General features: G+C 45.0%; 1 protein-coding gene across 1 annotated transcript; it reads right to left on the bottom strand.

The window, feature by feature from the left end:
• Positions 1 to 21308: 21308 nt before the first annotated feature.
• NCLN (nicalin) lies at positions 21309 to 67010 on the bottom strand. Its single transcript, XM_068271259.1, has 15 exons — positions 66716 to 67010; positions 59959 to 60149; positions 56582 to 56726; positions 56398 to 56492; positions 54955 to 55035; positions 53552 to 53655; positions 46498 to 46586; positions 43466 to 43605; positions 40469 to 40647; positions 40012 to 40099; positions 39888 to 39926; positions 34793 to 34956; positions 29555 to 29608; positions 29039 to 29117; positions 21309 to 21809 (listed from the first exon to the last, which is right to left on the bottom strand). The coding sequence occupies exons 1-15, from the start codon at positions 66888 to 66890 to the stop codon at positions 21750 to 21752; spliced, it is 1683 nt and encodes a 560-aa protein (XP_068127360.1). The 5' UTR covers positions 66891 to 67010; the 3' UTR covers positions 21309 to 21749.
• Positions 67011 to 72089: the final 5079 nt, after the last annotated feature.

Below are 72089 nucleotides of genomic sequence, written 5' to 3'. Positions count from 1 at the left end.
GTGGCGGAGATGTTTCCAAATCACCAGAAGGCAGAAAGGATGCAGCACTTCCAGAACAAGCTGGCAACTATGCTTTACAGTGCATTTAAGGGTGATGTCACAGCACAATGGAATAAAGGTGCCACTGCCAGTAATCCTCCTCCTCCCATGTCCACGCAGGCAAGGGACAGGACGCTCTAGTGATCTCATGGTGATGTCGGACATGCGGACATTCTTTAGTCCAACGTCTCGCCTTAGCCCTTCTAGATTCACCCTCCACCAAAGCCTGGACCGGCAGGTAGCAGACTGCCTGGCCTTAAGAGTGGATGTAGACACTGTGAGCAGCGATGAACCCTTGGACTACTGGGTGCACAGGCTTGACCTGTGGCCAGATCTGTCACAATTTGCCATCCAACTTCTGTCTTGTCCTGCCTCAAGCGTCCTGTCAGAAAGGACCTTCAGCGCAGCTGAAAGCATTGCCACTGAGAAGAGAAGTCGCCTAGGTCACAAAAGTGTTCAGTACCTCACCTTTATCAAAATGAATGAGGCATGGATCCCGGAGGGCTACTGCCCGCCCAAAGACTAAGGCAGTCCCTGCACACAGCATCTCTGCCTGCACGCCGTGTGACTGCCTGCCCCATGACTAAGTCGGTCCCCACTAGGGATGCTCATTCAGATTCCGCGGAATTGAGATTTCCGCAATTTCCGATAGGAAATTGTAATTCTGTACCGTTAACCCGGAACCGGAAAAATGTATAACGGTAATATCAGTAATCGGTAATAGCCGAATTTCCAGTCGGAATTTTTTGACCTATCAGAAGGATCGGAAGGGATAGACCCATTACAGAAGCTTAAAACACGCTGTTTTCTGCATTAAAATCAGAATTTCAGCCCCAATTAGAGTCTTAACAAAAACCAACCAATCCTACGTTAGCAACCAGCTCCTAGCTACCTATCGTCAACTATCCCACCCATTTTGTATATAAGAGAGGTGTGACAGTCACAAAGCTTGTGGGTTTCAGTCTGGTGTTTTGGAGAGAGGAGAGACAGACCCATATTAGTTGTTTCAACATAAAACAATAATCTTTTTAAAGACTGTACTGTATATAAAACAGAAGGTTTTTTAACCTTCCTGGCGGTAAGCCCGAGCTGAGCTCGGGCTATGCAGCGCAGGAAGATATCTCAGCCCCTGGTGGAGTGATTTGCTCCATTTAAAATGCTGTACGCGCAGCTAGCACTTTGCTAGCCGCGCGTACAGCTTGATCGCCGCCGCTCTGCGGCGATCGCCCGTACGCAGCGGCGCAAGAGGGCCCCCCCCCCGCCAGAGCCCTGCGCTGCCCGGACCAATGAGTTCCGGGCAGCGCTATGGGCTGGATCGGAGGTGTCTGACGTCAGGACGTCGGCTGACGTCCATGACGTCATTCCGATCGTCGCCATGGCGACAGGAGAAGCCAAACAGGGGAGCGCGTTATATACGCGTTCCCCTGTTTGCTATTGATGCCGGCGACGATCGCACTAGAGGGACACATGCGCCCTCTAGTGGTGTTTCATGTAGCTACCACTCTGGTAGCTTTACATGAAACACAAAAAAAAAAAGAAAAAAAAAAAGGATTTTTGCCATTTTGGCAAAAAAAATTAACCGCCAGGAGGGTTAAAGACTGTGAGAGAGAATTAGACTGAGTGTGAGCTATTAGCAGTAGTAGGTGTATTTGTGAGAGAGTGACAGTAGATTGTTAGTTTGAGTGATAGATTATAGTATAGTGTACTAGTAGTTGCTGAGTGGAAAGGGTTAGATCAGGCATGGGCAAACTCGGCCCTCCAGCTGTTACGGAACTACAAGTCCCACAATGCATTTGCCTTTATGAGTCATGACTGTGGCTGTCAGACTCCTGCAATGCATTGTGGGACTTGTAGTTCCGTAACAGCTGGAGGGCCAAGTTTGCCCATGCCTGGGTTAGATAGAGCCAGCCAGGCCGCAGGCTTAGTGTTTGACAAAGTGAGAGAGTTAGGTGATTGATTAGCTGAGTGTAGTGCAAGTTTTTTTTTCTCTAAGTTAATTTTTTTTTTTGTTTTCTTTATTTTGTTTTTGATTTATTTTCTTTATTTCACCCCCTTATTTTCTTAAAAAATTCTTCCTCTGTACCACGATGGTCTGAGCCATGCTTATGCGCTTTGAGTTCTACGGGAGAAAAGCGCTTTACAAATGTTATTTGTTGTTATCTGTTTTTTAGTTCAAGTTAGGTGGATTTATTTCACTTTGGTTCTGTAGCTCATACCCCTTCCCCAATAAACATTTTTTGCCCCAAAACAATGGAGCGAGAGCAGCAGCAATTTCCTGCCACTCCTAAAAGAAAATGGAGTGATGGTGGTGTTGGTGGATCACGTCAAGTACGTGATCAGGTTGAGGGTGGCAGCAGCAGCAGGAAGCATTCCACCCTGATCAGAGATGTATTCCCTGTGTTCTCACGCAGGAAAATTTTGACAGAGCAGCAGGCGAACAGAGTTGTTGATTATTACGATCAGGAACCCTCTACCCAGTCTGAGGAACTTGAAGCTAGTGGCAGCAGCACCAGTAGTGGCCAGGTTCCTCATGACCAGAACCCGACCGCAGCTGTTTCTCTTGATGAGGTTGCTTCCTCCCAGTACTCTCCTCCAGAATTAAAGCACACCTTTGTCAATTAGAGAGATGTGCAGAAGGGTTGGGAATGAGGCATTGGAGGAGACCATGGGACCAAGCTCCCAAGAAGTGGTGGGTTCTGTGGTGACAGAAATGGCCCCTGTGTTTTATTCATCCAGTAATTAATCGCAACTGGGAGCTTGTGTCACCACCACCAATCAACATCACCAGTCAACTACAGAGGTGTTTTGTGGGCAGGTGTAGGGTCCAGAAGAGTCACTTATGGTTAATAGAGATTTGGTTGAACTGCATGATGTTTTGGATGATGAGGTGGCTGATCCAACGTGGTCGCCATTTGGTGGGTTAAGCACTAGCAGGCGTGAGCAGCATGGAGAAACAGAGCAGACGGTTGGCCAGCAGCCTGCAAGTGCTATCCCGTCTGTCAGTACCCACCAGTCCAATGCTGGGCATCAATGTGCTAGAGCAGGTTGCAGCACTGCTCCACGTGCACGCACGTCCCCATCATGGAATTATTTTACTGTTCCAGAAGAGGATGAATCCAGGGCAGCGGGTTCGGCACTTCAGGGCTGATAAGCCATCTGCGCATCCACCACAGACGAGAGTTCGAGTATGTAAAGAATTACAATAAGGTGGGTGGAAGAAAAGCAGCAGCAACAGGCCCCTCCTCTTCTTTTTCTAGTTGTCCTGTCCCTATCCAACCTGCTCAGTCCCATTCTACGTCAAATTCCTCTGCATGCCAGGCTGGAAGAGGGCTCCAGACCTTGGCAAGCACCTCATCATCACCCTTGTTGGTTTCCTCTGAATCACCACTGTTCCAGCGTCAGGCCTCTGTGCCAGAAATGTTGCAGAGAAAGCAGATGCTACCTGCAACTGATCCGTTTGTTGTCAAAAATAATGCGCTCCTGGCAAGGCTGTTGGGCCAACAGCTGCTGTCCTACCAGTTTGTGGACTTTGCTCCCTTCCGCAGACTGATGAACAGTTTTGCTCCACAATGGCGTATCCCCGGATACCATTATTTTGCCAGGAATGCTATCCCTGCCCTTCACCAGTACATTGTGGAGTGTGTCAGCCGGTCTATGGATCACGCTGTCGGTTGCAAGGTGCACTTCACTATGGCTGGAGCAGCAGGCATGGGCAGGGAAAGTACCTAACTTTTACCGCCCATTGGGTCACCCTCCATGGTGCTGAGGAGGGTGCAAGATCTGGGGCATCTCAGCTGGTGGTGCCGCCACGTTGGTTGAAGGGGAGGCCTGTTCTACTTCCCTCTGCTACCTGTCCAAGGCCAGTCCGCCGTTGCTGAGCCTCCCAGCAAGTGGTCCCGCTCCTACACTGGTCTGCAGCACCATCGATGCCAAGCAGTGCTGAAACTTGAATCCATGGACGAGAACAGGCAAACCAGATATGTAATCCTTGCAGCCTTGCAGGATCAGATTCGGCAGTGGTTGTCCCCCCCAAAACTGGAGACAGGTGTAGTGGTGTCTGATAATGGTGCCAACATGCTGGCCACCATTTCTATAGGTGGCTACACTCACTTACCTTGCTTGGCACACGTCTTCAACCTTGCAGTCCAGAAATGTATGGACTTTTGATGAGTTGAAGGACGCTGTGGCCTCAGCACAAAAGGTGTCAGCCCACATCCGTCACTCTGCAACCGCCACAGTGTCCTTGAAACTGCTGCAGCGCCGCCATAGCCTGCCGCAGCACAGGCTTATTTCTGATTGTGTGACGCGGTGGAACTCCACCCTCCACATGCTGGAGAGGTTGTGGGAGCAGCAAATGGGGGTCAGGCTATACCTGTCTCAGACATCTCCCTCTAGAACAGGGCCACTGGACTACATTACTGGGGACCAGTGGCAGCTGATTGGACAGGTGTGTAAAGTCTTGGAGCCGTTTGAGCAGGCAACAAAATTGGTCAGTGAGGAGCACTGCAGCATATCTGAAGTGCTCCCTATTGTCTTCTTGCTGGACAAGGCTCTTGACAAAGTGCTCGGACAGGGGGAGGAAGCCCTACTGAACAGTGGTCAGTCAAGTGGGGGAGTGAGTGAGCATGCTCAAGTCCTGAATGAGGTGGAAAAAGAGGCAGAGCTTGTGGAAGCGGAAGAGCCCATTGTCCAGGGGTGGGAAGAAGATTTTGATGTGGACAGCCAGGAAGAGGTGATTAATGGCAGACATCTCTTCCCTATGGCTGCGCATATGCTCCAGTGCCTCCATAAGGACCCCCGGACTAAAACTTTAAAATCAAGGCTCGACATGTGGGTGGCCACCATCTTAGATCCCCGATGCAAGGGTAAATTGCGGCAGTTCATACCCCCTTCACAAGCAGATGCCAGGATAAGCCACATCCGGAATGCCCTTCTTCGTTGGGTAGAAGATGCGTTTCCTGCACCTGTATCCCGGGCCCAAGCTACCAAGCCTCATCATACTCAGCAAAGGTCTGGTGGTCCCACTCCCAGCAGCAGCACCATTAGCCAATCTGTGAACCTGCTGAGTATGTTGAAGGAATTTTATCAGCCAATGCCAGATTCTTCCAATACTCCTTGTGGCAGCAGCACCACCAGCGGGCAAAGTAGTCACCGCCAACGGCTGGCCCGTATTGTGAAAGATTACTTGGGGTCGGCCAGTGCTCCAGACAATATGGAGAGTAATGATGACACCACGGAGTATTGGACAAGACAACTGGATACCTGGCCTGAACTCGCTCAGTATGCACTGGAGGTTCTTGCAGGCCCCGCCTCCAGTGTTCTTTCTGAACGAGTATTTAGTGCTGCAGGTGGGGTGGTCACCAACCACCGGACCCGTCTGTCCACAGACAATGTGGACATACGAACGTTCATAAAAATGAATGAGTCATGGATCAGTGATAATTACAAGGCCCCTCTCACTGATTCATGATGAAGATTAGACAGACTAAATTTAAATTTTGCTGTTTTTAATGACACAATCGGTCTCCCTCTCAAACTCTGCTGCCTATTACTATCATCGCATATTTTTGCATTTTAAGATCATAAAAATGCAGCTTTTGCAGCTGTCCAACATTATATTCCTAACTCTATGCTTTTGGCCAACGACGGCTCCTGCTGCTCTAAAAAAATTATAATGACTGCTGTGAAACCACCTCTAGGTCCCATGGCCTACAACTTCTCCTGCTACTCCTCAAAAAATTGTAATGACTGCCGTGGAACCACCTCTAGGTCCCATGGCCTACGACAACTCCTGCTGCTCCCAAAAAAATTGTAATGACTGCCGTGGAACCACCTCTAGGTCCCATGGCCTACAACAACTACTGCTGCTCCAAAAAAAGTGTAATGACTGCTGTGAAACCACCTCTAGGTCCCATGGCCTACAACTTCTCCTGCTGCTCCAAATAAAATTGTAATGACTGCCATGGAACCACCTCTAGGTCCCATGGCCTACGCCAACTCCTGCTGCTCCAAAAAAAATGTAATGACTGCTGTGAAACCACCTCTAGGTCCCATGGCCTACAACTCCTGCTGCTCCCAAAAAAATTGTAATCACTGCCGTGAACCACCTCTAGGTCCCATGGCTTACGACAACTCCTGCTGCTCCAAGAAAAAATTGTAATGACTGCCGTGAAACCACCTCATGCTGCGACCCCTCCAGCCCCCCAAAACGGCCCTGAGCGAGCCCCAAGGAGGGGCCTAGGCCCCCCTGCGAGAGCAAGGGCTGCATACCCTATTGTTACGCCCATGATTCCTAGGAGGAAACTAAGCAGAAAAATGTAATTGTATATGGGCCAGAGATCATCCACTTGCTCCAGGTCCTGTCCTTGACTACAGAGAAAAATCTGCTGGCATTGGCAGGAGAGGCAAATAAATCCATCATTGCATGATGCGGAATTAAAAAGGCAAGTTTAAAGTGTACCTGAGACGAGAAGAGTCTCAGGTTCCATACTTCCCTGGGGCTTCCCCTCACCGTCTCCCCAGGTGGCTCTGGTCACTTGCAATTCAGCCCACAAGCCTGGCCGAGTCGGGCATGCACGGCCAGGTGCTCTCCCCTGTCTCGATCCTGTGGCTGGGAGCATTCTGTGCTTGCTCAGAACGCTCCCGGGGCGGGAGAGCAGGCTGGGCCATGCATCCGCAATGAAGCGCTACTCAAGCTTTCAGGCTGAATTGCAAGTGACAGGAGCCACCTGGGGAGATGGTGAGGGACGAGCGGCAGAGGTGCAGCTATGGGTGGGCAAGGAGGGACACAGGCCCCCAGGCACAGCACTGTAAGGGGGCGCAGAGCATGGCCATCGCACCTTCAAGTGAGTGAGAGGCAGCTTGCTGGCTGCCCAAAGTGCCCCTGTTTCTCTCCTCTTTGCAGAGGAGTGCAGGAGTGGTTGCAGCAGAAAAAGGGGGGCACATCTGGCTAACTATAGGGGGTACATCTGGCTATCTAAACGAGAGGTAGGGAGGCACATTTGGCTATCAAAATGGGGGGGGGGGGCACATCTGGCTATCTAAATAGCATTTGTACATTTGGCTCCACCCATGACCACACTCACATTCTGATGCATGACCATGCCCACAGGGGGGGGGGGGGGTTTCAAAAACTGTTTTTGTCCCTGGGTGACGAAAAGCCTAGCTACACCTCTGACGAGCCGCCCTAAAGAGGCTTAAGGAAGCTCCAGGTAAGTATGGAACCTGACACAGGCCCAGTGCACACCAAAACTTCTAGCAGATCCACAAAACGCTAGCGGTTTTGGGTGCGGATGACAAAGATTTAGGCCAGTGCACACCGAGCGGATTTGGATGCGATCCGCCGGCCGCATCCGCCTGAGCATCCGCTTGGCTAATGTAATTGAATGGGCTGGTGCACACCGGCGATTTCAGTTTTTTTAGCAAACCGCAAACGTGCAGCAAGAGGCACGTTTGCGGTTTGCTAAAAACCTCAAATCGCCGGTGTGCTGCAGCTCATTCAATTACATTAGCCAAGCGGATTTTCAGGCGAATGCGGCCGGCGGATCCGCTCGGTGTGCACTGGGCCACACTCCTCGTCTCAGGTTCCTTTTAAGATAACCTGAAGTGAGGGGAACACGGAAGCTGCCATCTTTATTCCCTTATAAATAATGCCAGTTGCTTGATGGTCATGCTGAGCTTTTGGCTTCTGCAACAAGCGTGCAGCCAGCAGAGTCAGACAAGAGTCAAAGGATCTGATCTGCATGCTCATTCTGGGCCATTGAATTCAAATTATTAGACGAAAAGCGTCAGCATAGAGGTCAGGCAGCTGGCATGGTGTATAAGCAAAAGAAAATGGAAGCCTCTGCACTCTACTCACTTCAGGTTTTCTTCCCAGCGACCATTGTAGTGAGATTTATATAGAAGCTGCCATCTTTTATTTCTTTTCAAAAAATTCCAATTGCCTGGGTGACCTGCTGATCTTTTTGACAGTATCTGAATCAAGCATGCAGTGTAGTCAAACCTTAGAGCATGTGATCTGCATACTCATTCTTGGTTAGTGGCTTTAGGCTGCTTACACACCAAGACGTTACAGGCGCACGTTAGTGCGCCTGTAACGCTCCCCCAACGCACAGCAATGTAACACAAGTGGGCTGTTCACACAGCCCACGTTGCGTTACATGTAATGCTGCACGTTCGGTGCAAAGTGCAGCATGCTACGGCGTTGGAGCGGCTATAGCCGCGTTAGACTGTTTGCACATGCGCAGTGAGGGGCGGAGAGGATGCGGGGAGAGCCAGCTACAGTAGCCGCGCACATGGCTACTTAATATTCACTGCACTGGCGGCAGCTGATTGGCCGGCGGGACCACGTGATGCGGAATGTCTCGCTCCGCATCACGTGGTCCCGCTGGCCAATCAGCGCCACTCTGGGAGACATTATAGGAATCGAGCCGCCGAACGCGGCTCACTCTACCGTCGGCTTTTGCAGCACCATACGTTGTGTTAGGTGCACGTTATGCGACCTTAACGTGGCACCTAACACAACGTCTTGGTGTGCAAGAAGCCTTAAACATTAAATGCAGAGTTTCAACAGGGCAGCCAGGCAATCAGGATTGTTTCAAAGGAAGTAAATATGGCACACCTCTCTCATTATATGTTATGTCACTGCAGCGTGTTTTCCTGTGGGCACTTTATTCATCAGGTCAACATATTTTAGTTAACAAGAACAGATTTTTTTAAAGGACCCCTGAAGTGAGAAGGATCTGGAGGCTCCCATAATTTTTTCCTTTAACCACTTCGCATCCAGACCTTGTTTTCCCCTTATTGACCAGAGCAGTTTTACGTTTTAGCTATGTCCCTATTCAATCAGCAATAACTTTATCCCTACTCACGACACCTAAATGATCTACATATCGTTTTTTTCAGGATAAACTAGACTTTCATTGGGGGATATTTTGTCCCGAGAATTTTTTTTTTCTGCGCATTTTAGCGGGAAAAAAGAGGGAAAACCGTTCAAATTGCATTATTTCTCAGGTTTTCTTCAATTCTAGTAAAAAAATAAAAAGTGCTACAGTAGGTAAAAGACATGTCATCAGTATTAGGTCCCCCAAGGATAGATAGCCAGATGTGTGCCCAGTATCAGACCCCCCCCCAGTATAGCCAGATGTGCCCCCCAATATCAGCCTCCATTATAGCCAGATATGTCCCCGCATTTGCTACTATATATATATATATATATATATATATATATATATATATATATATATACACAAAAGATCAGTATCTGCAAAAGATCTGTTACTGCCAAAGATCCATTCCTGCAAATTGCATTCATAGTCTATGAGATCTGCAGATCATCATACACACCTTGTTTAACTGACATTCATCTGCAGATCAGACAATCATCTGCAGTCTTAAGGCTCATACACACATCAGACTATAGTCTTTGGAAAATGAAGGATCGCAGACCAATTTTACCCCCTTCCATGTAGTATGAGAGCCATACCTACACAGTCTATTCTATGGAGCTGAACTCCCCATCAGATAAAAATCTTTGCAAGATGCTGCACACAAAGATGCTGTAGACATTCAAAAGATCAGTATCTGCAAAAGATCTGTTCCTGCAAAAGATCCGTTCCTGCAAAATGCATTCATAGCCTATAATATCTGCAGATCCTCATACACACCTTATTTAACAGACATTCATCTGCAGATCAGATCCACCAGGATGGATTTTAAGGCCACATACACACATCAGACCATAGTCTTTGGAAAATGAAAGACCACAGACCAATTTTACCCCGCTCGCGTGAGCGGCCGTTTCCTGTCAGATCACAGAGCGGGTCTCCGTGGATAGCCTGCGAGCCGCTGATTGCGGCTCGCAGACTACCGTAAATGTAAACGTAGGAGACGTATGTCTCCTTTGTTTACATTGTACGGCGCTGCTGCGCAGCAGCGCCGTAAGGCAGATCGGCGCTCCCCGCCCAATCAGCGGCCGGGGATCGCCGCCATGTGACGTCCTGTCACAGGCTGCACAGGACGGATAGCGTCCTGTGCAGCCCCGATCACCAGGGGGCAAGGTAGGAGAGGGAGAAGCGAAATTCCGCCGCGGAGGGGGGCTTTGAGGTACCCCCCCCCGCAACAATACAGCCAGCAGGAGCGATCAGACCCCCCCTGCACATCATCCCCATAGGGGAGAGAAAAGGGGGGCGATCTGATCGCTCAGCATACACCCTGATCTGTGCTGGGGGCTGCAGAGCCCACCCAGCACAGATCACAAAAAAAGCGCTGGTTTTCAAAAGACTATGGTCTGATGTGTGTATGAGCCTTAAGACTGCAGATGATTGTCTGATCTGCAGATGAATGTCAGTTAAACAAGGTGTGTATGATGATCTGCAGATCTCATAGACTATGAATGCAATTTGCAGGAACGGATCTTTTGCAGATACTGATCTTTTGAATGTGTACAGCATCTTTGTGTGCAGCATCTTGCAAAGATTTCTATCTGATGGGGAGTTCAGCTCAATAATAGACTATGTAGGTATGGCTCTCACACTACATGGAAGGGGGTAAAATTGGTCTGTGATCTTTCATTTTCCAAAGACTTTTATGACGTGTGTACGCACCTTTAGGCTTGCGCGCTGCAACTGCTTTAAGTCCCACCAGAGCTTCTCAATCGGATTTATTTCTAGTGACTGCGATGGCCACTTGAAAATGTCCCAGCCTTTAATCTGCAACCATGCTCTAGTGCAGTGTTCTCCAACCCTGTCCTCAAGGCCCACCAACAGTGCATGTTTTGTGGAAGTCCACACAGGTAGTTAATCAGCTCTACTGAGGCACTAATTACCTGTGCATGTTGGTGGTTTTCTGCAAAACATGCACTGTTGGTGGCCCTTGAGGACAGGGTTGGGGAACTCTGCTCTAGTAGACTTGGAGGTATGCTTGGGATCATTGTCTGTTGAAAGGTCCAATGTCTCCCAAGCCTCAGGTTTGTGATGGACTGCATCACATTTTCATCCAATATCTCTTGGTACTGAAGAGAATTCATGGTACCTTAGGCATAGCCCCCAACCGTCCCGGATTGGTCGGGATTCTCCCGATTTGGGGGGGCCCTCCCGCTGTCCCGGGCCCCCCCTCTTGAATCCCGGCCGGCTGGGCAGATAATGGACGCGGAAAAACTGATCGAGGCTCCAGCCGCGGTAATGAGGCATACGGGAGCTTCACTGCTTCCTCCCTCTGAATACCCCCCTATGTATGTCTGTGTGCCCCCCTCCCCTTCCTGTAGGCAGAGTGAGCGCAGCGGAGCGGGCAGTCGGGTCCTCTTACCGCTGATCCACGCCGCGCGTACACTGTCTCTGGCATCCGACCTCCATGTGCTTCCTGTTTACTATGACGTCACAGGAAGCACATGGAGGTCGGATGCCAGAGAGACAGTACGCGCGGCGTGGATCAGCGGTAAGAGGACCCGACTGCCCGCTCCGCTGCGCTCACTCTGCCTACAGGAAGGGGAGGGGGGCACACAGACATACATAGGGGGTATTCAGAGGGAGGAAGCAGTGAAGCTCCTGCATGCCTCATTACCGCGGCTGGAGCCTCGATCAGTTTTTCCGCGTCCATTATCTGATAAGGGAACCCCCCAAACCTAACAGTGGTACCCTCCTCCCCACCCACAGGCACCCTTACCCTCCTCCCCACCCACGGGCAGGGTGTATGAGGGTATACATATAAAAAAAAAAATATAAGGGTATAAATATTTAATTAAAAAAAATCTTCAAAAAAACGATGGTAGGCGTGTTGGGGGTGTGGTTAGGGGTGTGGCCAGTGTCCCGGTTTCTTATTTTAAAATGTTGGGAGGTATGCCTTAGGCCACATACACACATCAGACCATAGTCTTTTGAAAATGAAAGTTCACAGACCAATCTTACCACCCTTCATGTAGTATGAGAGACATACTCTACACAGTCTATTCTATGGAGCTGAACTCCCCATCAGATAGAAATCTTTGCAGGATGCTGCACACACAGATGCTGTACAGACACAAAAGATCAGTATCTGCAAAAGATCTGTTCCTGCCAAAAATCCATTCCTGCAAATTGCAATGATAGTCTATGAGATCTGCAGATCATCATACACACATGATTTAACAGACATTCATCTGCAGATCAGATCCACCAGGATGGATTTTCAGATCTGCAGATGATTGTCTGATCTGCAGATGAATGTCTGTTAAACAAGGTGTGTATGATGATCTGCAGATCTCATAGACTATCATTGCAATTTGCAGGAACGGATCTTTGGCAGGAACAGATCTTTTGCAGATATTGATCTTTTGTGTCTGTACAGCATCTGTGTGTGCAGCATCTTGCAAAGATTTTTTTTCTGATGGAGAGTTCAGCTCCATAGAAAATACTGAGAAGGTATGGCTCTCATACTACATGGAAGGGGGTAAAATTGGTCTGTGATCTTTCATTTTCATCTGATGTGTGTATGAGCCTTTAGTCAGGATGTTGGACAGAATGATATTGAGTGAAGGTGCATACACACATCAGACCATAGTCTTTGAAAAATGAAAGATCACAGACCAATTTTACCCCCCTTCCATGTAGTATGAGAGCTATACCTACACAGTCTATTCTATTGAGCTGATTTCCCCATCAGATAGAAATCTTTGCAAGATGCTGAACACAAAGATGCTGTACACATTCAAAAGATCAATATGTGCAAAAGATCTGTTCCTGCAAAAGATCCGTTCCTGCAAAATGCATTCATAGTCTATGAGATCTGCAGATCCTCATACACACCTTGTTTAACAGACATTCATCTGCAGATCAGACAATCATCTGCAGATGTGAAGATCCATCCTGGTGGATCTGATCTGCAGATGAATGTTTGTTAAACAAGGTGTGTATGATGATCTGCAGATCTCATAGACTATGAATGCATTTTGCAGGAACGGATCTTTTGCAGATACTGATCTTTTGAATGTGTACAGCATCTTTGTGTGCAGCATCTTGCAAAGATTTTTATCTGATGGGGAGTTCAGCTCAATAATAGACTGTGTAGGTATGGCTCTCACACTACATGGAAGGGGGTAAAATTGGTCTGTGATCTTTCATTTTCCAAAGTGTGTGTGTGCGTGCGTGTGTGTCCCCAGGATTAGCGCCCCCGCGCCATTATTGCCATATGTGCCCCCAGCATTCAGTTATGTCCCTCAGGACCATCAAATATGCCCACCATTATGAAATCCCCCACCCCGTTACCCTGATGGGCCCCAATAATAATGTCAACCCCCCTTCAGATTTTGAACCCACACCCTCTGTTATGGGCAGCCTGATGCCGCCCCCCCCCCCCCACCTGGTTCCTGCGATCATCCTGCAGCTCCAGCCTCCATTCTCCGCGGTGCACTTAGCCCTCTGATGCCAAACATCCGGGTCCCGGCTTGATGACGTCATCAAGCCGGGACCCGGATATTCAGCGTCACAGGGCTGAGTGAAGAGCGGTGAATGGAGGCTGGAGCTGCAGGATGATCGCAGAAACCAGGTAAGGTGAGATATTCATCTTGCAGGGGCATATTTTTTACGATCCGACCACGGAGGGGGAAAGATGAATGATCACGCTGTTTGCTACAGCGATGATCGTTCATCTGCGGGTGGGGGGTCACTAATTGGCTACAAGGGAACATGTTCCCTTTTGCCAATTAGTAAGGCAGCTGACAGTGCCGGGGGGTGCGCTCTAAAGCGCACCTGTTCCTGCACAGCAGGGCTGCAAGCAGGTCAGTATATCTACGTGACTGTGGCTTGGAGGGTGCCACAGCTGACGTAGATATACTGTAGTGGTGGGGAAAGTGGTTAAAACAATGCCAGTTGCCAGTTAAAACAATGCCAGTTGGCTGTGAAAGCTTCAGCCTATCACAGCGGATCGCTCCTGTGTCACACGGCTGTCCCCAGTACAGCACTGCTGTAGATCGCAGCTCTGGCGGTTTCGCCATCTAACAGTCTCCCGAGCGGCGATCGCCGCCTGGAGACTGCAGGCAGAGCTCTGCTCCGCCCACCAAGCAGGAGAGGTGTTAGGCGGTCCTGGAGCTGCCGCCAAGGCCACGTCCATCGGCGTGACACGGCCAGCTAGTAGTTAAAGATGCCTAAAACAAGCAGGTCAAAAGTTCAAGTATACCAGCACTCATACAACACATTTTTCTCAAAGAATCACGCTCTTTTATTGAGCTTTCATATCCACAGAAATAACCGACAATTGTTTCGGGGCCTCGCAGGGTCCCCCTTTCTCAAGGCGTGTGTGGAGAAAAATTGGAGTGCTGGTATACTTGAACTTTTGACTTATGTTTTGGTGGTTTGCCTATACCACAATACCAAGCACCCTGCCATTGATGGTGTGCCCAGTCACAACTTTTCTTGTCTCCGTAAAACAAGCAGGTGGCTAATCCAGTCAGACTTCAGTCAGAGCATTTAATCTGCATGCTTGTTCAGGGTCTATGGCTAAACGTATTAGAGGATCAGCAGGACAGCCAGGCAATTTGTAAAAGGAAATAAACATGGCAGCCTCAATATCCCTCTCATTTCAGGTGTCCTTTAATGTAATTACCGTAGCTACATAAATGTCTAATTATTTTTTTAAAAATTAGAAGCTGAATTTAACACAAGAGTAATGCTTTGCTACTCTACTTGGTTGATGCATTTAGAATATTGTCTGGAGTTGGGTTATAACGGTTGTCATAAAAAAAAAACACTTTTCTTTGAAATTTTTTTTTTGTTACGAAACTATGGTAGGTGAAAAACATACTGCAGTAGTCAGAAAAATGTATTCAGTTAAAAACCAAACCGATAAATGTAAAGTAAGTATTTGGGTGTGACCTGCAGGAAGAAGGATGTAGGGCGTTGGTTTGAAATGTCTGTGGGTGACACTGATTAGAAAGTAAAAAAAAAAAAAAAAAAGACAAGTTCTAAAAACTTGAGCACTATTAGCATCTAGTAAAGCATTAGTGTGGTCACTGCATATCCCAACTAAAAACAAATATTGTTTAAAGGGTCCCAAGTGCTGGAATGGTAAAGTCAAGGAGGACGGGGAAACCTCTGGACTATCCAGAGGCTTCCCTCCACTGAAATAAGTATCTACTTCATCTTTGTTTTGGTCACAGGTACACTTAATGAAATACGCTCTATAATTTGAAAAGACAAAGGCAACAGTTGCAAATTGTCACCAAATAGCAAGCAAGTTTCAAAATTGCTCCTGGCCAGGTTTTCTGGGTCAGCAGAGTTCTTCAGTCTTGTCCAGAATGAATGGCAAATGGAATGCAGGTAGTGCCAAGCTTTCTTAGTGGAAGGGACATCTTTTCAATGACCATTTTTAAACTTAAAAACCCATTTTCAGGTATTTTTAAATATAGTATCTGCTAACTTTGTAATTACTGTCCAGTGGTTACAGGAATTGCTCAGCTAAAATTCTCATTCTAAAAATGTGGTTTTGTGATTTAATACACACTAATAGGAGCAGTGTCGGACTGGGAGGTGGAAAAACTGAGGAAATCCACCTGCTGGCAAAGCAGCAGAAACCCTGTGTTATCACTCCCAATAGAAATCTGCAGCAAGTATTCACTGCAAGCACCTGGCCAGCAAGTGGATTTCTGGGCTCTTTCCGGTCTTCCGCTGGCGGCTCAATTAGCCCGACGACTTTGTGAGGAAGTGACCCCTACGCTTGCTCGGCCCCCTCTACACGCCCTTTGCCGTAACAGTTCTGCGCACACACGGTTCATTTCGCGAAACAAAAGCATACGCAGAACACTTACAGGGAGGGCTGTGTGGAGGGGCTGAGCAGGCGCAGTTAAGCACAAAGTTGCGGGGCTAACAGAATCGCCAGCAGAAAAACAGAGGGAGCCCACAGGATGCTCAGGGACCTCAGGGACTATGAGGGTCTGGTAGAAGCCCCAGGTAAGTTCATATTGGCAATTTTGAGTCCTGCTCAGGGTCCCTTTAACATTGCTTAGAGCAGACTGTTAGAATGTAAGTATTATATGAATTCATAGGCCTCAGTGACTTTAACTGAGTTAGTTAAAAGACTTGATTTGCAGAGCATTTCTAGAAGCACTGAAGAACGGAGTGATTCAGACTGCACAAGGCTACGATGTACAGACAGAGATGCAGTCTTGTTCTGTAAATAGAGTATTTTCATATTTCCTAAAGGTAAACAATGTTCTTTTTAGATGAAGAGTCAGGTCCCTGGACTATGGAATTTTCCAGGCCATGCGCAGTAAAGACTGTGCTTGTCATATCACGGGGTCTTATCAGCCAATAGCAGGCGATGAGGTAGTGATCCATCCCTGCTCAGATGATGTCACATTTAACTCTTTAGAGTTAGAGGGGGGCTGCTTCTGACTTCTGGCTGATGACTTCCACTTTCTACTCTTTTTGTAATGTCTTGTCATCTTATCTAACTGTATGCTGTATAAAGGCCTAAGTGCAACGTAGTATAGATGTAACATAAGAGAAAGCCTGGTTGCCATTCAAAAGGAATGGACCTAGAGCCTGTAACGCAGGGGTCTCAAACTCGCGGCCCTCGATACAATATTTTGTGGCCTTCGCCGGCAAAAGCTTCCTTATAGTTCGCTTCAGTGCTCCCAAGTAATCCACCGCATCCCCGACGCTAAACGAGGGCTGCATAGCCCCCAAATCGCCCAGGGGCAATCCGCCGGCATTTCCTGGAAGGGGCAGAGCTTTCAGCTTCAGCTCTGCCCCTCCTGACGTCAATCGCCGCACGGATTGCCACCTCTCCACGCCCCTCTCTGTGAAGGAAGAGTGAGAGGGGCGGGCAGAGGCGGCGATGCATCGCGATTGTGAAATTCCTTATGCGGCCCAGCCTCATCCTGGCTTTGCCTCCTGCGGCCCCCAGGTAAATTGAGTTTGAGACCCCTGCTGTAACGCAGAGGACCTACTACAGACCAATTGCTTTGCGAAGGTGTAACAAACATGTAGAGATAAGCATCTGTATATCTGTTTAAATAAACTCCTGAAACTTTGACGATATCTAAGAAGTTCTATCTCCTATGCTGTTGCTGTGATGAGAGTAGAGTTATCACACTTCCTGTGATATGGTGCTGAACTTGCAGTTATCTTTACAGGATGGCCACTCCAAGGGAAAGTAGCAGCAGTGTTGAACTTTTTCCATTTATTGACAATTTGTTTTATTGTGGACTGATGAACTGCAAGGCTTTTGGAGATACTTTTATAACCCTTTCCAGCATTAGGCCCGGTTCACATTAGCGTTCCAGGTCCGGCTTCCCCGGACCCGGAACGCTCCGTACACAGAGGATGGTGAATGGATACATTGTTAATCAATGTATCCATTCACACTCGTGCGACCGTCCGGATCCGGGGACGCAGCTCCGGGACGATCCGGCTTTTTTCCAACATGCTCCATTTTTGCCGTCCGTCCCGGTGCGGCTGCGGACCCGGGCCGGATCCTGACCCAAACATGCGGCCATGCTGTGAAATGAGAAACGGATGTTTCTCATCACACTGGCAATAGGACCGGATGCTTCCAGCACCGGTCCTATGCCACTTGGGGGGCCCGGACTACACGCCAGTATCCCCCATGCTTGCGGTGCCTATCTAGCACTGCAATGTATCTAGTTCCGGTTACTTTATTGTAGCCGGAACTGATACATTCCGGATCCGCAACTTGTGGCCACCGCAGAGACCCGTACGGTCTTCTTTGCAGCCCCCGGACACTTGCGGACTCGAACCGCAAGTGTAAACGGGGCCTTATGCAAGTCAACAATTCTTAATCGTAGGTCTTCCGAGAGCTCTTTTGTGCAAGGCATCATTCACATTAGGCAATGCTTCTTGGGAAAGAGTAAACCCAAAACTTTTAAAGATGCCTGAAAAAAATCTTTTTTTTTTGTTTTTTTACAGGGCAGGGCAGCTGTAACCAACACCTTCAATGTCATCTCATTGATTAGACTCCAGCTGGCTAACACTTCAATCCAATTAGCTCTTGAAGATGTCAGTCTAGGGGTTCACATACTTTTTCCACCTGTACTGTGAAGGTTTACATGGTGTGTACAATAAAAACATGGAAACATTTAATTATTTGTGTGGTATTAGTTTAAGCAGACTGTAATTGTCCATTGTTCTGACTTAGATGAAGATCAGATCACATTTTATGGCAAATATGTGCAGAAATCACTTTTTTTGCTACTGTATGTACCTATGTTTATCTCATGTAACATGTTTATCTCATGTCACATAAGGACTGCTTTAACAAAATAGTGTTGGAATATTAGGACTCTCAGCTGTGCAACATAAAACTTCTTGAATGCACTTTTGTCCTTTCTTTTCACTTGATCACATGAATGGATTTGGATGTAGGAAGGTATTTAACAAATTACGGCAGGTGAGCATTACACATCTCCTGCTTTACCTAGGTGATATTTGAGAATGGTGTGTTATTAAAAAAAAAAAAAAAAAAAACTTTATGATTTTAAATAAATCATTAAATCAGCTCTTTGTTAACTCCATTGTCCCTGATGTAGGCTATTATCGCTAGAACAGCAGAGCCGGCCAGCGTAGAAGTCCATCGCCTGAACAATACCATCTCACATGGGCAGGACTCTGAGGGAGCAGAAATCTGTCCCCACTCTTGCAAGGCACCCTTATCCTTTGTCAAGGTGGTATCCAGATGTGTACCTCTCACTCTAGAAGGGATCAGTGATCGGACCTTTCACTCTCAGTCTAACCATGGATACCCTGTATAATAGTTGTGCCCACTTCCTATAGCTATTGCCAAACCCAATTTGAATAAAGTACTATAGAGAATGGGCCATTTAAAGGGAACCTGAAGCAAAAAGTATATGGAGGCTGCCATATTTATTTTCTTTTTAACAATACCAGTTGCCTGGCAGCCCTGCTGGTCTATTTGGCTGCAGTAGTGTCTGAATCTCCCCTGAAACAAGCATGCAGCTAATCTTGTCAGATCTGGCAATGTCAGAAACATCTGATCTGTTGCATGCTTGTTCAGGGTCTATGGATAAAAGTATTAGGCCCAGTGCACACCAAAACCGCTAGCAGATCCTCGAAACGCTAGCGGTTTTTGGAGCAGATTTCAGAGCGATTCTAGGCATGTTTAGAGACGTTTTCTAAACATGCCTAGCGTGTTTGGGAGCGTTTTTGTGTAGCAGATTACAATTATTATTACAGTAAAAGCTGTTACTGAACAGCCTCTTTAACAAAATGCCTGGAAAACCATTCTGATGTAGCGTTTTCCTGAGCGGTTTGCGTTTTCCTATACTTTGCGGTTTTCAGAAGCGTTTCTGCCTCAACGTAAACGTGCAGTAGGAGGCACGTTTGCGGTTTGCTAAAAACCTCAAACCGCTGGTGTGCACCATCTCATAGAAATACATTAGCCAAGCGTTTTCACAGGCGGATGAGGTTGGCTGATCGCTGCTAAAACCGCTTGGTGTGCACTGGGCCTTAGAGGAAGAGGATCAGCAGGACAGGCAGGCAACTGGTATTACTTAACCTGCTGAGCGGTCTGGACGAGCTCAGCTCGTCCAGTACCGCCGGAGCCTGCCGCTCAGGCCCTGCTGGGCCGATTTGGCTCAAATAAAAAGCAGCACACGCAGCCGGCACTTTGCCAGCCGCGTGTGCTACCTTATCGCCGCTGCAGCGACGAAAGAGGGTCCCCCCAGCCGCCTGAGCCCAGCGTAGCCGGAACAAAAAGTTCCGGCCATCGCTAAGGTGCTGGATCGGAGGCGGCTGACGTCAGGACGTCGGCTGACGTCCATGACGTCACTCCGCTCGTCGCCATGGCGACGAGGTAAGCGAAACACGGAAGGCGGCCTTCATTGTGTTACTTCCGTGTTACTTCTGGCCGCCGGAGGCGATCAGAAGAACGCATCCGGAGCGCCCTCTAGTGGGCTTTCATGCAGCCAACTTTCAGTTGGCTGCATGAAATAGTTTTTTTTTTTTATTAAAAAAAAACCCTCCCGCAGCCTCCCTGGCGATCTTAATAGAACGCCAGGGAGGTTAAAAGGAGACCAATATGGCAGCCTCCATATCGCTCTCACTTCAGTTGTCCTTTAACGGTGTTGAATGCTTTATAAGCTTATAGGGTTATAATTACTCTAGAGTTACCTGATTCATAGGCATACCATAAATTCAAAAAGAGACCCACTAAAGCTTTAATGAATATGCAGAAACACCACTTGGTTGCTTTTTTGTCAGTTTAAGAACATCTGTTAAGTCTTGATGTAAGCATTTTAGCCAGCATCATAATGTCTGCATTGGTCAGAGAAATCTGTCTATATGATTCGTAGTTTTTTTTATTTTTTTATTTTAGACTTAGAACAATAAGGGCCTCTTTTATCAACTGAGGGAGAAAAACAATCAAAAGTCCAATACAGAACATGCAGGAAATTGAGGACAATTGGGTACATTTAGATTTTAAACACCATTTGGATGGAAAGCCTTCCAAACCTAGTATTTTTTTTTTTTTTTTTTTTTAGAGTTTTTTTTTTGAAAGGACTTAGTTTCTGGCAGTACCTCCTCTTCAGTAAAAGGGAGTATCAGAGGGAGCATATCCTCCTTTGTGAATGTCAGGAGGAAGATGTCATCCAAATAATTTGTTTAGATTTCTTTTTAGATGGAAGGCTGTGCGCGTACACCATGTATCACTTTATTTTAGAGTTGATTCCTCTTAAGGTGGCAACTGTCCAATTTTTATCGAAAAATCGTTCGAGCGATCAGAAATTCTGATCGGATTGGTTGAAAATAATCTCATTTGATGGGCACAATCGATTATGAATGATTATAAAAAAATAGTCGTCCGATTGGATTTTTGTCAAACCAAAATTTGGATTTTCTTGATTGGTTGTGATAGGAAGCAAAGATTGGTTCATTGATGGTGTAGTGAACGATTTTTCTTCCGATTAGAATTTCTGATCGCTCAAATGATTTTTCGCTAGAAATTGGACCGTTAGTGGCCACCTTAATACTCCAGGACGGACACAATTTGAAGTTGTTTTATCACGATGTGATAATTGTAGGATGTCAAAAAATTCTTCTGTTGAACATAGTAGTCAAGCACTAAGGCCCTAACCACCTAATCAACTATTAGGATTTGGATTCCTGGTTCCACTCCAAACCGAAAATCCCCCTCACACCCCCCCCCCCCCCTCCTAAAAAAAAAATAATCAAACATCTGTCGTGTTGGAATTACAGGACCTATGATGTATTAAGACAGTCCACAAGTTAAAAATCGTCACAAATAATACATCATTTCCAGTGTTTAATTTTATGCATCAATCCTTATTTTAATTAAATAAACATTTAAAAACAGAAAAAAAAATTATGGAAAAATGTCAGTGCATGATTTAAGACAAACCCAAAATAAAAGGCAAAATGGTGGGGGGAGTCCCTGGTCTAATAATTACTTAAACCACATAGTTTCTTCCTGAGTACCCGCAGTGAGAAGTCCATTTCACAAGGGCATATGTTACGTCCCGGCACCACCGCATTTAGGGAGCACATTCCACTGTGTTTTAAGCACTTTAGTAAGGACAGGAGTGATGATACAGTTGATATCCATGCAACATTATATTGATCAAACTCCAGTGCTTAAAAAGAAAAAAAAAAATCAGATCAACAGGAGCATAAAACACTTCTTTCCCAAAAATGAATGACCCATCCGGCTCTCAGTGAGCATGTCTTTAGCTTAGGAATGTGTTCTTAAAGCTGTTTGGGTTTCCAAGCGACTTTCTGGACCAATTTGTAAAGAATGCCAAAGTTCTGAAGAAGAAAGAAAAAAGGGAGTCAAAAGACCTACTTTGTGCATAATAGTTTAGACACTGTCCAAAGCCATTTACTGTTTAATCTTAGAGCGGAACTGAAGATAGGATTACAACAAACTGTTTCACTTACCTGGGGTTTCTGCAAGCCGCCAGTGGCCGTCCTGTCCCATGTCGGTCCTCCACATGCCTCCGTTCTCCCGCCGTCGCTCCGTTCCTCAACTTGTCATTCGAGGCCAGCACAGCCGTGCCAAGCGTATCCTTTCTATGCGTTCCCGTCTGCAATTGTGCTATAAAGAATATGCATGGCCAGAGCCGCGCAGGTGCAGTGTCCTGATGACCAAACGGAAAGTAGCTGGTGGTGGGAGAATGGAGGTTCGTGGAGGACCAGCACGGGACAGGACGGCTGCTGGGGACTTGCAGAAGCCCCAAGTAAGGGAAACAGTTTGTTGTAATCCTATCTTCAGTTCCGCTTTAAGAACCTACTTTAAACTTCATCTCTGTGTAAAAAGGTAAAAATGAATGGTGAGGAGGAAACACACCTACCTCCCCAGAGAGTCTCTCCCTAATCAGGACTCTTGTCATCCTCAGATCGATGACAGAGGGCAGTTCACCTCACAGCATCTGGACACCTCAATGTAAATGGGGACACTGTAACTCAGTAGCTGTCCTGTCAATCAATAAGTTTCCTGTACTGTCCCATAGTGCAGGTGACCATCTTAGAGGTGACAAACTGAAGATCTCTGCCAGTAAACAGCAGCATCTGAGGAGAAGAGGGGTTGTGGTCAAAGAAGAGGACCAGCAAGCAGAGGAAGACACCCTGGGAAGGCAAGTATAATTTTTTTTCTCCACACAGGATGGCTGTGAACTCCATGTCTTGAGTTCAAAGGCTGTTCAAGCTAGAAATTCCTATACTTGTGGAACAGAGATAATAAAAATTTCACATCTAAAAAGGTTCATACCCACAGCAAGATTTCATCAAAATGACAGATGAACAATTGTTCCCACTCAGTCACTCACTCAATCAATCCGCTCAGCAGATCGTTAAGAAACAGCCTCATTCGTCTGCAGACAGACTGTACACACGCACTACTGTCGGGAGAATGACCGCCCAGCGGGAGGGTCTGACAGACCCGTCGTTCTCTTTAGTAGTGCGTGTGTACGCACCTTATGGAATGTCCCCCTGCATCATCCTTTGTTTACCTATGCTATTGTTGGCAATCTTCTAGCCTCCCTGGCGTTATGATCATTTCCAGATTTAGGGTCTAAAAGCCGTGCAATATTTTCACAACCTTTTAGACCCTAAAAACAAGAAAAAAAACATACTAGAGAGGTCTGCAGCAGCTCCTGTATACAATTCATTTGTTTAATTTTCACTAGATTATTACTGGTTTGTTTAATTTTCACTATACTATTTTGTCTAGTTTTATTGTTACTTCTAGGTTTTAACTTTTACTATGCATATATTGTATATCAGTATGTAATTCTTGTACATGAATACCATCACACATTTATAGCGCTCTGATATACCTATACCTCTGTCATTTCTAGTGTAATACTCCCACTGTTGAATGCCTGATGAAGCGGGATCGTGTCCGTGAAACGCGTTGCGATATTGTTCGTGGAGTATGTGAATAAATTGTTTGTTTCTCAAGTGACAGCTTCAAGTCCATTTTTGAGTGGCTGGCCCACCACCGCCACCCGAATGTTTTAAACATTTTAATATTTTTTATCCCGTTGGCGCCTCTGCACATCTATTAGTCAAGATATCCACCCTGGGTGGAAGGGTGACAAACCCTCTTTTCCTTCTTCAGAGAGCGACATCTTAATCCTGAGTGGGGACAGGTCTAATCTCCCCACCTGCCTATACAGTGGTTACCTGAGCGGTAACCCATGTTTGTGAGTATAATACTTACTAACCATTATCCCCCCCCTTTGATCCAATACATACTACACTATATTGGGCTCTCGGTTTCTCTCAAGAAAAAAAACCATACTAAAGAGGTCTGCAGCAGCTCCTGTATACAATTCAAATCAGGCACGGGTGCGCTCTGAGCTGCGGATTTCCATCCCAAGACTGATTTGGTATTACCGCTACAGAGGTTAGTGGTCTTTTGCTGTAGTCCACATCCCATCGCTAAACATCTTTAGTATAAAGTTTGTGGAAACTTTGTACATTGGCAGTTTTCTGCAATTATTTTAGCTGTAGGTACTTAGTATAGATGTACAATTAAAAGTAGGTCTGTAGACTAACCAATTCAAAGAACAATGAAGGCATTTGAAGTAGAAACAGTTAACTCCAAATACAGTTTATTAGTTGTCAAGTGATCAATAAAACGCTATATTTTTTTTCCTTAGGCTTAAGTGTCTTTAAATGTTAGGTATTCACATTCTGCCACCTGAGCTTACATCAACACTATAGGTACTTATAAATTGCTATGGTGGTGCCATCTTGTGGTAGGAACGAGGGATGTTCTACATATGGTCAGATAGCAACCCACAGCACTGAAGCTGCTAGTTCATGAGCACAGCCTAATTGTTACCGCTTTCTCTATACTGCTCAGTAAGTTTTAAATACAACACTGAAAAAATGCAGTAATAATTTTGAGGCTTGGCTTATGTAAGGAGTGGGAGTTTCTTTTGCACTGCCCACTAAGGCACAGTGGCAGTATAACTTTGCTGACTGATCTCTATCAGCGTACAAAGGTCCTCTCACCTTTGTCCTCATTTTCTTAAGGTGCCTATACACTAGAATATGGGCAGATTCTAACAAGAGACAAATTTATCTGTAATCGAATCTGATTAGAGATAAATATGTCTCTAGTCGAATCTGCCCATACACTACAGGCCGATTCCCATCCGATTTCAGCATGAAATCATCAGAGAATCGGCTGAGCCCCCGCTGTCTGCCCCCAAAATGTATAAATGTATGTAAATTATGTAATGCATTTATACATTATCTGTGCTGAAGCAGCTCGCCGGGTCCATCCGTCCACCTTGCCGGGTAAGCCGCATACACGCTAGCGGCGCATAGCGTCTGACGTCAGCCGCTATGCGCCTTCGTGACATCAGAGCGCCGCCAGTGTGTATGCGGAACCCGGCGAGATGGACGGAAACCGTGTGGAGGCTGACACCGGACAGGTAATGTATAAATGCACTACACACTGCATACATTTATACAATGCGGTGGGGGTTTAGTCGTCTCGTTGCTTGTTCGCATTTCGGGCGTCGTTCCGCTGCGCACCTGACCAACCTCGGCCCGAAATTTTCCAACATGCGCGATCGACCGTGCGGCCAATTTCTGTCCCGAAACTGGTCGCTTTGTTGGTCAGGCATGCACTTGGCAGCACCAATTTTCATCCAATTCGATTATAATAATCGAATTGGATGGTCGATTGGTTGGTTGGTCGCCTAGTGTATGATCCCCTTTATTCAAGATACTTCAGGGTGTGGAGGTTTTAAGGAATACATTATTTATACTCCATGACTATCTTCAAGCACCCGACAGGCCCTTTTTATATTTTCTTAATTTAAACTCCAGAAAAGCAATATACAAGCCCCTTTAATGCATGCATGCATGCATGAAAAAGAGGAGCCAGGAAATTTGGGCGCCCAATTTTAGCAAGTAGAATATCAGTAAATGTACCAATATGCTACAGAGTTAAAGTGGCAATAATGATAGTAAAATATCTGTAAATACTACTGCTATTTTATTACAACTAAATCTAACCCTATTCTTACACTGAAACTTCCCTTTATGGGTGCTCAACCTTAACCAGGCCTCTGCCTAACACTTTATTCCACCCTCTACCGCCGCACCCCCAATGCCTAACCCTAAATCTCCACCCTGATGTTGGTGGCATCTGATTGCTGCTGCGATTTTTTATTATTATTATTTTTTATTAATAATGTTTTTATTAAAAAAAAATGTATTTTTTAAATTGTCTCCCTCCCACCTTCCCCCTTCAAGATCCAATCATAGGGATCACCTCTCATAGGCATCAGCCTATGACAGGAATCAGTGTGTGAGCCACTCGAGGGGACAACTCAGTGACAGAGCTGTCCCTAGTACAGAGCTGCACTAGATTGCAGCGATGTACAAAAGAAAAACGGCTCCCCCCCCCTTAACAGCCTGCCAGCCACAATCGCGGCTGGCAGGCTGATCACGAGCCCTGCTTTGTTTATTTATGGAAGCTTGCGCTAGAGCCCGTGCAAGCTTCTGTCAAGTCTTGCGCACCGCAAGATAACGCTCCAGTGCGTGATGGAGGAACAAGGAACCCACTCTGTGGCCGCCATCCTGCTTTAGGAGGTCGCAACGCGGTTAGCCCCCCCCCCCCCCCCCCACACACACACACACCTTAAAAAGAACCCTAGGTGAAAGGGATATGGAGGATGACAGGTTTATTTCCTATTAAATAATGCACATTTCCTGGCTGACCTGCTGATCCTCAGCCTCTAGTACTTTCAGCCATAGACTTAGAACAAGCATGCAGCAGATCAGGCGTTTCTGACATTAATGTCAGATGTGCCAAGATTAGCTGCATGCTTGTTTCTGGTGTTATTCAGACAATACTGCAGCCAAATAGATCAGCAGGGCTGGCAGGCAACTGGTATTGTTTACAAGGAAACAAATATGGCAGCCTTCATATTCTTCTCACTTCAGTTGTCCTTTAACTACTTGCTGCATGCCGTGCAGTATATTCACGGCCCTTTAAAAAAGACAGGATGCAGCAGGGCCGTGAAAACAAGTCTGCAGCGGCATGCAGCCGCCGCTCGCTCCCGTTCGCGCGCGCGCACCGCCGTTACCGCCGCTTAGAAGGGAAGTTAATGAATGGGACCGCAGGTCCCATTCATAAATCTAAGTCCCCGATTCAATGAATACCAGCGTCTACGAGACGCCGGCATTCATTGTATCTTCCTGTGTTACACAGCCACGGATTACTTCCGATTCACGTGCTTACGTACCTGAATCGGAAATGACGACTGAGGACATCTTGTGGCCAAATAGTATATTGCACCAAAATTGCATTTTATTTAATAAAAATCCCCACACTGACTGATATAATTAACTATTTCCCTCCCACACCCTCCCATAATACCCAAACTTTTTTTTTATTTATAAAAGGGGGAAAAAAAATTTCATCAAAAAAAAAAGTAGTTACCTTAGGGACTGAACTTTTTAAAAATTTATGTCAAGGCATTATATTACTATTAATTTTTAATTTATGGGCTTGTAATTAGTGATGGACGCAAAATTGAAAAAATGCACCTTTATTTCCAAATGAAATATTGGCGCCATACATTGTACTAGGGAAATTTTTTGAACGTTGCAATAACCGGGACAAAAGGGCACATAAAATGTGTGGCTTTTATCCACAGTAGAATGTTTTATTTTAACACTATAATGGTCAAAAACGGAAAAATAATGCATTTTATAATTTTTTTTTCTTATTATTCATGTTAAAATGCATTTAGGATAAAATAATTCTTGGCATACTGTACACCCAAAGAAAGCCTAATTGGTGGCAAGAAAAACAAGATATAGATCATTACGCTGTGATTAGTAGTGATTAAGTTATTGGTAAAAGAAAGGGAGGAGCGCTGACAGGTGAAAATTGCTCTGGTCCACAAGAGGAAAAATGCCTCAGGTGTCAAGTGGTTAAACCATAGACCCTGAACAAGTATGCAGATCAGATGTCTATGACAAATCTGACAAGATTGTCTGCATGCTTGTTTCAGGTGTGTGATTTAGACCCTATTGACCATAAAGATCAGCAGAACTGCCAGGCAACTGGTATTGTTTAAAAGGAAATAAATATGGCAGCCTCCGTAGGTCTCACATCTAGAGTTCCTTTTAAAACCCTCACCCTAAACCTACATTGAGGCTACCTTATTTATTTCCTTTTAAATACCAGTTGCCTGGCACCCCCCCCCCCCCCCCCATCAGGCATCAGTAGATATTAAATCATATATATTCATCAGTCCTGTTTTATGTCAATATCGGCACCACAACTGCGTGATTACTGTTATAATATCCTCAAGTCCATTGTTAAAGATCTTTTTAGCATTCTTCATAGCAGCTTACAATATTTTATAAACCGTACATTTGTTTCATAGTTCACAGCAAAGCAGCAAGCACATGACAATTTCAATGGTTCAATGGTGTTATAGACTTAGTGAACTCACAATGAAGTTGGAAAGATCTGTCACTGTGTACATGTACATACAATATGTCATTCAGACCGTGCAACTTACAGCACAAGAGGATTATGCAGTTACAAGTTTTGATTCAGTGTGAAACATGAGCGTGTTCCCTTGAAAATTATACACTAAGCCTGCATGCTTTGTATTTATACAGTAAAAGAGGATCTAGATTGTCATTTTCAATAACTAATGCAAAGCTCTTTTACTAGAAAAGTAGGGTGCAAAGTGCAGTAACAACCACAAATCAATATCCTTTTGAAACCCCGCCCTGTCCATCAGTAAGACCGTCTTTTTTTGTTTGAAGTGTTTCAGCACTGTGGCCACCCCACCTGTGTTGCCCCAGCCTGCCCCCAGTTCAGCAGCCACCTATTAGGCCTTGACTGCCAAGCTGGGAGTGGCCACACAGCTTCAGCAACACTTTGGTCAAAAATGCCACAGAAGTTTTGCCAGTGGGTGAGAGTTGGAAAAATAATGGTATTGGAGTTTCAGCAGAACACTGATTTATGGCCGAGCGGGTGTGTTACTGTCCCGGCACATGCCGATTCTAGTAGAGAATTACGTTAAAGTTTTTCAAATTTACAAACTTGGTGGTCTTTAAAATGTCCTTAGGGATCTGAAGCGTATATAGTCTTGCCACTAACTGTCCCTTAGCGCTCTCGCCTTGCAGCGCTGGGTCCCCGGTTCAAATCCCAGACAGGTCAACACCTGTAAGGAGTTAGTATGTTCTCCCAGTTTCTGTGCGAGTTTCCTTCGGGCACTCCAGTTTCCTCACACTTCCCAAAAAAAACACACAGATTGGCCCTAGACTGATACATGCACCAAATGATACCTACATAAATGGACATATGACCATGGTAGGGACTAGATTGTGAGCGCCTGAGGGACAGTTAGCGGCAAGACAATATACTCTGTATAGCTCTGCGTAATATGTTGGCGCGATATAAATGAATGAAATAACATCCTCACAATTAACAACATGAGGTGCACTATTCTCACATATCATCCACAGCCACAATGTAGTCTTACCTGAACAGCCAGATAAGATAGGCCAAGGTATGCTGCAATGCACACAGCTAAGAGGAGATCAAATATTGCTGGCTTCACCCTGAAAAAGATATAATTACTATTACACTTTAAACCAAGCGTGCGTCATTTTTATAACCAACTATAAACAGTTCACTGTAATGATGAATTTCAAACAGACAAAACAGAGAAACTGCCAAGAGCTTTAAGGCCCATACACACGTCGGATTTTAGCAAACGACCCGTCGTTTGAACGTTCCGTCGTTCGGACGTTTTCGCGTCAAATCCGACGTGTGTACAGACTATCGTTCGGGTGATAAGACTGGTTACCAACGATCCGCCGGGCGGATCGCTGGTAACCAGTCTTATCACCCGAACGATAGTCTGTACACACGTCGGATTTGACGCGAAAACGTCCGAACGACGGAACGTTCAAACGACGGGTCGTTCGCTAAAATCCGGCGTGTGTATGGGCCTTTAGCTATACAACAATAAAAGAATAAAAAGCACAGTGCTCACCGATATGCATTCATGGTTTGCTTCAGCTGGTCATAGAAGACAAACTCTGGGTCTCTGCCAAAACACAAAAAAAAAAAATGGTGTTGTGCACTAGTATTATGCCTTAATATTCATCTTCAGTCACAGAAATGGAATAGTACAAATGTTTATGTGGCACAGCTGAAATCCAAGAGCAGAGCCTATTTATTACAGGTAACTGTGTTCATTAGATTCTGATACTTTTCCAGAAAGTACTGTAAATCTCCCTGTATGTTATTATCTGGCTCCAACTACTCTTTCCATCATCATTTAAAGGACAACTGTAGGGAGGCTGCCATTTTTTTTTTTAACTTTTGTGCAATACCGGTTGCCTGGCAGCCCTGCTGATCTATGTGGCTGCAGTAGTGTCTGAATAACACCAGAAACAAGCATGCAGCTATTCTTGTCAGTTCCGACTTTAATGTCGGAAACACCTGATCTGCTGCATGCTTGTTTAGGGTCCATGGCTAAAAGTATTAGAGACAGGATCAGCTGGACAGCCAGGCAACTGGTATTGCACAAAATGAAAAAAAAAAAAATACACGTTAGCCTCCCTACAGTTGTCCTTTAATGAGCAAGTTAGAGGAACATCCTCCTCACCTTTATGCTATATGCCTGTAGTCTGTATTCAGACAATCTGTTTGTTGATCTTCCCATGTATAGTCACCCAAAGCAAGATAATAAACCTTTTGCACATCAGTGCACATTCCAGCAGGGCACATTTTAGAAGGGACGTTTTGATCTTTTCTGAAATGTTAGGGGGTTTATATACAGTTGCATATTTATAAATCCTGATCTTGAGCTCAAGAAAAACAAAACAAAAAAAGTTTATTTAACTGTTGGATGCAGTTGGGAGGAGCGAGATCGGGATGGAGAGATTTCTTGTCATTTCTGCATGGGAATGGCTAAAGAGTATGAGGTTTATATTGCTACTTTGCTGGCTACGTTTCCGGTGAAAGGTTTCCGCTCACTCAGGCCCAGTGCACACCAAAAACCTCTAGCAGATCCGCAAAATGGAGGTTTTTGAAGCAGATTTTCAGAGCGATTCTAGGCATATTTAGAGAGGTTTTCTAAACATGCCTAGCATTTTTTGGAGCGTTTTTGTGTAGCACATTTCATATATTGTTACAGTAAAGCTGTTACTAAACAGATACTGTAACAAAAACGCCTGGAAAACGCTCTGATCTAGCGTTTTTCAGTGCTGTTTGAGCTTTTCCTATACTTTACATTAAGGCAGAAACGCATCTGCAAACCGCAAAAATGCTGCAGGACCCATGTTTACGGTTTGCTAAAAACCTCAAACCGCTGGTGTGCACCATCCCATTGAGATACATTAGCCAAGCATTTTACAGACGGCAGCAGTTTTAAAAACGCTACCAAAAACGCTTGGTATGCACCAGGCCTGAGTAAGTGTGTCTGAATTACCTAAAAAAAGAGTGGAGTGAAATGCCATTACATAATTCTTGCAGAGCACCAATACCGGTTTGTAGCAATTTGTTAAGTATGTAAGTATAAGTTAACCACTTGAGGACCGCGGGCTTTACACCCCTTAAGGACCAGATCCTTTTTTCCCATTCAGACCACTGCAGCTTTCACGGTTTATTGCTCACTCATACAACATACCACCTAAATGAATTTTGGCTCCTTTTCTTGTCACTAATACAGCTTTCTTTTGGTGCTATTTGATCACTGCTGCGATTTTTACTTTTTATTATATTCATCAAAAAAGACATGAATTTTGTAAAAAAAATGATTTTTTTAACTTTCTGTGCTGACATTTTTCAAATAAAGTAAAATTTCTGTATACATGCAGCACAAAAAATGTGGACAAACATGTTTTTGATAAAAAAACAAAAACCCCATTCAGCCTATATTTATTGGTTTGGGTAAAAGTTATAGCGTTTACAAACTATGGTGCAAAAAGTAAAATTTTCCCATTTTGAAGCATCTCTGACTTTTCTGACCACCTGTCATGTTTCATGAGGGGCTAGAATTCCAGGATAGTATAAATACCCCCCAAATGACCCCATTTTGGAAAGAAGACATCCCAAATTATTCACTCAGAGGCATAGTGAGTTCATAGAAGATATTTTTTGTCACAAGGTAGCGGAAAATGACAGTTTGTGACAAGAAAAAAAAAATGAAATCTGCCACGGACTCACCATGCCCCTCTCTGAATACCTTGAAGTGTCTACTTTCCAAAATGGGGTCATTTGTGGGGTGTGTTTACGGTCCTCGCATTTTGGGGGGTGCTAATTTGTAAGCACCCCTGTAAAGCCTAAAGGTGCTCATTGGACTTTGGGCCCCTTAGCGCAGTTAGGCTGCAAAAAAGTGCCACACATGTGGTATTGCCGTACTCAGGAGTAGTATAATGTGTTTTGAGGTGTATTTTTACACATACCCATGCTGGGTGGGAGAAATATCTCTGTAAATGACAATTGTTTGATTTTATTTTTATTTTTTTTACACACAATTGTCCATTTACAGAGATATTTCTCTCACTCAGCATGGGTATGTGTAAAAATACACCCCAAACCCACATTATACTACTTCTCCGGCGATACCACATGTGTGACACTTTTTTGCAGCCTAGGTGCGCTAAGGGGCCCAACGTCCTATTCACAGGTCATTTTGAGGCATTTGTTTTCTAGACTACTTCTCACGGGTTAGGGCCCCTAAAATGCCAGGGCAGTATAGGAACCCCACAAGTGACCCCATTTTAGAAAGAAGACACCCCAAGGTATTCCGTTAGGTGTATGGCGAGTTCATAGAAGATTTTATTTTTTGTCACAAGTTAGTGAAAAATGACACTGTGTGAAAAAAAAACAATAAAAATCAATTTCCACTAACTTTTGACAAAAAAAAAATTCTTCTATGAACTTGTCATACACCTAACAGAATACCTTGGGGTGTCTTTTCTAAAATGGGGTCACTTGTGGGGTTCTTATACCGCCCTGGCATTTTACGGGCCCAAAACCGTGAGTAGTCTGGAAACCAAATGTCTCAAAATGACTGTTCAGGGGTATAAGCATCTGCAAAGTTTGATGACAGGTGGTCTATGAGGGGGCGAATTTTGTGGAACCGGTCATAAGCAGGGTGGCCTTTTAGATGACAGGTTGTATTGGGCCTGATCTGATGGATAGGAGTGCTAGGGGGCTGACAGGAGGTGATTGATGGGTGTCTCAGGGGGTGGTTAGAGGGGAAAATAGATGCAATCAATGCACTGGGGAGGTGATCGGAAGGGGGTCTGAGGGGGATCTGAGGGTTTGGTCGAGTGATCAGGAGCCCACACACGGGGCAAATTAGGGCCTGATCTGATGGGTAGATGTGCTAGGGGGTGACAGGAGGTGATTGATGGGTGTCTCAAGGTGTGATTAGAGGGGGGAATAGATGCAAGCAATGCACTGGCGAGGTGATCAGGGCTGGGGTCTGAGGGTGTGGGCAGGTGATTGAGTGCCCTAGGGGCAGATAGGGGTCTAATCTGATGGGTAGCAGTGACAGGGGGTGATTGATGGGTAATTAGTGGGTGTTTAGGGTAGAGAACAGATGTAAACAATGCACTTGGGAGGTGATCTGACGTCGGATCTGCGAGCGATCTATTGGTGTGGGTGATCAGATTGCCTGCAAGGGGCAGGTTAGGGTCTGATTGATGGGTGGCAGTGACAGGGGGTGATTGACAGGTGATCAGTGGGTTATTACAGGGAAGAAAAGATGTAAATAATGCACTGGCGAATTGATAAGGGGGGGTCTGAGGGCAATCTGTGCATGTAGGCGGTTGATTGGGTGCCCCCAAGGGGCAGATTAGGGTCTGATCTGATGGGTAACAGTGACAGGTGGTGATAGGGGGTGATTGATGGGTAATTAGTGGGTGTTTAGGGTAGAGAACAGATGTAAACACTGCACTTGGGAGGTGATCTGACGTCGGATCTGCGGGCGATCTATTGGTGTGGGTGGGTGATCAGATTGCCCGCAAGGGGCAGGTTAGGGGCTGATTGATGGGTGGCAGTGACAGGGGGTGATTGATGGGTTATTGACAGGTGATCAGGGGGATAGATGCATACAGTACACAGGGGGGGGGTGATCAGGAGGGAGTAGGGGGCAGTTTAGGGCATAAAAAAATAAAAATAAAAAATAAAATAGCGTTTACAGATAGTGACAGGGAGTGATTGATGGGTGATTAGGGGGGGTGACTGGGTGCAAACAGTGGTCTGGGGGGGTGGGCAGAGGGGGTCTGAGGGGTGCTGTGGGCGATCAGGGGGCAGGGGGGGGGGGGGAAATCAGTGTGCTTGGGTGCAGACTAGGGTGGCTGCAGACCTGCCCTGGTGGTCCCTCGGACACTGGGACCACCAGGGCAGGAGGCAGCCTCTATAATACACTTTGTATACATTACAAAGTGTATTATACACTTTGTATGCGGCGATCGGGGTGCTAGTAACCCGCCGGCGCTTCCGAACGGCCGGCGGGTTACAGCGCGAGGGGGCGGAGCCAGTCGCCGGTGGCTGATCGCGTCACGAATGATGCGATCGCTCTGCCCATGCCCGTACAAGGACCGCCGCCAATTGTACATGTGGCTGTCCTTGCAGAATCCACTTGCCGGCAAGTGGTTGAAGTATGATTCCATGTTCATTGCAAGATATCCCTAGAAGCGAACAGACGTGTCAAGTTAGCTTGCTACAGCGGATCCTCTAAAGGCTGATAATTGCTTTGGGTGTAAAAATATGTATGTTAAAGAGATTAGAAGATGAAAAACTAAGAAGAATCAATACTTACCCGAGGCTTCCTCCAGCCTCACAAACACGTGCGAGTTCCTCGCCGTCCTCCCGCGATCAGCCCCGGTAACTTGCTCAGTTGCGTCAGTCCGGGTCTACTGCGCATGCGCAGTAGGTGTGCACATGCGCAGAAGACCCAGACTGATCCTGACTTAGGCCATTTACCGGGGCCGATTGCGGCTGAATGGCAGACTGCAGGAGGACGGCGAGGGACTCACACGTGTTTATGGGGCTGGAGGAAGTAAATATCTATTCTACTTAATTTTTTTTTATCTCTGAGGCTGTGTAAGGCATTACTATCTTCTGTTCTTTAAAATATATACATTAGCTCTTTGAACATAAAATAATGGTTGATTACACCATGCCAATACAAACATGCACTCTCTCTGAGACAACATGCAAGGATTAGAGGTTATTACCCCACAAATCAAATTCTAACCATGCTCCATACCTTTTGTCAGCCTTCACATGGTAAAGCTTGACATCCTTCAGGTATCGGCTCATGTAATATTCCAATGTGCTTATTACATTGCTGTCCTTGTCCACCAGCTGTGCAGCCCGGGGCTGGCTGGTCAGCCACTGCATAACAGCATCTAGCTGTTCCTTCTGGACTTGCTGGAGGGAACACAGAAAGATCTTTCTATTGAAATCAAATCACTTCATCACAGTAAATCCAGATATTTTTGTGTAGTGTTAAGTTATTAGTTTGCTTATAGAATTTCATTTAGGAACATGCTATTTTCCTAACACATGCTAATTCACAGACTTCACTTTATGAACCAATGTGAAGAATGGGTATGTAGCTCTGGAGTTCCAGTTTCACTCCAACTTGGCTACAGTTTTAAGGGATAATGTAGTGAAGTATTGAAAGTAAACAGAGTCACACATATAAAGTCAAGTGCCAGCAGCTACTTGATCCCCCTAAGTATAGTGGAGTAACCCAAAGCAAGAATCACGCAAATCTGACCAGCCGATGGTCACACAGATCTCAACTTGGATGCGGTGACCAACTGTTGCCCCCTCTCTACCCATATAGTACCATTATGCCCCAAGCACCTTCCCTTTTGCCAAGTCTTGAAAGGGTAGCGATATGGAATGTGGGTGGAGCATAGCAGCACCATATACGTGGAAAGGGTCAGAGCCTGCCATTGTATCAAGTGTTTTGTGCGACCAGTTGCTGGTTGGACTTGAACAGAGTTTGACACTGGGGAACAGAAATGATCAAGAGATGCTAATTTTTCCTGAATATGATGTAAGCTTCATACAGTTTTAAATTTTTAAATTTAAGTTTTAAATTTGGACCAATCCAAACCTGATGCTGCTGTATTTGCATTATTGCAAAATGCATGCAACTTGCCTGCAATCAGAAAAATTAACAACTCAATCCTCTCTGCCCAGGGATACTCACCTACACTAATGAGGATCAGGTAAATATAAATAAAAGAACCATAAATATGACTGTAAATATAGTCAGTGATTAACTGTGTTTAGGTGTGTAGTATTTTTTATTTCCTACACAATGGCTATCATTCATAAAGAATTCCCGCATGCGGTAATGCTGAAAACAGCTGACTTTACCGAGCACTTAGCAAAATGTTAATTCAGAAAAGCAGTTACCACATGAAAAGCTCAAATTACCGAGCAGTGCGGGAAATTACTGCCTTGTGCAGTGATTATCTCAACACGTCACTAAATGTCAATTCATAAAGATTAGAGCAGGCGGTATTGAGATGGAGAATACCGCTCCCTTGGAAGAGGCGATAAGCATGCGGTTAACAGCTAAGTTAATGGAGACAAATCTCCCAGGCAGCAGCAGTGAAAACAGAACAAAAAAGGCTTTCCAGAATACCCAGGCTGTGTTTTTTAACCTCTTGGGTACCTGTTTTCATATGTTTTTAACATCAGAAAGCCTTCATGTGTAACATTTCTTGAAGTTCTTCCAAGCTGTGGCAATTAAATAGATTGTTTAGAAAGACTAATAGACAGATTCAGGGCAAGGAGAGGCAGTTTTTTAAAAAAATGTGCATCTAAAGGGAAGCTGGGGCTGCCTCTTATTGTAATGCTGTCTCTGGAGTAGAAAATGTATCCGCTCAGGCAGCTTCTGATGTTACCGCCAGAGTAGAGCCAGCCTTAGTTCGGGAAAATATCAAACTTCTATCGCAACTGTAAGCATTTTTATGAATTAGCACACAGAAGTCTAAAATACCGAATGTGGTATTTTCACGCACAGATTTTTTTACCGAACACACTTTTATGAATGATCGCCAATGCCTGTAAAGCATTTCTTTTTGAACACTGCTTTCCTGCCATCCTAATATACCATATTAAAGTGAACAATATTTAAATACTTATATTTGCCTTTACAGTCCATAGTCACAAGAAAACGGGCTGCTACTCCATTTTCTCAACACCATGGCCTTGATTCATAAAGCATTACCACATTCAGTAATGCCGAAATCAGCTGACTTTACTGAGCACTGAGGAAAATGTCAATTCATAAAGGCTGTTACCGCATGAAAAACTGAGGTTATCGAGCAGTGAGGTAAATTACCGACTTGTGCGGTAAATACCTCAACAAATGTCAGTAAATCTCAATTCATAAAGACTAGATCATGTGGTAAAAGCCTGAAATTTTACCGGCACCTCTGGTGTGGAGAAATGAAAGCGAGACTGTGCGAGTCTGTGAGAAGCCAGCTGGCTCACACAAGCAGAGAGGGATAAGCTACAACTGACAAAAGCAGAAGCCAATAGAAACAGCCCCATCTCCTGCATGTCCTAATTATGCATTTTGATAGGACCTGCAGGCGTTTCCAGTAGGTCTAGCTTTTCTACCCCCAGGCAGTGAGCAGAGAGATCACGGAACAAAAGAGGCTTCAACTGCCACCCTTTGGCATTTTAACCTCTTAGATTCCAGTTTGAAGATGTGGAGGAACTAGAGGGAAAAACACCTAAGCATGGCATGTGTAGCATCTCCTGGAAGTTATTCTAAGCTGTGGCAAATAAAATGTTAAGAAAGACTAAGATTCAGAGCGAGCAGAGGCGGTATAACAAACAGTATAGCAAAACATGTACATCTAAAGTGATGTCGGACGCCTCTTACTATTGTAATGCCCTCACTGCACTGATTTTTTGTTGATTGAGTTTTGGAGTCTATTGGAGTTTTTGTCTATTGAAGCCGGTAAATTACCAACCTTCTACCGCACATGTGAACATTTTTATGAATTAGCACACAAAATTCTAAAATACCGATACAATACGTTTTGTAAGTATTTATCTACTTTTATATGTGTTTTTTTTTTTTTTCCTGTCATAGCATAGCTGTCTCTCCTGCTTTAACCAGTTGATGCAGAATTCATGTTTATAAATACCCTATTTGTGCCCTAATTAGTACAAATAGGATATTTAATAAACGTGCATTTTGCCAAAATACACGCACGCCGCAGGAGTTTGTTGGTATGTCACTGCCCAACATGCAAAAACCTTCACCCTGAGTCTATAGAAAGCCTATAGCATAATTTCAATTTTTCACTTCTACGGCCCCACTCGCCTCTCAATTTAAAATTATGTTGAGGTGTGTGTGTGTGTGTGTGTGGGGGGGGGGGGTGTCAAAACCCCCCCAAACCTAAGTTTTAGTGCCTCATGCTTCTGCTCTTTCCCTGCTCACTGCCAGTCTTTCCAGCAGAAGCCTATGGTCAAATGTGCCCCCCCATATTCCATCCAACATAACAAGAGGAGGGGTTTGAGTGGCACGGTCACCTCCCACACCTATTCTAGGAGGCAATACCCCTCTGCTACAAGAGTAGAGGAGTGACAAGAGGAGTACTGTGTGGCAACAGTATAAAAAAAAATGATCTTGCATTTCAAACGCCATTTCGCAATCTGACCTAGATACCAACTTGGCCCCAGGTGATGTAAGGGCTGATTGCTTATACTGTACATACATGCCTGAAAATGAGGCTCTGGTGAATAATACATTGTACTGTACTAGAGATTCTGATCCAATACAATGTCATAGCTGCCAATGTTTAGACTACAGAGTCAGAATGAAACTATACAAGTATTCAGTGTTTGAAGAGGTTATCTACAGTTAAATAGACATTGTCATGAGTTTAGAATCATTATAGGGGTTAACATTCCTGTCTCTTAAAAATGTGTAAAAAAAAATTCAAGCAAATTGCATTACTGAACCAGAACACTTGTTTTTAAGCATTGTAACAAATGAACTTTAACCCAAATAGATTTGTCTATCGACGAAAGATCATTTAACCTCCTTAGCGGTATGGACGACTATATACGTCCATTACCGCCAGAGGTCGCCGCTCAGGCCCTGCTGGGCCGATTTTTGTGAAATAAAAAGCAGCACACGCAGCCGGCACTTTGCCAGCCGCGTGTGCTGCCTGATCACCGCCGCTCTGCGGCGATCCGCCGCGAGCAGCGGTGAAAGAGGGTCCCCCCAGCCGCCCGAGCCCTGCGCAGCCGGAACAAAAGTTCCGGCCAGCGCTAAGGGCTGGATTGGAGGCGGCTGACGTCCATGATGTCACTCCGCTCGTCGCTATGGCGACGAAGTAAGCAAAACAAGGAAGGCTGCTCATTGCGGCCTTCCTTGTTTATTCTGGTCGCCGGAGGCGATCAGAATGACGCTTCCGGAGCGCCCTCTAGTGGGCTTTCATGCAGCCAACTTTCAGTTGGCTGCAAGAAACAGTTTTTTTTTTTATTTAAAAAAAACCCTCCCGCAGCCGCCCTGGCGATCTTAATAGAACGCAAGGGAGGTTAAAGCCCTATCCACTTTGCATGCTTTTAGTGACATACACAACTGCCTACGGAAAACAGCAGCCTGCTAGTAAATGCTAAAGATAGGGATAGTCAATGAGATGCAAACCACCTCCCCCTAGGCAGGTTTAATTTCATGTTTAAAGAGAATCTGTACTCTAAAATTCTTACAATAAAAAGCATACCATTATATTCATTATGTTCTCCTGGGCCCCTCTGTGCTGTTTCTGCCACTCCCTGCTGTGATCCTGGCTTGTAACTGCCATTTCAGGCAGTGTTTACAAACAAAAGACATGGCATGTGATAGGCTGAGAGGAGCTCAGTCTGTGACTCATACAGAGCCTGCAGTGGGTGTGGAGAGGGTGTGTATAGCTTCTATCCTATTACAAACAGAGCAGCACATTCTTGCCTGAGCCCGACAAAGCCGCCAGAGGAAAGAAGATTAGATTATATAACAGAGATAATACAGCCACTGTGCAACTAGGAAAGGCTGCAGTAAGACAGACCACATTAGAACAGTAATAGGAACTTATAGGATAGAAGAAATAAGGCTGAAATTGTTGTTACAGAGTCTCTTTAAGCTGCATACATTTGCATTTCAAAATTTGCATGATTCTGCTTGGAATGATTTGCATCTTTCTAACCATCACTAGCTACAAGGCAGTGCTGAATACTACAAAGTTTCTTTGCTTTTGCAAAACCCTACATTATTTTGACCAAGACCGTAAAATATAAATTAAGCACTCTAAACCCAATTTGAAGCTAAACTTCCTTACCATCTGCTGTGTAAAAATCTGTAGGTCGGCTGGAGCCCCCTGTAACAATAGGAAAGCAATTTTAATACAGACAAATAAAATATGTATAGGCAATCCATAAAGCATTTAAGCATGAACCACTTACCTTGTCGGTTAAATTATAAATAACACGTGTTAAAGCCTCAGCAATAATACGGGTGTTGCGTGACAAAACATCATTGTCCACTTTCCACCTGTAGCAAAAACCACATGATTAAAAGCAGGCCCATAATATAGGCAATTAAGCGATTACCTCATTAGTAGAAGCTGATTAAAATGTGATCACACTACCGGAATTACAGTGGAGAATGAGCGCAATATTGTAGATATAAGGTATACTGAGTGCATTACAATATACCCTGTCAGTAACTTCTGCATAACATACTGTATAGAAAATAAATATTACATGGCTTACTCAAAACCGAAGAATTTGAATAAAATGTTAGTAACCTGGTCCAAAATTCAGCGATTCCATTCATACGATTTCTCCACACAAATGTTAAACAAGGGCTTGCAATCAACTGGCGTTTTATCATTCTCTCACACGAGGGTGATCGCCTTACCTGAGATCGAGGACACTGTTGCGGTGGCCACTGCGATGTCCATCTAGATGTGAAATTGTAAAGGAGGGCAAGCGACGAATAGCAAAGCGCTCGTGCTCCCACGCCAGAGTATCTTCAGCAAGGTTAATCTTCTTATGGACCATGGAGAACTTTACTTCAGGAAACTGAGTAGAGATGATCTTTAACAGACAAGGTAAATTACTTAAAATGTCATACAATCCTAGTCTCCTGTCAGATCATCAGTAGCAGACAAATTTAACACAATAGGCATGGCCAAACTGTAGAAAAATAGCTTTATTTTGTCAAAGCAAAGCTGAAAAGCCAGATGTGACATAGTTCCTTACACTGTATCATTGGCCGCTAGCAGACATTTAGCATAAAACAACGAATATGAGGAACCCAAAAAGATAAAACATTTGGAACATAAAAAAGAAATATGTGCAGTACTAGTACACTTACCAAATGCAAGGACACCATATGGTGAGAAGCAATTTTGTGAATACTAAAATCATGTGTTTTGTGGTTAACACCCCATTCAGGTATAAATGCTACACTGTTGTACATGCAACACAAAGTTTCACTAAAGGTGGCCACACACGATACAATAAAATGATCCAATTTCATGGCAATTAGATAAATGATGGGATCTCCCGAAAAAAAAAAAAAAAAAAGAAAAAAAAGGGGGGGGGGTTCTCATTCAACTGAAAAATCCGATCGGATTTCCAGTTTTTTCTTTTTCAATTTTTATCGATCCAGAATGCTGGAAATTTTTCTTCAATTTTTCTAAAGATGGTATGGTATGTGTTAGATTGTCAGTTTATTAATATACACACCCTAGCAATTTTTTAAGAGTTTCCAATCATTTTTATCATAATTGGGGAAAAATTGAACATGTGTGTGGTACATTGGTCAGATTTTTGAAATGTTACAATCAGTCAGAAAAATTGATTGCAATTCTTGAATTGAACAGATATTTAAAAAATTGTATGGTGTGTGGCCACCTTTACACCTGAAGAGATTGGTTCCTCCCGCAGAATGCATTATCATAAAGCTCAATAAATGGTTTGCTTATCACCATGCGTTTTCTTTTTACTGGGCAAGTGTATAGCTTGCACGCCTTTTTAGTTTTTAATAAGCTAGATCGTTTCATAGTATCTTCTCTTTTCACTATGTAAGAATACTGTCTTGCCTTGTTTAACTAATGATTGTTTTCATGACTAGTGTTTTTTTCTTTTTATTGAAGAGCAACCAACCTGAGAAGAAATTAACAACCTGGAGCACATAGGTTAATTTCTCCATCTCCCTGATCAGTGGTTGCCTTGTAGATAACCGGTTATGTTTAGTTCACGATTATATTAAATTCCTGGTATCTGACTCACTGCACTTAGAGCAGGGGTGTCAAACCCAAATACAAAAGTAAACAAAATTGAACACTGAGTACACACAGCTCCCCGGTGTCTAGTGGTCTCCCTCCTACCCGTCAATTCAGGTGTACTTTAACCATGTCAGCCGTGCGGACGTGAGCTTCACATCCGCAGCGGCAGGTGCTAGAGCGGCAGGGACGCGCTAGTCACATCCCTGCAGTTTGGGGGTCTGCAAGCGATCCTGCGGGCAGATGCCCACGATCGCGCTGATGCCGCTATCAGAGAATCCGAGCATGGCCGCCAAGAATAAACACCGTTTTTGTTCAAAAACACACAGTGTTTATTCTGTAAATGGAGCCGCCGCGCTAGCTCCCACCGTAATTTCCGCCGCCCGATCGTTAAATTTATGAATGGAAACAATGTTTCCATTTATAATCTCCCCGCCGCCGCTGTGATCGGAGGCTTCCGATGGAAGCTTACGTCACTTCCACTTGTTACAATGTAACAACACATTGTATCCTATGTAGCGTAATTGTACGCTACATAGAATTTTGCTTAGCGGGGACATCTTGTGGCCAAATAGTAAAATACACCTACTGGCTATAGGGAAAAAAAAAATATTTATGTCAAGAGGGCATCTTATTAAATAATGGGCTCAAAATTAGTGATGGATGTAAAACTGAAAAAAATGCACCTTTATTTCTAAATAAAATATGGTCACCATACATTATACTAGGAATATAATTTTAACGTTGCAATAACCGGGAAAAATGGGCAAACAAAATGTGTGGATTTTAATTACGGTAGCATGTATTATTTTTAAACTATAATGGACGAAAACTGAGAAATAATGATTTTTTTTCTTTTTTTTGTATCATTCCTGTCAAAATGCATTTGGAATAAAATAATTCTTAACATAATGTACCACCCAAAAAAAGCCTAATTGGTGGTGGAAAAAACAAGGTATAGATCATTAATTTGTGAGTAAGTAGTGATAACGTTATTGGGGAATGAAAGGGAGGAGCGCTGAAAGGGGAAAATTCCTCTCGTCCATAAGATGAAAAATACCGGTGGGCTGAAATGGTTAAAAACACAACCAAATAAAATTCCTGGTCGTGGTGAATGGAGCCCTCCCACTCAGCATGATGTGCCTGAATAACCAGTCACTAAGCCTTAAGCCCCAGCTACACGATACGATTCTTTGTGTTATCCGATTATGATTCTATTTACAATCCGATTAAATCCGACATGTCCGATCAGGATTTGATTCAATGCAATTCGATTTACCATTGTTTTGCAATGGCAAATCGAATTGAATCGAATCCAGGACATGTAGGATTTACTCAGATCGTAAATAGAATCGTAATCGAATCGCACAAAGAATCGTATTGTGTAGATTGGGCTTAACCTTTAATAAATGGTCAGGTTCCAACATCTGTCAACCCCAGAGGGATGGAGTATAGAGTATACTTTACAACTGGCATCCTATAGTGCCACCTCTGTGGGGAATAGTAAATTTAGGTTTGTTTTATTTCACTCCAGGTTTCATTTAATCCAGTACAAACGAAAAATGAGGCACATTCTTTATTGCAATGTTATTACGAGTTAACTTGCATAACATTTGAAAAATTACCATTTCCAGCTCATTCAGAAATGCATGCTGTAGGGTGCCCTCCTTGGGAGGCTTTGATACATGGAGATGCAAGCTGTTTCCAGTTCCAATTGAATCCAGGCAAAGCACAAAAGCCACATTATCTTGAAGCAAGCTAGAATCTAAAGAATATGCACAAGATCAGACATTTTGAGGTCACTAAAAACTTTGAAATGCAACCTCAAAATCCTCCCATTCCCCAAAATGTCTTATTCTTCTTCAAATATTGAAGACATGGTCTGCAACAATGTCACAGGAAATACTATTTCATTGACATCCTTGGACAGTTGATATTCTGTCATGAAAAATACAGCCACAGCACTAAAGCAGGCCATACACTGGCTCGATTCGCGGCCGTTTCGACAGCAGATTCGATCCTGGGATCGAATCTGCTGCCAATCGTTCGCGGTAAACGCAGCCGCAGATCCGATTTCCTCCCGAAATCGGATCGGTCTGTCGATCACGCCGTGCGGGAAATTACCCTCGATCGCCCGCGGGTAAAGTGCGCGTCGCTAGCGGCGGCCGATCCGATCAAGTATACATTACCTGAAGCTGGCTACCGGGCATCTTCTCCGCGCTGCACGGCTCTGTTCCGGCTCCATCCCGGCGCTTCCTGTGTCACTGCAGTGACCAGGAAGTTCAAACAGAGGGCGCTCTATTTGAACTTCCTGGTCACGGAGTAACACAGGAAGCGCCGGGATAGAGCCGGAACAGAGCCGTGCAATGCGGAGAAGATGCCCGGGAGCCAGCATCAGGTAATGTATACAGGGGGGGGGGGGGACAGGCGGCAGGAGTAGCTCAGCAGATGGTGAATCGGTTTCAGGCTAAAATCGATTCACAATCTGTTTGCAGTAAAGGCAGCCATACGCTCCCTCTCTGATCAGATTCGATCAGATAGGGATCTGTCAGCTGGTCGATCTAATGGCACATCGACCAGTGTATGGCCACCTTAAAGGTGGCCATACACTTGTTAGATTAGCAGCAGATAGATCTCTGATCTATCTGATGTGTTTAGAAATATTTTTTTTACTAGAAACAGATTTACAATAGATTTCAGTATGAAATCTATTGAAAATCGATCTGATGGCATTTATTTGTTGTTATCAGATTTCCATTAGGTCCAATGCAAAATGATAAGCCATCTCAACAGATCCACCTAGATTTTCCATCATGTCAGATCAATTGAAATCGATCGTAATCGGCTGCAAATCGATCAGGCAATCGATTTGCAATCGATCATCAGCTGAGTGTATGGGCCCCTTAACTGCATTTTTAGCAGTGTTCTCCCCAGGACTAATTAGGTGGGCGGGCCGCCCGGCTGTTTTGAGGCCCCGCCCGGGTGCTATCAAAGGCCCGCCTGCATTTTCACACAGTAGTTGTCCTGCTCTGCCATGTGCCGAATATCCGTGCTTACAGAGCGGATCTTCTTCTGCTTAGCTACCGCTAGTTTCCGTAGCGCTGCCTGCCTTAGCCATGTGCCGAATATCCACGCTTACAGAGCGGATCTCCTTCTACATAGCTGCCACTCGTTCCCGCAGCGCTGCCAGTCCGGGCAGTCAGTCAGACCTCTAGATCGGCGGCAGCCCGCAGGGATAGGAGAGAGTGGAGCGATGTGTGGTACTGCGCTATAGACTTCACATACAGAACGTGACAAGTGATGTAACTTCCTGTATGTGAAGTCTATGGCGCAGTACCACACATCGCTCCCCTCTCTCCTATCCCTGCGGGCTGCCGCCGATCTAGAGTCTAGAGCGTGGATATTCGGCACATGGCTAAGGCAGGCAGCGCTACGGAAACTAGCGGCAGCTAAGCAGAAGATCATCCGCTCTGTAAGAGCCCCCCTGCCAAGAGGACATTTGGCAGACGACAAAGGCGGGCAGGCAGCGCTGCAGGAACTAGGGAGCACATCCTCCAGTACTTCTCCTCCGTCCGTATATCGGAATGGCCAGTGCTCCCCTGGGCTGCAGCAAGTGTCCAGAATCAGTGGGCTGGGAAGCGGGTCACCAGTTCCAGCATCCCCACTGAATAACTTCACCCCACAACTTCCTTGGGTGCATGTAGCCCGGCAAACGGCAGGAAGGAGTGCTTCGGGGGGGGAGGGGAGGGGGGGGGTGTGCAAGCACACTGGATCAGGGCAGAGAGGTGCCCTGTACTGCAGGGCATAATCATAGTGGAACAGAATGGTTGTGTAATTATAAATATGTTTGCAGTAATACGTGGCTTGCGATGTGCTGTGCTGCGATGTAATGTGTGCTGCGATGTAATGTGTGCTGCGATGTAATGTGTGCTGCGATGTAATGTGTGCTGCGATGTACTGTGTGCTGCGATGTACTGTGCTGCGATGTACTGTGCTGCGATGTACTGTGCTGCGATGTACTGTGCTGCGATGTAATGTGTGCTGCGGTGTACTGTGTGCTGCGATGTACTTTGTTGCAATGTACTGCGCTGCGATGTACTACGCTGCGATGTACTGCGATGTACTGTGATGTACGTGCTGCAATGTAATGTGCTGCGATGTACTGCGCTGCGATGTACTGTGCTGTGCTGTGATGTACGTGCTGCAATGTAATGTGCTGTGATGTACGTGCTGCAATGTATTGTGCTGTGATGTACGGAGGGTGATGGGATGTGATAACTAATAAGATAAAAAGATATGAAGTTTGAAGGTCGGTGCAGTAATATGTGGCTGGTGCTGTATGGGGGCATACTGAAGTGCAGTAATATGTGGAATGTAAATAGTGGTGCTGGTGCATAGTGTATGAAATGTGTTTTAAGAGTGCTATAACCTGTTATAAGGAAATAGGACCCAGTATTGTTTGAGATGTCAGGGATGTATAGGGCATGATAGCGGGTGCAGAGGTGCATGGGATGTGATAGGGGGTGCAGGGATGTCCTATGCTGTAAGCATTCCCACCGTTGCGCCCCACCCGGCTACTTTTTCATGCCACCCGGCTAGAAAAAAATCCTGGGGAGAACACTGTTTAGTATTGCTTCTACTCTGCATGCTGACATACCTGTGTGATCCAGATGATCCTCCAACCATCTCTTTGTTCCCTGATAATTAAACTTTCCTCCTCCTGATGCGAAAAACAGCAGATTGTAACTGTGCAAGGAAAAATATGGATATAAGGGCAGGTCACACAAACAAAATCAAACTCATACACAAACATTATACAAAATAACACATAAGCATAGTAAACAACACCAATTCCTGAGGGACAAGTGCACTTAGACCAGTGAGGAAAGACTCATAGGCTTGTACAAGTCTAAAATCTACACATACATACATTTGCTCCAGAGGGTTTTTTTTACTTCCTATGTAGTAGTCACTTACAGAAAGTATTATAATCTGACAGCTCTAAACCTCTTATCGATCAGGTTTTGATCAGTCATTGGGAATTCTCAATGTTTATGTAAAGGGCCTATACAAATATCCCAGACAGTCTGCCTGGTCATGTGCAACCATTCAGGCAGTTGGACTTTTTCACGATCATCCAAGGAGTGCTTTTAAAAATAAAAGAAATCCTGGGACTCCACCATGAGGAGATGAACTAGTCTATGACCTGTCAGTAAGAGTTTCAGAGTTGGCAGATCATGAAACCTACTGTAGGCGTCAGCTCCCCAGGAAGTAAAAATATCATCATAGTACATTTACTCTGGGACAAATAAACATCTTATATGTTTGTGTATATATGAATTTTAAATGTTAGTTTTTTCATCATAGCAAAACCTTAGCCACATACACATGTAGGAATTCTGTCACAAAAAATAGTGTGCAAGTTTCAGGTGACAGCTACATGAGAGCTGTACAGGCAGGATGCTTGCTCCTTGCAGAGCATCATGTAGTTTAGGGCATTGGGGAGATGAGCATTAGGTGCCTCCCTCAAGGCAGCAGTTGCCGGCCGGAATGTCAACTAGCAAAAGGATATCTTCAAATTACTGTGCGAGTTTCAACCTTTCAGTGTTCTCCCCAAGCCTATTTAAGTGGGTGCTCCACCCGGCTCTGTCCGGGCTCCCGCCCAGCTGCTGCTCGCTGTCACATTCTCTTTGCAGCCAGCATGTGCAGAGGAGGCGGGCAGAGCAGTGAATAATAATGAACAGGCGGGACACTCGCAGCTCTCGGTCCTGAGCCCTGTGTGCAGAGGAGGCGGGCAGAGCAGTGAATAATAATGAACAGGGGCGGGACACACACAGCTCTCCTCATCCAGCTAGTCAGTAGCAGAGAGTGTGAGGAGAACTGAATTGAAACGTTTGAAAGAAATGTAAAGGATGGAAACCGAGAGCCCAATATAGTGCAGTAAGTCTTGGTAAATGAAATAAGACAACACAACAACAAGTAATATACTCACAAGCCTGGGTTACCACTAAGGCAACCACTGATGATGCGGGTGGGGAGAATTATAACCTGACCCCACTCAGGTCTAAGAAGTCGCTCTCTGTAGATAGGAAAACGGGGATACACCCCTCCACCCGGGGTGGACTAGATCAATGGAAAAATGCAGAGTAACAGAGGCGCCAAATTAGAGTAAAAGATTTTAAAAACCACTTAAAAAGGAGGTTGGTTGGTGGTTACCGCCCTCAAGTATATAGTGACCCGCCAATGAGTCGTATATAAGTAAACAATGTAATTTATTTTAAAGATCTCCAGGCAAGCAACGCGTTTCACGGGTCCAGAGCCCGCTTCATCAGGCAATCAATTTTGGAGATACACACAAATGTGTCAATTCAAGGTAAAGCGCCAACTGTGAAAAGTTGGTGCTTTACCTTGAATTGACACAGTCGTGTGTATCTCCAAAATTGATTGCCTGATGAAGCGGGCTCTGGACCCGTGAAACGCGTTGCTTGCCTGGAGATCTTTAAAATAAATTACATTGTTTACTTATATACGACTCATTGGCTGGTCACTATATACTTGAGGGCAGTAACCACCAACCCCCCTCCTTTTAAGTGGTTTTTAAAATCTTTTACTCTAATTTGGCGCCTCTGTTACTCTGCATTTTTCCATTGAATTGAAACGTTTGCAGACTGCTGGGGGAGATAACCATTAGTTGCAGCCCGGCAGTACATGGTAATATACAGTATATACTTATAGTCTGTATAGTGTGCTCCCTCCTTTGCATTCCTGGGATTCTTTTATGTTTACTTTTTGTCAGTCAGGAACAATAAATTGCAGGAATGGAGTGGAAAGGGCACACTATGCTACTGCAGAGTATATATCACTGTGTGACAGCATGGCTGATTCCTTTTCTTCTGCCAGTCCTGCTGGAGAGACAGAAGGCTCTGCACATTTGTTTTAAGGTGCCCATTAACAGTACAATTTTTCTTTCAGATTTGATCTTTCTACGCCATTTGAATGATCAAAACTAATCTGATGGCAGTTATCGATCGTTCCCATTAACAGATCAATTTAAGGTTTTACATTACAATTCAATCATAAAATCAAACTTTTGAATCAATATTTTTCCCCCCCTTTTGCAAAATGACCAAAGAATTGTTTCACATCGATTTACGCCACATAAGGCACATTTTTCTATACTTCTGAACATAAAAATTGTGTTGAAAGATCGAATCTGAGGGAAAAATTGTACTGTTAATGGGCACCTTTAGTTACGGTGATCACAGCTGCCAGATGCTGCTGATCCCCATAAAGCTAAACTGCAACGGCTTTTGCAGGGAACAGCACAACCTCAGAGGCTATGATTTCATATGCCTCTCCATCACCATTTGGTACACCCTACAGATTATTATTATTTTAGTATTTATACAGCGCCGACATATTACGCAGCGCTGTACAATGTATTATATATATCTTGTCACTAACTGTCCCTCAAAGGAGCTCACAATCTAATCCCTACCATTGCCATATGTCTATATTATGTAGTGTAAGTACTGTAGTCTAGGGCCAATTTTAGGGGGAGCCAATTAACTTATCCGTATGTTTTTGGAATGTGGGAGGAAACCGGAGTGACCGGAGGAAACCCACGCAGACACGGAGAGAACCTACAAACTCTTTTGCAGATAGTGCCCTGGCTGGGATTCGAACCAGGGACCCAGAGCTTACATTCCCATCTGCTTCCTGCAACGATGTCCAGGAACCATCTGAGGGGAGAGCTGCACTGCAATTGGGGGCAATGGACCCCACCCGGCTAATTTTTTATGCCACCCGGCTGGGAAAAAATTCTGGGGAGAACACTGCCTTTAATTATACACAAGTATTTTAACATGCATATATGGTCTGCTTCACACTGCAAGGGCCCTTCTCCACTAGCCGTGTTTTGCCGATCGCTAGGGCACCGTGATTTACATGGAAATCGCGGCGCATTTTTTTCCAGGGCTGTGGAGTCGGTACAAAAATCTCCCAACTCCGACTCCTCAGTTTATGAAACCACGACTCCGACTCAGGGTACCCAAAATAGCTCTGACTCCTCGACTCTGACTCCTTAGTCTAATACTGAACAGGGCTGTGGTTTTTGTACAAAAATCATCCGACTCCGACTCCTCAGTTTATGAAATCAACGACTTCCGACTCCAACTCCGGGTGCCCAAAATTGCCCCGACTCCTTGACTCCGACTCCAAAGCCCTGATTTTTTCCATTAGCGTGTTAAGATTTTTTTGCTATTCGCAAGCATAGTGCTGTGCGATTATTATGGTGATTGCATTTCACTCCCGATGGTTCACATTGCAATCGCATCGAGTGGAAAAAGCTCTTACAGGAGCAGACGCATTTACAATCGCGCTTGCAATGGAAGAACTTTTTTTTTTTTACGTGCTTGTGATTTTAAAAGCTCTCTCTAATGTAATGCTATGCGCGTGTTCTCACTAGAGTGATGTGAGTTTATAAAAGTCACCCATAGCATTGCATTAGCAAGAGTTTTTCATATCACTAGCGCTTAAAAAGCTCTTGCAGTGTGAACCAGCTGTATTTCCACAAGCAGTTTTTGGAAACCACATGCGACTGTATGCAAACAGTACAATGTAAAAGTTACAGAGAACTCACGCAATGACTGAAAAAAAACGCTGTGCATAAACACAAAAATTGGACGTAATGTGAACCACCCATTAACATTGCGAGTAGAAAAATTAGCACAAACGTGTGAGCCTTGCCTGAAAATTTTAGATAATGGCCTCAATTCACTAAACTTATCTCCTGTCTTTAATAACTCTTCTAGAGTTGTTACCATGGTGATAAGGCATGTAGTATTCAGGAAACATTTTATCTCAGGCAAGCCTAAAGTTAACTCTTCTGTCTTTAAATTAACTCTCCAATCCTTAAAATAACTCCAGAGTTAATGGCGTCAATTCACCAGAGAGGATTTACTAAGAGAAAAAAGGTAGGTAGTTTATCTCATGAGGTATTTTAACACTCTGGAGTCAATTCACCAGTGTGAGAGGACAGAGAGAAAAGTGTTGGATAGCAGGGGATAATGGAGAGATATGCATGAGGAAAGTGTGAGAAAGCAGAGAGTTAGGTAATAGGTATTAATGATTTACATGGGATACTTTTTCTCTCTGTAAGCTTGAAAGTGAAGCATTGTGGGTAGGAGGCGGAGTTTTACCACTACATGACCAGAGTATTCCCGCCTTTTACTGCCGGATCATATCATAAATCATATGACGAGTGAGTCTGAACTTCTTCACCACCTCTGTCTCAGTAAAATTATCAAGAACTGTTCTCTCACGAAAAATACGAGGGGCGATTAAACAGACCCTCCTCCTGCGCCTTCGTCTCCTCATAATAGAAGCAAGCTCTAAGGCCTAGTGCACACCAGAGTGGTTTGGCTGCGTTTTGCGATCCGCTTGCGGCTGTGGATACGCTTGGGTGATGTATTTCAATGGGCTGGTGCACACCAGAGCGGGAGGCGTTTTGCAGAAACGCATACTTCCGGGCTGCTGCAGATTTTGGATTGCGGAGGCGTTTCTGCCTCAATGTTAAGTATAGGAAAAACGCGAACCGCTCTGAAAAACGGCACTTCAGAGCGGTTTGCCAGGCGTTTTTTGTTACAGTAGCTGTTCAGTAACAGCTTTACTGTAACAATACATGAAATCTACTACACCAAAAACACTTCACAAAACCGCAAAATGCTAGCTGAAACGCTACAGAAAAATAAGAAATAGCGTTTCAAAATCTGCTAGCATTTTACGGATCTGCTAGCGGTTTTTGGTGTGCACCAGGCCTAACAGAGTAAGCTCAAAAGGCTCCATCTTCCACAGCAGCAGCTGCTGTGTGAAAACCACGATATTTCCAGGTTCATTCAGGGGATAAAGAGATGAAAAAATAACGAATGGCCACACCCCCTTTCTTCCCTGGTGAATTGTGATTTGGAGAAAAACTAACTACTAACTATCACTTATTTATCTCATACTTATCTCACATTTATCTCTTGCATTTCTCTCTGTCGATATTTTCCCCTATCCTTCTGGAGAATTGCTATTTGGAGATATCACAGGAGGTAAATTACCTCCCAAGAGATAAATAGGTTGGTAACCTCTGGTGAATTGACGCCAAAGACAGGCTGTTAATTAGCTGCATGTGAAAATAACTACAGAGGAGGTACATTAACTACAGAGGAGGTACATTAACTACAGAGGAGGTACATTAAGTACAGAGGAGGTACATTAAGTACAGAGGAGGTAAATTAACTACAGAGGAGGTAAATTAACTACAGAGGAGGTAAATTAACTACAGAGGAGGTAAATTAACTACAGAGGAGGTACATTAACTACAGAGGAGGTACATTAACTACAGAGGAGGTACATTAACTACAGAGGAGGTACATTAACTACAGAGGAGGTACATTAACTACAGAGGAGGTACATTAACTACAGAGGAGGTACATTAACTACAGAGGAGGTACATTAACTACAGAGGAGGTAAATTAACTACAGAGGAGGTAAATTAACTACAGGAGAGGTAACTTAAAGGAAAGGTTCAGGGAGGGTGGAGGAAAAATAAAAATCAATTTCCACTTACCTGGGGCTTCCTCCAGCCCGTGGCAGGCAGGAGGTGCCCTCGCCGCCGCTCTGCAGGCTCCCGGTGGTCTCCGGTGGCCGACCCGACCTGGCCAGGCCGGCTGCCAGGTCGGGCTCTTCTGCGCTCCAAGTCCTGGTACTTCTGCGTCCCACGCCGGCGCTCTGACGTCATCGGACGTCCGCCGGGCTGTACTGCGCATGCGCAGTAGTTCTGCGCATGCGCAGTACAGCCCGGCGGACGTCCGATGACGTCAGCGCGCCCGCGTGGGACGCAGAAGTACCAGGACTTGGAGCGCAGAAGAGCCCGACCTGGCAGCCGGCCTGGCCAGGTCGGGTCGGCCACCGGAGACCACCGGGAGCCTGCGGAGCGGCGGCGAGGGCACCTCCTGCCTGCCACGGGCTGGAGGAAGCCCCAGGTAAGTGGAAATTGATTTTTATTTTTCCTCCACCCTCCCTGAACCTTTCCTTTAAGGAATGAAGAGGTAAGATAACGCTCTCACGTGTGGAGGTAAGTTTTCTCTTGCCTTATCTCTAGCATGATCTTAGTGAATTGAGGCCAATGTAAGATAAAGGCGAGTGAAGTGTTTCAATATTCCAAACTATCCTGAACCAAAAATAGATTTCTTTAAAATATTACTACAGAGGTATAAAAGACAACTTTAGTTTTAGGCAGTGTGAATAGGGAGCAGAATCTGTTGTGCGTTTTTGCTTGCCGCCTTCAGAATCATGTTTACTTTGCCAAGTACATCGAGAGTTGTACCCAGAATAGATTTTGGCACAAACTGGGCCGGTGGTGTTACAGTAGCAGAAAGGTGCATTTTGCTTACAGTAGATGTACAGTAAGTATATACAGTAGATACAGTGCATATACATAGAATAAAGTCCTGGACAGGATAAAAAAAAAAAAAAAGTTTTCAGCTTAACGCCATGTTTAAAAATGAAATGAAAATCTTCCATTTAAAATGTTTGCAACACTACAATTTAAATGATGCACATCTCACTATCCAAGCCTGATAAGGGTGTATAATTGATGTCAGATAATTCCAGCTGGTGTAGCTGGTATATCTTGGTCATGGAACTGGGTGTGGAACGCTTACCTGGCATGTGTGCGCTTGTATGTGTAGAGTCGTGAGAAGAGACGTGCTAGCTCCAGCAGGACAGCCACCCCACTGCCATTAGAATCAGCCCCATAGGAGAGCCACTAAATGAGAAAAAAGGCATATTACCATTTATAAAGCAACATTTTAAACCGCACCACACATTATAGGGGAGGTTACAAGCTTCAGATATACAAATATAAAAACATGAGAAGAAAGTATGGTACAGGAGAGAGCTTAAATTTAGTTAGTCCGGAACCGGCTGTATATGCTTGTTGGATTGGTGTGGCTCTGTAAAATGTATTAGCTATAGGCTCGCTGGACACCAGTGGTTCTGGATGTGCAGCCTTGCTTTCAAGGGCATAAAGAAATTATTTTAATATTCAAGAGTGATGCATCGTAGGAAACCACAGTTGCTCACTTGAATTGCACAGCTAAATTATTACAAGTGCCTTTTAGAGGAAAAATAATATATTAGAAATCCAAGAATTATCACTGCATAATTTGGCTTTTGAAACTCCTTATAAAATTCTATAGTAGAGTGGTCACAAATACACTGAGTATATTCTATCTGGAAGGGAAAAAACAAACACTTAAAAGCTCATGGAAAAAAAAAAAAATAACTTAAGACCTATTGAAAATAAACACAGCTTTTAAATGTTTCAAATATTTTTTTTAGCAATGCTGAAAAAAAAAATCCTGCTAGAATAGAATATAAAAATGTGGTCTATACCCGATTATATACCTCTGTACAACAAGAGCCTCCATTCAGTTCCACTTCCAACAAATTCAGTTGCATTCCCCTATCTCCCTGATAAGCGAAGAAGAGCAAATGATTTTAATCTAGCGTCCTGTCCAATGAGAAATGGAGGGAGACAAGTCGGGGTTGCTGTCCCGTGATGTCCTAGAAAGCATCAATGGGGCATTGTCCTCAGCCTAGCAGTCCACCATTTGACACTCATGTTTGTACCAGGTTTGTACCCAGTGCTTCTCACAACATAACATTACAAGGGTCAGACAAGGCATGGAAGTTAAACATCAAGACTAGTAACAATACCCATTTCATGCTGCCCTGAACTGATCTGTATGGGAGGAAGGAGGTGAGACTAAGGACATCACAGAAGTGCCAAGGACAAACAATAGGTGGAAACCAGAAAAGGTAAGCTACACCCATTTCACATTTCCTTGAACCACTCTACATATTAAGGAGGCGGCTTGCAGCTAGAAGCTATGTGTGAAGGGGAGAAGGCACATGTGAGCAGGTGGCCAGGGGTGGTCATTTCTGGTTAGGACTTGGATTTAAACTAAAATTCAAATTTTATTGAATTCTTTTTGAAGTGCAAAAAAATCTTATCTGAGCATACAAAAGCATAAGCTGCATTTGCAAGAGTGAGTATACTTACTGGAGCAACTCCAAAAGAGTCATAGTGTGCAACAATGGCAATCGTAGGAAGGTCTTCAGAGCTAAGACCAGTCAATCGTCCCTGAAAGCATCAGACATGGTTGTAATGATAGAGATTCAAACTGTTCACATCTTTTACGGATTGTAAAACATAGCTAGGGTAAGGTGCAAGAATGTGTGGTCTGTAGTGTGCTCTTTTCTAAACTATTTCGTAAAGAGAACCCGAGGTGGGATTTAATTATGTTAGTGGGGCACAGAGGCTGGTTGTGCACACTATCACCAGCCTCTGTTGCCCCATGGTGTGCCTCCAGGACCCCCCTGCGCGCCACTATACCCCCGCAGTGCTGGTCGACACGCAGCGTGTCGCCAGCACAATGTTTACCTATGCGCTGTCTGTCAGCGCCGCTCCCCCGCCTCCTCCGTATCGGCGCTACCCGCCCGCGTCACTTCCCTCCAATCAGCGGGAGGGAAGGGACACGGGCGGGTAGTGCCGATACAGAGGAGGCGGGGGAGCGGCGCTGACAGACAGCACATAAGTAAACATTGTGCTGGCGACACGCTGCGTGTCGCCAGCACTGCGGGGGTATAGCGGCGCGCAGGGGGGTCCTGGAGGCACACCATGGGGCAACAGAGGCTGGTGTTAGTGTGCACAACCAGCCTCTGTGCCCCACTAACATAATTAAATCCCACCACGGGTTCTCTTTAATAAGTCATGCCTACACTACCAAAGCACCAAACAGGGCTTATAAGAAAAAAAGACCCTGGTAAAAAAAATTAACTGCTTCAGTTTCAAACAGCTATGGGAGAGGAGTTTCAGCTTCTTAAGGGATCTGAGAACTGAATTACTACAGGAAGCTTGTAAAGGGTGTGGGCTGTTGGGGTTGGGTGTTGACAGGCATTACCTTTAGGGGCTGCTACCTAGCCCGCCCATCTGTATGTGCGCTCCAGACGAAGCAGCAGCTTTAAGCCTACGTGATGGCGTCATGCGGTCCCAGCTGCCGTAATGCATGTAGGGAGATGTAGTTCAATATGAGAACATCTTGCGGCAGCCAGGAAAGCACAACACCGCCGCATGCACTTCAAACTGCAGCACCTGGGGGTCTGGCTGAAGTAAATGTTGGAGCACATACAAAGTAGACCCCAGAAAGGAAGTAATTTTACAAGCTTCCATTTTAGTAGCCTTTTTTTTTTTTTTTTACTGCTGTCTTACATGTTGTGCATATTCATTTTGGGGCAAAGGCTTATTAGTATGTACTGTCCTAACAACCAGTTAGGAGACATTCTCCATAGTGTATTTTTCAGCCGCTTATGGAAAGAACAGAATAGAGTATGCTGTCTAATCTATTGTGTGACTGGTTGACTAAATTACAAATCTTTTCATAGGTATAGCATTTCAGATTATTGGGATATACTGTATGCGAGTTTGGTTTCAACACAAGCTTACCTCAACACTGGTCACCAGCCAGTCACTAACAGCCTTACTTTGGGCTCCACTAGTCACCATCTGGAAACCATTAGCAGTGGCTGTATGGAGAAGCACTGCATATAAAGAAACATTTTTAGAATCTTACATTTAGGTCTGCTGCATATCACTTTACATTACAATCCCATTATAAAAATACTATTACCTTCAGCAGCAGAGGAGGTGCCCTGGCTAGCAGAAGCTGCAAGGGTCTGCTCATATATTGATATAAGCTCTGCATCTTCTACAGCAAAGTACACTGGAACCTGTGTTTCCATAGAAAGCATTTCTGGTTCTATGTCCATGAATTGCTGCAAAACAAACAAATAGTGTAAGGCATTCTAAGCTTCAAATACAATTCACTTTTACATGCTAGCAGATGTGTTCTCCCATTTTGAGCATGACAAAATCTAGGGTTAGTTACTTGGCTACGCCATTCCCTGTAATCTTTTAAGACTGACATCGTGACATTAGACTACCACTCCAATAGGCAGCAAACAGCAACTAACCTATGAAACTACAGCCTTTTTAGTGTCCCCCGAGTACTGTGGCAAGCAGTCGCGTGCAGACGTCTGGCATAAAGAAAGGATAATTTATCAGGAATATTACTGTTAATAGTGTAAGTAGGTAAGTAAACCTAGATTTCCCTAGAAATCTTCCAGAAAACATCGGTGAGATTCTGTAAGCATAAGCAAGATGTTTTAAACATCAGGGCGGAGTAACAACTTTTGGATCTATTCTCACAAAGGCCAAAATGAGATCTATACCATAATGCTTGATGAAGGTATGGCAACTTGATAAAGTGGTGGCTTTATACATTTGTTCCAAAGTCAATCTGCCTCTCTAAACCTAGGTTACTGTGGTTGCTAAATCAGAGAGCTGGAAATGAAGCAGGAAATTCCTGTTTAAGGCTAAACTAGATTCCCTAACAGCTACTTTAATCCAACCTGCTATGATTGATTTGGAAGCCCTGGAGTATTCAGCTCTGAAGAGGACAAATAGTCCTAAAAATATTGGATACAACAAAACATGCAGTTTGTTATAAATACTCCAGAACACATCTGCCTAACATCTATAGAATGGTAAAGTTCTTCCTCATCATGCTTAAAGGAGTTAACAGGCAATAAAAGGTAAAATAAGGGCTACTTACCTGGGGCTTCGTCCAGCCCCAAGCTCCCAGCATGTCCTTCGCCGCAGCTCTGCCCTCAGCCGTTCGCAGTCTCTGCTTCCCGGTCTGCAGTGAGGACGTCAGGCCATTCTGGAGGTCAGCCTGTACTGCGCGAGCGGTGCTGTCAATTACAGCCACGTTGACCGGAGTGTACTGCGCATGTGCATTCTGCGCCTGCGCAGTACACTCCAGGGCACGTGGCGGTGATTGACAGCACTGCTCGCGCAGGCGCAGTACAGGCCGACCTCCAGGTCGGCCTGACGTCATAACTGCAGACCTGGAAGAAGAGACAGGGACCGGCTGAGGGCAGAGCCGCGGCGAAGGACATGCTGGGAGCTTAGGGCTGGACGAAGCCCCGGGTAAGTAGCCCTTATTTTACCTTTTATTGCCCGATAACTCCTTTAAAGTGAACAAGAGATGAAGCACACTCAATCCCCGACTGACCATTCAGTCTGGCTTTGCTCAGGAATCTTTAGAGCCGAGTGTCTTCTCTGGTGTCTTTTCAAGCCCAAGCCTGCCCCCTTCTGGCTCTGCTATATGACTCAGCTATAAAGATTCCTGAGCAAAGCCAGACTCGATGCTCAGTCTGGGATTTTATCAGGGCTGAAAGAAGCAAGCTGAACAGTGAAGAATGAAATAGAGAGCAGGGTAGGTGTTTTCTCTAATGTTCCCACTGATACATATGGTAAAATACATGAGGGTGCTTTGTCTCTGGTTCCCTTTAAGCTGGCCAAACATGGCCTTTATGAAGCAAAAAAAGGGAAATGGTCCATAGTTCCCTGATGTTGATCACTTGCCTGTTCTACCACCCTATACTACAGCAATATAGAACTCTGTGTGGTGCAGTACATAGTTATGCAGCTGCTGACCACGTACCATTTATTCTGTGCCAAACTCTATAAAGACCATCCTTTTCTGAACAATATGCAATCAATAATCAGATCGATCAACTGATTGATTTTTTTTTTTAATTACTCCTTAAATTGTTTGTTTTTATCTAATAATGTCCAATGTGTTATAAATATTGTATAGTAGATGGGTATCTTACGCCTGGGCCACGAAGGATTAAGGCCCCTTTCACACTACATATGTTGCGCATCTGGAAAAATAGGTTTGAACCGGAGACGTAAAGTTGCATCGCAGCCTACCACTGTGATGCGACCCGTACATTGCAGCATACAGACTTTATGCTTGCTCTGCGCATGTTGCCTGGTAAGGCACTGCATGCTGTACATTATCCTGTTGGATATCATTACACCGCAAAACAGAGAGAAATTGAAATAAACCTTAATTGCTTCACGTTGTGATGAGATTATCTTGTCCATTGCACCACAACGCAACGGATGCTCCCTAATATCTTGTGACTTATGAAGGCTAGTAGATAGGCAGGGTCATTGCTCTTATCTTTTAAATCTTGGAAGAAACGATCTGTTTAACAACCATACCAGAGCTGCTGGTTGTTACATCAGCCACCAGCAGAACAGTCTCAGGTGACAGTAGTATAACACAACTGTCTTTCACAGCCTGAGACGAAGAACTGGCAAAGGCTTTCAGCCTGGTAAAATATGGATATGTGAAATAGCAGCCAAAATACCATAGAGATGACAGGAAGTAGCCTGTCCATTTCCATTTTTATAGCCAGTCTATTCAGTGAATACATTTTTACATTGTTCTCAAAGAAATGAGCCTCCGTTTAGTATCCGTACCTCAGGAAAATCAGGCACTGCAGAGGCTCCATATCAGCTCATCAGAAGTGAACTAAAAAAGGTACATACACACGTCGGATTTTTGTAAACGACAGGTCGTTTGGACGTTTGAACCTCCGGTTGTTTGGACGTCAAATCGGGCGTGTGTACGGCCGGTCGTTCAGCTGATAAGACTGGATTGCAACGATCCACTTGGCGGATCGTTCAAATCCAGTCTTATTAGCTGAACGACTGGCCGTACACGCGCCCATGTTGACGTCCAAACGACCGGTTGTTTAGAAAAATCCGACGTGTGTACGAGCCTTTAACCGTACCAAAAGGAAAGGTGTGTACAAATCTTATTGACTAGCAAAGAGTGTGTTTGCATGTTTGTGGACTGTTCCGATTCGTGGAACATTTTTTTATGTCAGTGTGAACCCAGCCTGAATGTTTTAGTTTAAAGTATACAAAAAAATAAAAAAACTACACAGACACACACATCTCAATCATGCAACAAAAAACAAATTATGTCATTGCCTTTACTGTCTTTTGCTTTTGTTGGGGGGGGGGGGGGGGGGGACGACACTTTTGTAGTTAGGTTTAGTTCGGTGATAAACTTGAGAAACCTAAAACAAAAACACGCCCTGCTGTGTCACAAAAGTATTGAGAAATAGAGTGGCGTGCTCTAACCTGCACAATGTCTTGTGGCAAGGCTGCCATATTAGGAGGCAGTATTATCACCACTGCACCAGCTGATTGACGCAATGCCTTCTGATACTGCTGAAAAGAGAAGTCAGCTAACCGCATAAGAACACATCGCCGACTAAGAACATCCGCCTCTGATGTGCGAGCTTCTGTGTTTAATACTGAATTTCGAGTACCTGTAGTAGAACATAAACAGGGAAAAGCAATTAGTATAATCCTCAAGACAAAAAAAAAAAATCTCTGCAAATGACTGGGTTAATTCCAACAGATTGTTCCCACAAATGTACTGTAAGCATTTGCAGTGCTAACAGAGAGTATGTTTGCTTCCAGTCAATAAAATACTCTCTCTCTCAAGATTATCAGTGATCATCTTCATTTTCTGAATTGATGCAAACCTTATTGCAAATTACATACAGCTTTGAAATTGGGCCCGTCATAAAAGACAGCTATTGCATTTGGATACAATTCAAAAACGGTTTATTGTGCGCTTGCGCATTACATAGCAAGAGTCGCTTCCTCAGGTCAATAACAGTGCCTTTAAAATGATTTAAAAGGCACAGTTATTGACCTGAGGAAGGGGCTCTTGCCATGAAACACGTTTTCAAGTGCACAATAAAACTTTTTTTGAATTTTCTCCTGATTTCTACCATCCTTTGTGACCAAGCACTTCAAAAAGGTAGGAGACGTATAATATTTTAGAGTTAAATATCAGGTATGTAATGGCTGACTCAGTCCTGACTCAGAGAGGAAGTGACTACAGTGTAGCCCTCACTGATAAGAAATTCCAACTATAAAACACGTTCCTAGCAGAAAATGGCTTCTGAGAGCAAGAAAGGGATAAAAAGGGGAATTTCTTATCAGTGAGGGTCACACTGTAGTCGCTTCCTGTCTGAGTTAGCCACTTACATACCTGATATTTAACTCTTTCAGGCAGAGAAAGAATAAAAAGGAACACAGCATAGTTATTTGTTTGCTAGGCACTGTACATACATATGTCTATCTCATGTCACTTCGGGCATCCTTTGAAGGACTACTACAGGCAGGGGAGGGTCTTTCCATATTCGAATTAAGATCACTTATGATTTGGATTTTCTAGCTGATTTAACCAGCTGAGCGGTCTGGACGAGCTCAGCTCGTCCAACACCGCCAGCGGCTGCCGCTCAGGCCCTGCTGGGCCGATTTTGATGAAATAAAAAGCAGCACACGCAGCCGGCACTTTGCCAGCCGCGTGTGCTGCCTGATCGCCGCCGCTCTGCGGCGATTCGCCGCGAGCAGCGGCGAAAGAGGGCCCCCCTAGCCGCCTGAGCCCTGCGCAGCCGGAACAAAAAGTTCCGGCCAGCGCTAAGGGCTGGATCGGAGGCGGCTGACGTCACGACGTCGGCTGACGTCGATGACGTCACTCCGCTCGTCGCTATGGCGACGATATAAGCAAAACAAGGAAGGCCGCTCATTGCGGCCTTCCTTGTTTATTCTGGGCGCCGGAGGCGATCGGAAGATCGCCTCCGGAGCGCCCTCTAGTGGGCTTTCATGCAGCCAACTTTCAGTTGGCTGCATGAAATAGTTTTTTTTTTATTTAAAAAAAACCCTCCCGCAGCCACCCTGGCGATGCAGCCTATGATGTATGTCCACAACATAACTGATTGATACATTTCAGACTGATTGCAGATGGTTTACTAACAAAAAGGTTTAGCAAGCACAGCAGCAAAGAAGTGAAGAAGGGGACACAGCACTGTAGTACATCAAGGAGCACAATGCTGCTGGCTGCAGCAATTCCATAGGAGTGGAACAAAGTGGTTCCTAAATCACTACTATCGATTTGCAGTCAGGGGGTGAGGGCCTGGGGCCGACGACTGATAGCCAATTGCTGTAGCAAGCCAAGCACTCAGCATTCTTGCTAGCGATTGCTACATCGATTTAAGGCGCGATTTGCATGGTGATTGGAAGCGTAGCACAATGGCTGGCTTGTGATTTGCAGTTTTATTTATAATTTAGTATTTTGTATAAAAGTTTGAAATACTTACTGGGTCTGCCCAGATCCATTTTGGCTGGCTTCCAGCATGCAGCCCCACCTCCAAGCACAAGAAGTCATAGGCGATTCTCAATTTCCAAACAGAGAAGCACAAATTACATCTTGTGTTAGTGGGCAGGACTATGCACCGGAAGACAGATTTCAGGGGACCCGGCAAGTAGATAATTGAAACAGAAAAATCACCCACAAAGACACTGCAAAACCACTTTTGAAAACCAATTCAAAAGAGACTCTGCAGTGCTCTAATTTTTTTGGGGAGTGCAACCACTCCAAAAATACTGTAGGACCCACGATTGCAATTTGGACAAATCAAACTCGCAGGTGTGGGTTCACCTCACTTGACTTGCATCAGTGTAGCATTTTTTTGCAGCTGTAAACACTCCAAAGGGCTCCGTGCCTGAACAAATGTTATGCCTGGTACACACCATGCAATTTCCCATAAGATAGATGAGTCGATAGAGATTTTCCAACAAATCTGATTTCCGATGGTTTTTTGGGGGAAATTTGCCACAGCAGGGTGTACCATTTTTGGCCTCATTCGGGCCCATATGCAATTCACTTCTCCTTAGTTTTCTCCAAAGTTGATATTTTCACACTTTGCCAATAAAATGCACTTTAAACCCACAGCAAGCAACAACATACATACAATCATTTTGATAGTACTTTTTCCACCACTTTTGGTACTTTTTTCAGGGCTGTGGAGTCGGAGCAATTTTGGGCACCCGGAGTCGTGGTTTCATAAACTGAGGAGTCGGATGATTTTTGTACAAAATCCACAGCCCTAAGGAGTCGGAGCCATTTTGAGTACCCGGAGTCGGAGTTTCATAAACTGAGGAGTCGGAGTCGGAATATTTTTGTACCGACTCCACAGCCCTGCTTTTTTTAATTGTGAAATGCTGAAAAGTTATTTTAAAGAGAAGATGAATAACTGTCACTTAGGAGAAAAAGTGAATGGCATATGGGCCCTGATGCCTTCATTACATACATGCGTCATGTGTGCGGAACAGTATTAATGGTTATGCCTATCCAAAGCACACATAGAAGAGATCATTACCAACACAGCACAAATTAAGAGCTAGCACAGCAGGTGAAGGATGGCCTCTTGTGGGCCCCTCTGGTCCAGGGACCCTGGTGTAGTCACTACACCAAAGGCTTAACCCATTCAGAAACCTAACTCCAACTTAGATCCTGTAACAATTGAAACTTTTAGCCAACCACATTTCAAATTGAATACAGTAATTATATGGAATTTTCCCCAAAAATAATTTTAAAAGAGAAAAAAACCTTGCATCTAAGCAAAAATCAGACACATTAAGAACAATCAACTGTGACTATTTAACAGGGGCAATCCTTTAATTGAATAGAAATGCTGCAAAATATAATCCAATCAAATGAATACTTTTAAAACCTTTAAATAACTTACGGTAGCTATACATTGGTCGATTTTTTCATCTATATCAACCAATTTTAAACATATGATTTAATCTGCTAGAAATTGATCCCGTTAAGGCAAAATCTTTAATTTGATTGATCGTGCTAGATGGAAGCTTTTGCTCGATCGGCAGTGAGTCAGCAGCGTGTTCACTGGTTGCACTCTATTCTGAGCAGTGCAATGTACGCAGGAAAGCTTACAGTCACCTGTCCACCAGCGTGCCTCCTCATGTCTTCTCTCCACTGCTGGGCACTCCTCTCTGTCTCCTCTCCCAAGGCACCTTTATCACATCACAAAAGCTAGAGGCCTAAGACTAGGGGCCTCTAGTGATCATGTAAGGTCATGTGTCATGGTGCTCCTAGTGTTTGACCTCTAGCGTTTAGTCACAAGTACCAGGGTACACGGGATAGAAAAGACAGTGATAAGCACCCACCAGTAGAGAGAAGACATGCGCTGGTGGACAGGACAAGCTCTGCTGCCTACCCAGTGTTCTACCCAGGCTCTTTTAGTTTTGGTGAGCACCCGGCTGTCATCGGCTCCTATTCTGTAAGCAAAGAAGCAGCGGCCCTGCATTCTCTTATCTCGCCCCACCTGGCTACTTTTTCATGCCACCCGGCTGGAAAAAATGATGGGGAGAACACTGCTACCCTCTGCACATCCCAAGGAAAGTGAAAAGAGACTGGGATACCCAGCAGGCAATGCAAATATTTAGATAGATTTCATGCTAAAAGTCTACTAAAAAATCTCTGAACAGTGGTGTAGAGGGATTTGAATGCTGTCCTAGTTCTATTCTTTAACCACCCTGGCGTTCTGATTAAATCGCCAGGGTGGCTGCGGGAGGGTTTTTTTTAAATAAAAAAAAAACTATTTCATGCAGCCAACTGAAAGTTGGCTGCATGAAAGCCCACTAGAGGGCGCTCCGGAGGCGATCTTCCGATCGCCTCCGGCGCCCAGAATAAACAAGGAAGGCCGCAATGAGCGGCCTTCCTTGTTTCGCTTATATCGTCGCCATAGCGACGAGCAGAGTGACGTCATCGACGTCAGCCGACGTCCTGACGTCAGCCGCCTCCGATGCAGCCCTTAGCGCTGGCCGGAACTTTTTGTTCCGGCTACGCTGGGCTCAGGCGGCTAGGGGGGCCCTCTTTCGCCGCTGCTCGCGGCGAATCGCCGCAGAGCGGCGGCGATCAGGCAGCACACGCGGCTGGCAAAGTGCCGGCTGCGTGTGCTGCTTTTTATTTCGTTAAAATCGGCCCAGCAGGGCCTGAGCGGCAGCCGCTGGCGGTGTTGGACGAGCTGAGCTCGTCCAGACCGCTCAGCTGGTTAAAGGATTTTAAAAAAAAATTCACTTACCTGGGGCTTCTACCGGCCCCATGCAAAAGTACTGTGCCCAAGGATCCTCCAGTTCCCCGCCGCAGCTCAGTTTCGCTGACTTCCGGCCACTGCACCTGCGTCCTGCACAGGCGCTGTACAAGAAAACCTTGTACTGCGCAGGATACTCCCAGCAACACGAGCGGTAGAGAGGACACGCAGGCACAATGGTCATCGACTTGTAAGTCGGTGGGACAGAAAGTGAGCAACAGTGGGGGACCAGAATTTTTGTTTTTGTTTTTGAACTGTTTAAGAACCCCTTTAACCCTCCTGGCGGTTTATTAAAATCCGCCAGGGGGCAGCACAGCAGTCTTTTTTAATTTTTTTTTTAAATCACGTAGCGAGCCCAGGGCTCGCTACATGATAGCCGCTATGCAGCGGCATTCCCCCGCCCGCTTCGATCGCCTGGGTCGATCTCTGATCAGGAAATCTTGTTCAAAGAACGGGATTTCCTAGAGGGCTTCCCCCGTCGCCATGGCGATGGGGCGGGATGACGTCACTGACGTCGTGACGTCATTGGGAGTCCCGATCCACCCCTCAGCGCTGCCTGGCACTGATTGGCCAGGCAGCGCACGGGGTTTGGGTGGGGGGGGCGGCGCGGATAGCAGCGATCGAGCGCGGGGTGGCAGCGATCGGGGTGCTCACGCAGCTAGCAAAGTGCTAGCTGCGTGCAGCAAAAAAAAAAAAAAATAATTATGCAAATCGGCCCAGCAGGGCCTGAGAAAACCTCCTGCGCGGCTTACCCCGAACTACGTTCGGGGTTACCGCCAGGAAGGTTAAGGGACCCAGCAGGAAACCTCATAGGGGAATTTGCATTTGCCTTTATGAATCATGACTGTGGCTGTCAAAGTCTCCTGCAATGCATTGTGGGACTTGTACAACCTTAACAGTTGGAGAGCCAAGTTTTCCTCTCACTGAGCTAATGTGATTGGGAGGACAGCATCCTCTCAAACTACTAGGTTTCAAATAGGTTGCAGTAAACTACACCCATACAATTTGTCCAATCACAACACTTTGTCCTGTAAAAAGGTACTGTGATTGGAGAACTGTTCCCTACGAGCTTTCCTGCTGGGGCCCCTAAAGTAGACTAGCGCTGGGATTTGATCTGATAGATCCTGGCTCTCCCATCAAATAATCCTTCTGAGATCTATCTGTTGGCCACATGCTCCAACGTTTTGACCTACGCGTCGATTTTGCCTACTTTCCCTTCTGCGCGTGCTCAGTACTTTCCACGCCCACTCTGCACATGTGCATTTAGGTTTTCTAATTTCTCCTCATCGGTTTACCCTACGGGTGTGCAGAGTTATAGCCTGTGGCTGGAGGGAGTGCAGCGGCAAGTGTGTCCCAATGAGCAGGCCCCTTTCTAGGGGCCGTGCAGCCGCCCTGAGCATAGATGAATCATCTATTTCTGCTACATTTTCATACTTATTTCCATTATTACCTTAATAGCAATAAAATACAGTGAAACTTATAAACAATCTCCCTATATCCATAGTAGGATATTTCGATTTGTAGGTCACCTCGATGGAGTTCTCCATCATTTTGTCATTAGCGTAGGTCATTTCGACAATGTAGGACAAAACGTTGGAGCACCACATCCAATTAGATTAATTTGCTTTATTTTCAAATTGATAGGTAAAGAAAATAGCATTAACATCTAGTTATATGCTGGTGAGCAGCATTGATAAACTAGCATCTGCATTTCAGACCAATAACTTCATGTAACATAGTTTGTATTCAATTGATTTTGTAGACAGATATAAAACGGGACCTGGCAGTTCCATTCAGTAAGCCCTCGAAGTATTTCAACTATTGTGACTCGAACACTGACTGGAGTACCCAGTCACAGTGAGTACGAGCACTGAAATGGACACGGCTACATGTTATCTGATGTACAGGCAGATGTCACTGACCGTAGTTCTGGCCCTGCAGGTCGTACTGCTGCATGCGGTATACGGTGAACTCATGGGCAGCCTCGGCCTGCAGCGGAGACACGAGGAGCAGCACGGCGGGGATGAAAACGATGAAGGTAAGTGGGAAGGACGCCTTCAGCATATTATCAAACACCTCTCCTGCTTCCTCAAACATTCTGCCGACCTAACAGGACCCAGCGGGCGCACGAAACCGAATCAATGGCGAAACCGCACTGCAAGCACCCCTTAGCAGCTATGATCCAGCAGGCGCTCCGTAGACACCTATGTGCTGGGCCTGTAACCAGCTACAAGACGTCCAATCAAAAATCGTACAGGCGGCACAAAGACACCTAAAGGATTGGTTCTTATCCATTAGGATTCGCTCTCTCCTGTGTTGCTATAGCTAGAGATGACGTGTGGGTGGAGAAAGCTGAAGAACTGACAGTGACAGGAGCTGCTAAATCTTCTGCGCCTGCGCTCTGCTACTATCTCGCGGCTCGCCACAGGAAGACCTAGTAGGAGTGGGAGATGGGAAGTTCGGATTTTTTCAATGATCCGGATGATTCGAATCGGATCATTGAAGAGATCCGGATCTTTGATCCGAATCTCGGATCATTTTACTACCGAAGCATTCGGGGTGAAATGAATAGCAGGACAGGTCTTTCCCTGCTGTGGACAGGAGAAGGGAAGGGGGGTGGACACACAGAGAAGGGGAGAAGATGGACAGAGGGCAGGGAGTAGACAGAGAAGGGAGGAGGGACGAGCAGAGAGCAGAAATGTTTGTTTGCACACAATACCCACATGCTGCAATCATATGCTTTACATATATTTCACCTACATACTCATCTGTATACTCTGAATGCAAACGGCGCACAGTGAAAGAAAGCATTTCCCAAAGCATTCCCAGAAGTGAAGTGCAGCTGTTTAGTGCCGAGTGCAGTAGGATCATATTGCACTGCAATCACAGTGCCTGCAAAGTTACTGAGCTGAGCCAAAAGCTTCCAATGTGTTCACTGTGCACAACTACGGAACAGACAGCCTATAATGGGCAGCACATTGCAGCCAGTATGTGTGCTCTACACATATCTGGCAGTGGCACCCATGTCCCCTCTCTCTCATCTACCTTTGGCTGCAAGGCTGCCTCCCCTCCAACAGAGGGATCCATCTCTGCTCTGCTTCCAGGACCCCGCTGCCGCTGAGAGGGGGCGTGTCGCTCCTTGCCCTGCCCCTTTTTCGATCCGAATCACTCATTTTGATGATTCGACTCACAAAATAGATTCGGATCAAAGATCCGAATCGTTCATGATCCGGACAACACTAGTGGGAGTGCCTGCAGAGGGAGGGGGAAGGTGGTCCTGGGGTGTAAAGGGTATGTTCGCAGTATACGACTTATATATATATTTATTATATATGTGCAATATAACTCGCACCCTGACCCAACACGCTTCCATGTACGAGGGCATTAATAGCCAGTTTGCAAAGTACATAACACATTGCTTTTACGAAATAATACAGTTATCAGAGTAGATGTTTTTCAAAGTTTTGACACTTTTTTTTTTTTTTACATTAAATGGCATATTAATTATTTTCTCAGATCCTTATGTAAAACCTAAAAGGAACAATTGAGGTAACAAAGAAGCATACCTTTCGAGATTTTAAAAAGGAACTCCAGTGAAAATAATGTAATAAAAAAGTGCTTTGTTTTTACAATAATCATATATAAATGATTTAAGCCTGTAAGGAACCCACTACAAAACGCTATCGCTAGCTAGGGTATTTCTGGGAAACTGTCGGTCAAAAGGTACCAGTGTCTCCTAATGATTTTAGTTATATACTCACTCTGTGCACTGTACCTCGTGACAAAGGGCATGCGATCTACTGCATTTCTGTTCCGTCCACGTCTTCCCTCCAAGCCTCGGTGTAATCTGTCATGTGCTGTCTGCAAGACCTCAGTTGGGTAGCCCCGATCGAGGAATTTGTCATTTGTGTTATCCTCTGCTGTCTAGTCGTCTCATCGTCAACTATAGTCTGTACCCGTCGTAGTTGTTCAATGGGTATGGCTCTCCTAGTCATGTCGGGGTGGAAACTCCCATAATGTAGGAGTGAATTGACATCAGTGGGTTTGGTATAGATATCCGTCACTAGTCTGTCTCCCTGTCGCTGCACCAATGTGTCCAAAAAGTTAATTTCCTGTTCAGAACAATGGATTGTCAGGCGTATATCAGTGCACCTCATCATTAACTCAGCTACAAAGGCTTCAAGGGTCGACTGTGGCCCGCCCACACGCAAAAACATCATCAATATAGCGATACCACATTTTTGCATGTGTCTGAAAAAGAACACTGGTATATACATACATATCTTCGTATATTCCCATAAAGATGTTAGCGTAGGGCGGGGCCACATTCGACCCCATCGCTGTACCCCTCCTCTGTAGATAATACCTGTTTTTAAAGCGAAAATAATTAAAGGTTAGAACAATTTCCAATAATCTGCAAACAAAATCAACTTGCTGTTTAGAAAAATCAGAAGAAGTCTCCAACACATAACGGACGGCCTCTATACCCCCATCATGTGGGATGGAGGTATAGAGGCTCTCTACATCAAGGGTGACAAGTAGATAGGGACCCTCCAACAAGGGGATGTTACGTAGGATATTGAGAAACATCTGAGTGTCTCTCAGATAGGATTTTAAAGCTACTACGAAAGGACTCAATATTTTCTCTAGATACTTTGCTATAGGTGCAAAAACGGAGTCTATTCCAGCCACTATAGGTCTGCCAGGGGGATTGACAAGGGTTTTATGTATTTTGGGACATATATAAAGGACGGGAGTGATTGGAAAATCCTGTACCAAATACTTAGTGAGTTTGTCATCTATTATGTCTGCTGTCCTAGCAGCAGCCACAACAGATTCAACTTTGGCCTGGATCTCAGGGAGGGGATCCCTCTCTAAGAGCTGGTAGGTTGATGTGTCCGAGATCTGTCGTAGTATTTCCTGACGATAAGTCGTAGTGTCCATAATCACAATGGCCCCGCCTTTGTCGGCGGGCTTGATGGTTATTGCTGTGTTCTCTGCCAATTGCCTAATAGCTAATCTCTCTTGTGACGAGATATTGTTATGGCATTTAAAACCCAACATATTAGATCTTCTCAGTAGGAGGTCTATCTCTCCTTGCACCTTTTTGGTATATATGTCTATAATCTGGCATGACGGTGGATGGAAATTGCTCTTTAGACGTAGACCACTGTCCTTCAGTCTGAGTGTATCTCCAGTTTCTTCATTGCCTGGTACTCCAAATGGGCATGGTATAGAGAAAAAATACTTGAGTCTAATAGCGCGAAAGAATCTCTAAGTCCACATCTATTTCCAATGGATCTGATATGTGTGTTGGAGCAAAAGAAAGTCCTTGATTGAGGACTGACAACTGAGGACCGGACAGCGTGACACCGGAAAGATTGACAACTATATTCTCCTGTTCGCAGATCGTGGTTGGCGTGATCTTAGGCGTCCTCTTATGCCTCCTTCGCCTGCGTCCACCCCTCTGCTTCCGTCCTGACTGGACATTTGGTCTGAGAGGCCCTCCTGAGATGACGTCAGGGGTATGGCAATCCACAAGAGTCGTCGGATTTACCCCTGACGTCATCTCAGGAGGGCCTCTCAGATCAAATGTCCAGTCAGGACGGAAGCGGAGGGGTAGACGCAGGCGAAGGAGGCATAAGAGGACGCCTAAGATCACGCCAACCACGATCTGCGAACAGGAGAATATAGTTGTCAATCTTTCCGGTGTCACGCTGTCCGGTCCTCAGTTGTCAGTCCTCAATCAAGGACTTTCTTTTGCTCCAACACACATACCAGATCCATTGGAAATAGATGTGGACTTACAGAGATTCTTTCGCGCTATTAGACTCAAGTATTTTTTCTCTATACCACGCCCATTTGGAGTACCAGGCAATGAAGAAACTGGAGATACACTCAGACTGAAGGACAGTGGTCTACGTCTAAAGAGCAATTTCCAGCCATCGTCATGCCAGATTATAGACATATATACCAAAAAGGTGCAAGGAGAGATAGACCTCCTACTGAGAAGATCTAATATGTTGGGTTTTAAATGCCATAACAATATCTCGTCACAAGAGAGATTAGCTATTAGGCAATTGGCAGAGAACACAGCAATAACCATCAAGCCCACCGTCAAAGGCGGGGCCATTGTGATTATGGACACTACCACTTATCGTCAGGAAATACTATGACAGATCTCGGACACATCAACCTACCAGCTCTTAGAGAGGGATCCCCTCCCTGAGATCCAGGCCAAAGTTGAATCTGTTGTGGCTGCTGCTAGGACAGCAGACATAATAGATGACAAACTCGCTAAGTATTTGGTACAGGATTTTCCAATCACTCCCGTCCTTTATATATGTCCCAAAATACATAAAACCCTTGTCAATCCCCCTGGCAGACCTATAGTGGCTGGAATAGACTCCGTTTTTGCACCTATAGCAAAGTATCTAGAGAAAATATTGAGTCCTTTCGTAGTAGCTTTAAAATCCTATCTGAGAGACACTCAGATGTTTCTCAATATCCTACGTAACATCCCCTTGTTGGAGGGTCCCTATCTACTTGTCACCCTTGATGTAGAGAGCCTCTATACCTCCATCCCACATGATGGGGGTATAGAGGCCGTCCGTTATGTGTTGGAGACTTCTTCTGATTTTTCTAAACAGCAAGTTGATTTTGTTTGCAGATTATTGGACATTGTTCTAACCTTTAATTATTTTCGCTTTGAAAACAGGTATTATCTACAAAGGAGGGGTACAGCGATGGGGTCGAATGTGGCCCCGCCCTACGCTAACATCTTTATGGGAGTATACGAAGATTTGTATGTATATACCAGTGTTCTTTTTCAGACACATGCAAAAATGTGGTATCGCTATATTGATGATGTTTTTTGCGTGTGGACGGGGCCACAGTCGACCCTTGAAGCCTTTGTAGCTGAGTTAATGATGAGGTGCACTGATATACGCCTGACAATCCATTGTTCTGAACAGGAAATTAACTTTTTGGACACATTGGTGCAGCGACAGGGAGACAGACTAGTGACGGATATCTATACCAAACCCACTGATGTCAATTCACTCCTACATTATGGGAGTTTCCACCCCGACATGACTAGGAGAGCCATACCCATTGGACAACTACGACGGGTACAGACTATAGTTGACGATGAGACGACTAGACAGCAGAGGATAACACAAATGACAAACAAATTCCTCGATCGGGGCTACCCAACTGAGGTCTTGCAGACAGCACATGATAGATTACACCGAGGCTTGGAGGGAAGACGTAGACGGAACAGAAATGCAGTAGATC

This window comes from Hyperolius riggenbachi, chromosome 1 (assembly GCF_040937935.1).
Source record: "Hyperolius riggenbachi isolate aHypRig1 chromosome 1, aHypRig1.pri, whole genome shotgun sequence".
Lineage (NCBI taxonomy): Eukaryota > Metazoa > Chordata > Amphibia > Anura > Hyperoliidae > Hyperolius > Hyperolius riggenbachi.
This window is presented reverse-complemented; position numbering and strand designations above follow the sequence as displayed.

Excerpts from the sequence above, each read along its gene's own strand:
- NCLN (XM_068271259.1), bottom strand. The coding sequence starts at position 66,890 with ATGTTTGAGGAAGCAGGAGAGGTGTTTGATAATATGCTGAAGGCGTCC. Across the intron at positions 56,727-59,958 it reads TGCCACAAGACATTGTGCAG|CAATTCATGGACATAGAACC; the intron begins GTTAGAGCACGC and ends TTTGTTTTGCAG. Across the intron at positions 55,036-56,397 it reads GGCTGGTGACCAGTGTTGAG|GGACGATTGACTGGTCTTAG; the intron begins GTAAGCTTGTGT and ends TGATGCTTTCAG.